Below are 72,089 nucleotides of genomic sequence, written 5' to 3' on the forward strand. Positions count from 1 at the left end.
TCTAGTGGAAAAGGTGGAAATTGAGAATTGTCCACAGGGGTGTCGATTTAAATGGAATAGCTTATTATCAAATCAATTCACACTGTACACACATCTTGTGTGTCGTCATTATATTGACGCACCAAATCAGATTTAGAGTGTAGCGATTCGTTATGAGGTGAGACGAAGATTTCTCATCTTCAGCGAATTTGTCAGTGAAGGCTTGGTCTTTGGCGCATATGGGTGAACTTCGTCATTTTTCTGTCTCGAAGTGCATTTACTACTCACTGCTCATAACGATTTCGTAAATGGAGTTATATGTTGGAAATATCAGGAATTGGTAAGTATATTCTCATTTATACAGCTGAACCATTTTAATTTGGTCTTAGATGTCAAATCATGATATTCAGCTTTAATTACAGTAAAATTTAACATTTATACTAAAACCGGGTATTTATTCAGAGCTCACCGATCGAGTGCTGAATAAATACGTCGCCTGCGTGTGTATATTGCATCATTGCATTAGTGACGTACCGTATAAATTGTATGCATATCGCTATTCGTAGTACGTCTTTTTTGTACATCTCATCAGCTGCGTGTAGCTCCGCCAATATACATAATACGATTGGAGAGATTATACACGCATTTAAGGCGCTGTACGTCGACCTGACGCATAAACTGCGTGTATCGCTATTTGTCTTATACGTCTTGTTTGAATCCCATCACCTGAGTGAAGCTCCCGATATTAATCATCCCAGCAAACACAAAAACGTTTTAAAAACGTTTTAAATAAGTTCTATTTTGGCTTTTGGTTTAGGTAAAAAATGTCGGGTTATATAAAGGTCATGAAAATGTTTTAAAACGTTTTGTATGAAAACACATTACAATAATATTTTTTAAATGTGTTCAAAATAATATTGTAAACTATTTTTGCAAACGTTTTTTGCCAAATATTTTGTCAACACTTAAATAACATTATATTAAAATATTTGCACCCAGCAAACACAGAAATGTTCTTAAAATGTTTTTTTCAAAACATTTTAATAACATTTAATGTCGGGTTATATAAAGGCCATGAAATCGTTTTTACAACGTTATTGCAAATATTTTGGGCAAACATTTTTTGCAAAATATGTTTTCAACCCCAAAATAACATTCTGTTTAGAATATTTTGTATCAAGTTTTCAAAAATGTTTTTGGAATGTTATTAAAACGTTTTTATACCCTTTATATAACCCGACATTTAAACATTTTCTGAAAAACATTTTGTGTTTGCCTGGCAGTAGATTATCAAAATATGTTTTTTAATGTTATGAAAACGTTTTATACCCTTAATATACCCTTTATATAACACGACATTTAAACGTTTTCTGACAACCTTTTATACCCTTTTCCGAAATGATGTCGAAAACGTTTTGTGTTTGCTGGGATGATAATTATAATCGGCGAGCTAAATACAAGCATTGTAGGCACTGGAATGAAATACCAATTTTCTTCGTTTACCTTATTTGTTTGGCTCGAAATTAAAAGGGGCAATTCGATCAGTAGCTATCAGTGAAAACTAACATTTAAATAGGAATCTATTTTTATGCAAATCACGCATTATTGCTTTAAGTAATAATGCTCACAAATTGTGGCCACAATGCTTAAGGATACGATACATGATTTACCGACAAGTGACTCATTTCGGAATGCGATCATGAATTTTGAAGAAAAAAGTTTCCACAGGCTTCGTTGGGACTCGAACCAGCGATTCTAAACTTCCTGCGATTACGCGTCTAGCGCTTTACCGCTCGGCCACCGTGGCAGTTGAGCGGATGATTGTAATGATAAAAGAATTATCTGCGTCGCAATGTTTTGTTTTGGTTTTAGGGATTTGACCTTAAAATTTACGACTTCATGACATTATCATTCGAAATCAACAAAAGATATTTCAACACTATATGTCCTCATTCTTTCTCTAGAATGTTTTGTACATGTATGTGAAATAGCTTCAACAATGGTTCGCTGCATAAAGCTGGTTTCATACTTTCTGCCGCTTGCCGCTGAGCGGCATGACGCTTCATCATGCCGCTTGTACTTTTCTGCAAGCGGAGCGGCACACCGCTAAGCGGCAGCGGCATGACTCTGAAAGCTACTCTTGCCGCTCAGCACCGCTCCAAAATCGTATTTTGTTCTCATACGTCAGAGCGGCACCGCTCCGAGTTGACTTGAATTCAACTCCCAGCGGTGCTGCCGCCGCGGCAAAGCGGTGGAGTAATCGATATATCGGCTTGCCGCTGGTCACCGCTAGCCTTTTTAGTGAGATTGCGCAGTGAAGTAAAATCATCTTCAGAGCGGCAAAGCGGCAAGCGGCAGGAAAGTATGAAACCAGCATAATGGTAAAAATAGCCTTGACCTAAAAAAAGGGCGAAAGGTACCATATTTACGGATTCAGACTAAATTTAAAATTGATATAAAACGTTTGTTTTTTGATCGATTACAAAAATTAATTTTTGTCGTATAAAGAAATTGTATCTGGCTTAAATTACACTACAGATTTTATTCCTAGGGCTCTTTGACTTCTTCAAATAATTTTTAATTTTTAATGATAGAGTGAATCCCTGGCCCTCTATAATTACGCACAAAAGATCGAGTCCCCTTAAAGGTTGGTCAATCCACATACATTCACGGAATGTATTGTAATCGCAAGCGGGTGACATTATTTTCTAACATTTGAAAAATTCACATAAATTTCCAGGTACTGACCGTAAATATAGTTACTTTTATGCTTTTATTACAGACGTCGTGTAGAAATGTTTAGCGCCAGAGGACAACGAAAACAAAACTGTTCTAATGTGTACGTCTTGCTTGTATTTCTTGTACTTGCAGCACGAATTGGTAAGTTTCGTTATTTCATTAAGGCTACACAATGTTTTGACAACAATTGTCCTCAAATTTGATGCAGTTAGATAAATGAATAGGTAGATAAATATCGTAGGAAGAAAGTTCACCGTGCGTCTTAAAGGCAAATGAATTTTCTTTTAGTAATCGTTGTATTCTGAGGCGAAGGGAAACAATTGTTGCCAGGGGGTGTATTTTTATTACATTCAAACACCATATCCTTTTTAAATTCACTTCCTTTTGGAAATCTTACCATCAACAGAACAATTTTGGATACGCGTTGCTAACACATTAGAGAAATAATGTGAAATGGGAATTAGCCACTGTGAAAAAAAACCGAATCGCTATGCAAATGACAAAATTAATGACATAAAAGCAATAAAGTCGTGTAACAATTATGCCAAGTCAATATCTCACAGTCATATTACGGAGGTTAAGTTTTCTGAGTATGTTCGCAGTAGATTCTAGACCGTGTAAACCATTCCTGATTTGTTTGGTTTGTTTTACATGACGAATAATTTTGAGACCGGTTTCGTTAAAATCCGAATATTTTAAAAAATATTTCTTTGAAATCGAAAAATTTACCTCATCTACGCCACTGAGTACAGAAAACTTCGGTACTAGTTTCAAAGGTTAAGTCGTTAATGTATTATCACGCGTTAGAATTGACAACGAACTCTCTGCTGAGCATGTTATGAACTACGGTCTGCCACAAGGTTCTACAGTTGGCCCATTGTCATTCACAGTGTATACCATTCCTCTCGGTAGAATCATCACCAAATATGGCTTATCTTACCACATGTACGCGAACGATCTTCAGCTCTACATTAGCTTCGATCCATCCAATCCAGCATCAATTCAGAATGCTCTCTCCACTCTCACTCAGTGCATAAATGAGATACATTCATGGATGACTACCAATATGCTCAATTTAAACAATGATAAGACCGAGTTTTTCATTGCCATATCCCCTCACAACAAGCAGCGTATGCCACCGTTTAAAGGTTGGTTCTGACACCATTCACCCATCTGAGACGGTACGGAATCTTGGAGTCATCTTCGACACTCACATGACAATGCCATCCCACATACCATCCATCTGTAGCAGTTTGGACACATCTCAGAAATATCACCCGCATCCGTCGTTACCTGGACTTTGACACCTGCAATCACATAATTCGCTCTCTAGTTCTGTCACGCCTTGATTACGGCAATGCTCTTCTTCTGGGAGCAAGACAAGCCGATATCTCCAGACTTCAACGTCTGCAGAACTGGTCTGCTAAACTGATTTTTCGTGCCACCAAATATGACCATGCATTCCCCTTTCTCCAACAACTTCATTGGCTGCCAGTCAAGGAGCGGATAGCTTTTAAGATCTTGCTGTGTGTGTTTAAGGCCATCAATGATATTGCACCAGCCTATTTGTCATCGGTCCATACTTTGTACTCTCCTGCCCGTGGGGGATTGCGCTCATCCACCGACGTCACTCGTCTTGAATTACCAAAAATTACTTTTAAAAAAAAGTTGCATGCTGCTTTGTGTATGTTATTTAAACCTGGACCTATAAAATATCATACGTATTACGCTGTGTAATGTATAAATTTACATTATTCATATCGCTTAAAGTGTTCATATCGCTTAAAGGATGAAATCAAAACTCGACCGACGGTTGACCGCCGGTTACGGGCGGTTCCATCCGATTGAGCCGGTTTCTATTGTTCTAAACAATGGATCGCGGTTTTTGACTGAAATTGACTCAAAATGCGTCGTCCTCCTAGCGCTCCTCGATCCATCAGCGGCGTTTGATACTATAGAACACAACATCTTGATAAGCCGTCTTGAAAAACGCTTTGCTGTACCCAACACTGCCCTACAGTGGTTCACCTCCTACCTACGTGACTGGAAAAGCCAAGTTAATGTTGCAGGTCATTTATCTGATCCCATAACTAGCGATTTTGGTGTGCCGCAGGGCTCTGTAATGGGCCCACTTCTGTTTACTGAATATATTCGTCCCATAAGTGACATTGCCATCAGTCATGGAATTAGATATCATATTTATGCGGACGACACGCAACTTTACATCTCATTTAATCCCAGCATTCCCGGTGATATGGAGCATGCCCTGTCCACATTGACTCACCGTATCCATGAAATCAAAACCTGGATGTCATCAAACTGTCTGAAGCTGAACGATTCTAAGACGGAGTTCTTTGTTGCAGGGTCACCTTACAATCTTAAACACTTGACCCAAATTGAACTCGCCATTGGCACAGCCAAGACCACGCCATCTGAGACTGTTCGAAACCTCGACGTCATGTTCAATCCCACAATGACCCTTTCCAGCCATGTCAACTTCCTTCGCAGATCCATCAATTTCCAATTACGAAATCTCTGGCGTATTCGTCAATTCATCGACCAGGACACTTGCCACCTTGCAGTTCTTGCGCTCATTTCATCTCGTCTAGACTAATGCAACGGACTCTTCACTTCATTATTCGGCAAAGACCTTACAAGACTGCAACGCCTACAGAATAATGCTGCGAGACTGGTTTTTGCAGTTTTTTCGTAGAACTGACGCTTCCAATCTCCTAGAGACCTTGCACTGGCTTCCAGGTCACCAACGAGTACTGTTTAAGATCCTTCTGTACGTCTATAAGTCCATGAAACAACTAAGTCCCAACTACATCTCAGACTACTTTACCGTGTATGTTCCTCCTCGTACCTTGCGATCGTCTTCTGACACTAACCGGCTTGTATGATTACAACGTAGTTTCAGATTTCACATTGCAGCCGCTACGCATGGAATTCACTACCCGTGGACATAAAATCTCATGCGACCACATCCGCGTTCAAGTCTATGCTAAAGACTTATTTGTTTTCTTGAACTGTTCTCTTATTATTTTACTTTTAGTGTATATTTTTTGTAAGCGCCATGGTATCTTTGTGAATGGCGCCATAAATGCCTGTAAATGTAAATGTAAATGTAAATGTAAAATTCTTAACCATAATTTCGTATTTGTTTTCTTTCTTAAGTTATCAGTCAGTCCGAAACTGCAACTCTTAAGTCAGCCACAGATTATTATATACCTTCGTATACTACTACAACAAATGAAGACGCCAACATCGGTTGCGAAGATGGCTGGTTTGGTTACAATGGCCATTGTTATATGGTACCTATAATATTATGTCTATATTCATATTTAATTTAATCCGTATTCATTTTAAATTAATAAACATTACCCGCAAATTGTATAAGGTATTATAACAATAATGCCATGAACGTGATCAAATACGGTATGTTGCTAGTCAAATAATTATGAAGGTTTTTTAATTATGAACGGAACACATGAAGTTACTCACCATAAATTGTGTTGTTTAAGTTACAACCTTCGTCACCAGAATTATTCAGTTCGTTTATCGACTTGACAACGTATAACTTGTGACGTCAGAACATACAATCAACAGTCTACGATTCAATAAGTCATACGTCGTCAAGTCGCCTGACGGCGGCTGGAGCTTAAACAACCGATCATTGGTTTTTGAACTTTGAATTCATATAATAATACATACCAATTCAAAGTATAGACCTCTGGAAAAGGCAACCGTTACTACTAGTTTCACAGCATACCCTCACTTACGTTCACAAATGCATATACATGTATATACATTCTGTGATGTCAAAATCATGACAAATCATGCTCAAACCCATTACAGGTGAGCGTAGAAACAAATTCAAAATTCTACGTTCACCCGTAATGGGTTTGACCCCTTTTAGTTTTAAAGTTAGTCACCTGAAAAATAATACTTGTTATATAATAATACATATTGAAATTCGTCGTAATGTTTTTCACCGTGTTTCGTTAAAATTGCCATCTGTAGAGAAGCAGCAGACACTCACCACAGAATTGGGTTTTTGCTCGTCTTCTTTGTCACAATGAAGCTGCTGATCTGGTCAGCTTTGAATCGGAAGAAGAAGAATCGTTTGTCATTCAGACCGTTTTATCTCAACCGTGAGTACCTTCTTGATATCATATCATCATTTTGAGACCAATTATGTTTCGCTCTTCGCTCTGTTTCAATCCGAAATTAGCTGAATAGCAATGTTTAAACAGTCACATTAACACAAAATGCAGAAGTAAAACATTCTCTTCTAATCATGTCCACCTGACAGCTACATACTGTCATACCGTTTGTCGCTGAGCGACGTGACGCACGCGCATTGCAGACAAACAGGCACAATCAATGCTTGTGATTGGCTGATCATTAGAAAAAGAAAAAAAATCTCCCATTCACCCGTGTGTGGTAAATTGACTACGTTGTAATCATACAGTCAAGGGTATAGGCCAATTGCACGTATCCACTCCTTTCTTTTGAAAGCTAAACAAATGTATTTTGGCCCAAATTAACAATTAATAATGTTATCTTCATATTACATGCCAAAAAGTTTTAAAAATTAAAAACCGATACAGGTATCTGATGTAATTTCAACCAAGCTTTTCACTATTTCGTAGTGGGAGTGGATGTCAGCGTGCTGTCATTCATACTACAGTTCATGCATAAAAATATCAAACTCACTCGATAGTATTGACCATAAGACACATTCTAGCCAAATTTGGACACAATCTGGCTATTTTCCCTATAGATACCTTGCAATATTCATAAATATTGATCATAATGCCCATATTTGGCATTTGACAAATACACAAATATTATGCACATACGCCAGAAATTCTCACACACGGAAATCAGTCCTCTATTGATGTTTACTGAGGCATGGCGAGTGTGGCCTTCAGCACGTAAAATTGGGGAAAGCTATTTAGCATAAAAAGGGTTAGTTCCCATTACACTGTGGAGCAAGGAAAGTAGTTATTTACATAGTAAATACACTATTAAATCACGGCGAGATGTAAATAATGGGTGATGATGTCATAGCTCATTAAAGTTTGTCACTCGGTGTATTGCAACTTGCTGTAATGTAGGGTCAGCAAGCGACATGAGAGTCTGGCCGGTTCCCATATTAATCACTTGCACCCTGCTTTCCAGGATGTGACCATTGAATTAGGTCCAGGTGGTATTTTGCATTAGAATTGGGTGAATTATTACTCCAATTTGCAGCTGAGGCCGAGACGTGGGTGGAATATGACAAATAAAATTATTGTTTAAGGATCTGTAAAGTGAATTCAAAAGATTTGAATAACAATAAAACAACATCATTATCATAACGCATCACATGAACAAGACCTCGACGCCCTACGCCGATCAACATACAGGTGTGCAGCTGCCATGAGCAATACCAATAACCCTAATATGTTGTCAAGCAGAACAACCATCACAACATGTTCAGTTAGTTGCATCCAGTTAAATCTAACTTAGCAATAAAGTTAAATAAGGGCACAATGGTGCGACGGCTTATCGATTGATTAACTGATTGATTGATTTGTTCTTACACCATTGCCCTATTAATATAATATGAATGTAATCGTGACAATATAAAAATAACAGAAGCATTTGTGACGTGTCATGTCAAAAGCAGACACTTTTGGGCAGGTTATCAATTTTGAGGTTTTTACATATCTTAAATATAGAGATATTTTGCTCCACAATGCCACTTTCCCCAATGAAATAAGCGAAGATATTGAGCTAGTTAATTATGGTATTATAAAATTGGAAATTGAGATATCGACCTTTAAAGATATTAATGACAATGTTGAGAGTAGGAATTACCTTGAAAATGTCCCAAAAAATACAAGATGCCAGTTATATTCCGGTCTGAAACTCCCAGACAATATTTTAAACATTAATAGCATCATAAATTCGCAACAAACCCAAATTGTGCAAAAATCACCCAGGGCAGATTTTTGGCTATTTCTCTATTTGGTTAAATACCACTAATTATGTATTACACGGGTTTCAATGGGAAAATGCTTAATTTCGGGTGGAATTTTCTCATATTCAGAACTCTCACAGTTCAATGCCACTAATATCAGGTGAAACTATATGATTTAGATGCCAAATGATCAAAAATTCAACATAGGTTGACCTGAGACTTTTCTTGTTTTAACGCACTGAACCGTAAACACCTTAAAATGACAGTGCGCCCTCGAAGCTGAAAGTTACAATATGATAGGGCGAATATTTACTAAAAACCGAAGCCGTGCGTATGAATTTTGGTACTATTACAATAAAAATGTCATATAATGAGAGAAAATTTACCATTTTGAAGCATCAAACTCTAAAAAGTACTTTTTTGGCTATATAACTTGATCAATTTCAGTGATTTTAATGCGGTCTTTTCGAATGCCATGAAAACAAATAGTTACTCGTCGTATTTTAATATATCGCCCAGGCCTATTAGTGGTATTTAACCATTTACGATCCTGCCCAAAAGTGTCTGCTTTTGACTTGACACGTCACATTTATATTTTTAAAGGGATACTGGCGCTTCGCATTGGATTGGTCTCAATGATATCACACTTGAAAGAGGTAATGTACCTGAAATCATTTAGTGCAGTTGAAATATTGATTGCATACGTTAAAACATGTCAGTCACACTTCCCTAGTGGCACTTCCCTGCATTGACACGGCCATTTTAGCAACTAAATGAAAAGCGTATTTACATATAGATTTACCCCCACATGGATGTCGTTATGGCTATCCCTCTTTCGAAGAGTCGGGACCAGATTCGTCCTTAGTATAATCCCGGGGTTCGTAGTGGTAGTGGAAATAAAGGTACGGGGATGTGCGACAGATTCGGGTAGCCACTTAATTTAGACCCGTGGAGCATTTTCAGCCATTTTAATTTATTGATGGCCCTCGATTTCATAAAAAGATTTTTTTTTTTTTAAATTATTTTATCTAAAAAGTGCCAATTTTTCATCGTTTTTTAGCAAAATTTGCGAACATTTTTTTCCAAAAACGTGCATAACTTCGGGTCTGTTTTTCGTCAAATTTGGTTTGAAATACGGTAATCCCGAGCAGTATTGTGGTACCGGTCATGACTTTTATATAAAGTACCCAGCACGATGCCGTCGCCACGTGGTTCGAGCCCTAGCGCCAGTATTATACTTTCCATTTCATTACAGGTTATGAATGGAGTGACGGAACACCGGTCACGTATGTGGGATGGAATGATGGAGAACCAAGCGACCATCATGAGGAAGACTGTGTTGAAATGCCTATAGCTGATGACTACAGATGGAATGACCTATTGTGTGCTTTGAAACGATCTTATATATGCGAAAAACCTAAAGGTGAAATTGTGGTCCTGATACAATACGGTTATTTATTTACTCTGATTTTATTATATATGTTGCTATGCCAAATAAGAATATTTAAGTCTCTGTCCGCTAATCAAACATCGATAAGCAGCCGTCTAAGGCTCATAAATTAGGGTGATGATCCAGAAGTAAAAGTAATACAAATTGTACAAAAGAAGCGGTGATATTTTGTGTTTTCTCCTTTGTCGGCAGTAGAACGTATAGTGAGTAAGTAATTTTATGAGATGGTGTACCTTATAATATGTATAATCACAATAGAGTATCGTCACTGGGCGGGAAAACCTCATAATGTACTTTTGGCCCTTGAACATGGATAAAGCCTTGTAGGTGTAGATTTTATTCATCCATGTTCAAGGGCCAAAAGTACACGCAGGAAACATCTCATATTTACTTTTGGCCCTGTAGGTGTAGACTTTATATTGAAGAGTTTGCTTCATCCAAAAAGTACATATGAGGTTTTTCCCGCCCAGTGACGGTATACTTCATTAATCTCTACTGGTAATGTAGAAGCAACATTGGTTAATATGATAGGACATTCCACTTCCAGGCTATTGTACTCCGACGTACAGAGTAAATGATTTTCCATTGCCTTGTCTCATTGTATTTCGGTGTTTCACAGTTAATGATCAACAATCTTTCTTTTTTTTTCAGGCATGCTCGTAGAGGATGTATTACCCAAGTGCTTATGGGATTATCCAGAACATAACATCACTTTGACCCACTCCTCCTCATCAAAAGCTTTATCAACACCAAATTTTCCATACATCTACGTAGCTAAACCACATTGTGTTTGGTTCATTACATCCTCCGAGGGAACTCAAATCAGTCTTCAATTTCAGTACACCTTATTCATCTGCGACGGTGATACTATCGTAGTCGGGAATGGGCATGATCCGGGGAAATCTTCAAGCGTAATTCTGCGCCAAGGTGGAGATATGAGATTGCGATATGTAGTTTCAGATTCCAATAAAATGTGGATAAGTTTCAACGTCATAGGCTGTTTTATTGATTACACTCCTTGGGAATCCGACGTACCACCACTGCCTCCGTTCTATCCTGAGTATTTCGGTCCTTTTGATGACTACTTCTTGTCGCCAGCAACAACGGTTTTGCTGACAGCGACTACGTTGGATTATGGAGGTTATAATTTGTCGATGAATGGTAATGTGTCTGTTGATGTCAAGGAAAGGCTTCCAATGGGATTGATGATGAGACTACAACAAATCAACAGTACAGATGAAGGTAATATCACGTCTTTTCTGAGCGTTCTTCCAAAAGTAAAGTTCTAAAAGTTCTAAAGAAGTAAGGTCTTCTGTAGGAGAGCGTCACACAGTGGGGAGAGTTCAATTCCCTGCGTTGACGACTTGCTGGGCTAATACTGCTGCAATCTCTTCGTGGCACGGTACATTAAGAATTGGGCAAATGAGTATTTCGTCCTTCGGAGGGGACTTTAACCCGTTGATCCCGTGTTCAGAGAATAAAACCTGTTTGTGTATACCGCAAATCAGTTTTGAAAAGTAGGTTAAACTACTCATTGTCGCATAATCGTCCTGGTTGAAATCCTTAGGCCGTATTCGACTTTTTGGAATAGCCCGACAGTTGCCGAATTGAAGTCAATAGATATAAAATCTGCTTCAAAATGACAATAAACCCATTGATGTTTTTAACATTACATTAAGGTCCATCGTCCAAGCATTCTTTCGATTTGAGCAATTTGGATTCTATATATATACAAGCTAAGATGTTTATCAGGTCCGCCTGTAAACCATCAACCTACAATGTTCTTGTTCTACACGAAACATATTCCAGTCCAGAACTTTTACCGAGGCTATTAGAAAAAAATCACCTGGTACTAAAATCTGGGGCGGTAAAGAGTTGAGTTAGCTGATGACAACCGGGTCACGTACCTTTAATTCACTATTAAAGAGTTGTTTTTCTTATTTCCAGATTTGGAATCCTATTGCATTAGTGGTGACTACCAGTGTAACAATGATTTGTGCGTCGATTCAGAAGTTCTTTGTAACGGCATCAATGATTGCTTGGACAACACAGACGAAGAAATATGTCGTAAGTTTCACACACTCTCCGATCAAACATACCATTCGTTAATGTCCAACTATAGATGACAAGGGTTTCCTGATCTATCATCACGAGCCATTATATTGTAAATATGGTAAGATAGTCAGATTCCGTACCTCATGATGAAGGGAAAACGCTCAATCGTTGACACCATATCGGGGCCAGACGGTTTGTACCTCATTTTGTACCTTTTTCGTCGCTTTGCAAACTGTACTACTTTAATGCAACTTGGAGCACCATCAATCAAAGACATTATCAAACAACAGTGATGTAGGACGCGTTTCTATCTGAATGACGTTTTGTCCATTTTTGATATATTTTCTCAAAATAGGCCTATCAAGAGCTATCTCAAGAACCACTGAACCAATACTAGGCTTGTTTGTACTCATTTTAATCCATTTTTCATGCTTATTCCAAATATGGTCATGAAAATTTACAATTCTGGAATTTTTCAATTTTAAAAATATTTTTGAAACTTGTCGTCTACTGTCGACACTCGCGTGGAGAGTTACTTTTCAAATTTTATCTCTTACAGATACGGATAACTTCATCATAGCTCCCATTTGCACAAATTGGCTGCCAAACATTACTTTACCATTACCGGCGGATGTCGTCTATGTAGTCATCTCCCAGAACTACCCTAATCCTTATCCTAATAATCAGGATTGTCTATACTTATTCCATGCTTCACCTGGTGCAAAGGTACTCCTCACTATCCGAGACTTTGAGCTGTCCCAAATACTTGCTTATTATCATGACACATTACAAGTCGGAGATGGACAAATACCCGGAAATGACGTCATGCTTGTGGCCACAGGAAGTACAAAACTTCGTGTTTTGTCGTCTGCAAGTAGTGATATGTGGATGACATTTGTGTCTGACGTATACTATAGAAGCAAAGGGTTCCTGTTGCACTTACAACAGTTTCATGACGCCGGTAAGTCCATAATTTCTGTTACAACATTTGTGTGTTTTCAACGTTGCGCTTAATATAATTCAGTCAGACTCCTTGCCTTAACGAGGCTATAAGTTTGAGCTTGCTATCCTTGCATTCGTCGGCCACATAACTGCCCACACTGCCGTTATTAAGAAGATACTAATAACATTCCTTTTAGTTGTTTCTGTCAGGGACAAGATACCATCTCTTTGCTACATAATTATATACTCTATTGAGTTTCATGAGGCTTCCTTGTTTGGCAATCATTTTTTTTTCGTCCAGCCATTCGCATAGAGCCTCAAGTTCTTAAAACTCATCGCAGTGTTTCAATTTTACTTATTGCCATGATTGGCTTCTGAAAATAAACGAATCTTGTGAAAGCATGAAACTGTATCTTCAAAAACATATAATTTGGTGCACATTTATATTTTTAATTTAATAAAATATCAAGAAACTTTAAAACGTATTCATGACATCATCTCTTTTGTTCGGGACGCAGGTGATGGTATACCATGTACTGACTTTGGTTTTACATGTTCCAATGGATTCTGTGTTGATTGGGAGGCTTTGTGTGATGGTAATTATGACTGTCCGGACCACTCTGACGAATTCGAATGTGGTAAGTAAAGAAGTAGAAATGTTGGAATAACTTGGATGATATGTGCAAACAATACCAAATATCAGACAATGCATTAATTATTCTGCTGAAGTTTGTGTCAATCGGGATGTCATTCAAATTATTTGTTTAAAAGACTACCACTAGAGAAAGTGCTCAAGTGCACTTTTTGGGCTAAGATATTGTAGGCTACATTTTATAATGCCGTACAGCTAAGTTTACTTTACCGTCTACATGATTATCTATGCAACACCACTCTGCTGTGAAAATACCTAGAAGAAGAACACATTTACGTGTAAATCAATGGGCTCAAAACTTTGCCATAAGGACGCTTAAATTGATACACGTTCCCGAATTACATCGTTAAGAGGCTGTTGCAAGAAAACCAATCAATATTAAAGAAGTTGATGTAGATGTCGAAGTAAATTTGCAAACGTCATTTCGCAAACTCTTAGATAAAAACTATGTATCGGAAACCTCACTCTTTTTGTTTGGAAGTTGGGGTGTAAAAACACTCCTTGGGTATATTTGAAAACATGACAATTTTTTGTGACCAAGAAACAAGTTGGAAAACATCCGTCTGTACTTCTGTTTGATTTCAGAATGTGAAGATAGCATGGCTACTCTATTACCAGGTCAGTAGTATATATAATATTAAAAAAATCAATCTGTTTGCTTTGCGACGCGGTAAATTCAGCTTCTGAAAAACCTTTGAATTCACTCAAATTAGCAATTCTTGCAAAAATTTTACAATACCATGTAGTAAATTTAACTAGAAGGATGTTTGTATCTCCATCGTTTACAAAATTAATACAAAAAGTAACAATAAACCACTTTTTTATTCATATCTCTTTTAGCGGACTGTCCACTTCCTCTTGGTCTGGAGAGTGGTCACATTACCGATGGTCAGTTGTCAGCGTCCAGCTTTATAGATGGCGAACACAGCCCGTCACATGGACGACTAAGGAATTCATCTTACTGGCGCCCTGCAGATAATACATCGCAGTGGTTTCAGGTATTTGTTTACTATCAGGCCAGATGGGTTAAGATCCAGGGACCCCGATGTGTGAAGGAGAACAATTAGACGACAATGAAAAGCTGAAGAAAAGGGATAGGATATAAGCCTACCAGAATATCTGTCTTCAGAACCCTTTCGTGATTTCAATTGTCATATAGTCCCATTTGCTCATCTTAGCCCCACAGCCACAACTCCCAACTTGTGACGACCTTCTCAGGTTTACTTTGTACTTCAATCTGATTTAAGGTCTGACAAGGTAAATCTGGAAACACAGACTGGGTCGGAAGTCCTAAAACACTTTTTAGTAACCAAAGTAAAATATATTATTATCATCTAATCGGAACAGTTAATACAGGCGAGGTTGTGATTTTTGAATCGTATGAATAAGCGATGTCGGCATTAAATTCCAAAGGTATTATGGGACAGTTTTGGCCAATTTTGGTACTGATGAGCTCTCACTTATCTGGAAAATTGTATCCTTGTGTTTCGACTTATTGTTTAAATGTTTTGAAGACGCGAAAATATTGTAATCTCAATATTTTTGTTGGTTTGTTTTTAAATTAGTAAAACATAAACAATACTTTGTAAGCTCAAAAAAGCAATATTCATGACAGGTCAGAGTTCAACTGTACCAAACTATCCCACAATGCATTAGTAATGCCGACATCACTTATTCTCATTTTAGGCTGCAGAATAAAACACTTGATTTGCATTCTAGGTTCGATTCGACAAACGAATGATTGTGAGTGCTATTTCCATACAAGGTAGTGGAACAGAAAATGGCGGATGGGTGACAAAATATGAATTAACATTCAGTGAAGATGGAATCCAATGGAACCGACCCGTCAAACGAGAAGAATTATATAAAGTAAGGACAAAATGGTTAATGGTTAGGTTAGGATTTTTTTTTGGCTGTTGGAAGTCGAATAACACGCAGGCGCTGTTTTATTTTTACATAACAATACAGGGTGGAGTGACTATAAACCTCCAAGTGCATTGATATTTGTCATTTGGACAACCAAAAATCATATTTAGGAAAACTTTTTTGTCCCCCCCCCCTTTCCTACCACCTAAAACTTTTTGATCCCCTCTTTAAGGTCCAAAACTTTTTGGCCCCTCCCTTTTACCAGCCCCCCCCACCAAAGTATTTCTGAACACTCCCTTAATATGGATAAACATTATAAAATGATGGTGGTTTGGAAACAAATCTAATACTGGAACTTTTACAACTTTGATACGTTGTGTCTGGAACAACAAGACTTCATCATACAACTGGGGAACTCCACTTTAACGTATCTCATGCATGGGACCGGGCCATTACGACGATACCTAGCCGCCTACCAGTCTGATGTATCCAGACGCAACGTAGCAAAGTTGTAAAATAAGTTTCAGCTTTAGATTTATTTCCAAAACTCTGTTGCAAACTAGTGAAGACTAAGAACATTCACTCCTTTATCATAAAAGGGTGTTCTAAATGGTATTTGCCAGTATGCAATAATTACTAAGTTCTCTGTACTTATGTTCTTCAACGCTCCCTCCGTTCATCATCTGAAATACTTCTCAGGACCCCGCGTGTTAATTTATCATCTGTCGGTATGCGTTCCTTTCGTTATGCTGCCCCTGTAGCTTGGAATACCCTTCCCAACACCATCCGCAATATCACTTCTCTCGCTAAATTTAAATGTAGTCTTAAAACTCATTTTTTCAAACATGCTTTCCCTGAATCTTAAGGTTTTTTGTGTTTCACTGTGTGTCCTTTGCTTTTTTGTTTTCGCGCCCTGAGATCTTTTTGATGATTTTTGCGCGGTATTAATACTCTCCATCATTATTATTATTTATTATTATTATTATTATTATTATTATTATTATTACGATATAGTATACAATACTCGTGTGTGATTAATGTGAATGTCTTATACTTTGTTTTAGGAAAACAAGGACCCTCATTGCCCAACTCCATGCGTTATTGAGCCACCAATCCAAGCGATATTTCTTCGCATTCATCCAATAGAATGGGTCAACTTTGTAGCGCTACGTATGGAGGTGTATGGCTGTATCGACAACGGTTTGATTAAAACATTATTATTAGGTCTAATTTTGAAATACTGTTATCAATTTATCACTAAAGCAAGTGAAATAAATTTAAAAGATGTAATATTCGGGACTCCAAACGATGTCAAAAAAGATACAAATATTGGTCACTGATAGTTGTTGTGACAATCGGATCACTACTAGGCCTATTATTGGTGATATCTAATGTTAATCAATAATTAGTTATTATATTCTCTGGAGTACAGCATCTCATGTTGTAGAGATCAATGAAAGATACTTTTAGGTGATACTAACCATTGTAAACTGTAAAAGCACATAATACGACGTATGATATTTTGGGGACTAATTCTGGTATATCCTGCGCACAAGTATAACCCTACTCCCCTAATCCTAACCCTAAAACACAGGGTGCGCAGGGTAAGCCAGAATTGTACCTATTGTTGGATGGTTTTCTAAACCTTCAATCTGACTTTCATCAGAAGAAGTCCTATGATGTTGTCAGGCTTGCCCTTTTGCTGATCATTGGTGAACTTAGTTGAATGAGGGCGTTGTATGAGGATGGCAACTCCAGTCCTTAATTTTTGATCGCTTTCTTTTTTGCTCGATTTGGATGGCCTCCCTCACTAAATTCTCTATCATCCTTGTCTAAAACCTTTGTGGAATCCCAGTCAATGTTGTGGCGAGATTCTGTCTTACGCGCGTTCTGCAACAGCAAGGGTTTGCGGCTGGGGCAGTTGAATTGTAATATCTCAGACCATCTTCGAGTTGTCTACCACAAAGGTTTTAGTACATTTGGACATTCGGATGTTCTAATTCTTAAAATTGGTTATTTGGATACTGTATCGTTCATTGGCTTCAAATATCACAATATTATTTTTTTTATTTTGACAGATTGTGAATATCCACTCGGTATGACATCAAATCTAATACCAGATGAAGATATTACAGCTTCGAGTGAACTGAACTCTCTTCACGCGTGGAATAGTAGTAGAATACAAACATGGCAGTCACAAGGAAGTGGCTGGATTCCGACATTTGACGACATTAGACCTTGGATCCAGGTAAAGATCAAAATTTCGTCAGGAGGAAATACGGAAACGGTTGCCGTTACAGTTCCCTTAAACAATTCCCAATATTTTACCAACTTTTACTGTACGTACTCCAGAAGACAGAATAACCAACATCTCATGTTTATTCCCATGTGCTACTTCTTACATTAGGTGGTCTTTAACCCAAGTTAATTGATTTATTGCAGGTCTATCTTACGATATCGAATAAAATCCGGGCGGTAGTCACACAGGGTTGCAGAAATGAAGACTTCTGGGTCACTGCGTATTCTGTGACATTCTTTCTCGATGATGTACAACAACAATCGGAACTAGGAGATGAGGTAATTAGTAGAGCAAAATAAAAAACATGTTGTGTTTTGGTGCTCAATGTTTTCTATCGCAGCGAAGTGTTTTATCAACGTATCAACGTCATGTTATTATCAGATTTATTACTCGAGTTTCCAATGGTGTTTTCTATCTGTCACGGAGGTGACCACAATATCAAGTTTTTATATAGCAATGTGGCAATGAATTACATAAGTTAAGTCAAATATTCTCACAAAGGTTATGCTGCAAGTACTTGACTAAATGAGTGTTGTCACCATCGATTTAATGGCTAAAATACGTTGAGATATTAAAACATGTGGTGAAATGTTTCCCCCAATAGATCCTACAAGGTAATTCAGACAGGAACAGCTTAGTATGGAATTTCTTGGAGCCGTCAATAGACGCTGATGTGGTCCGAATCTATCCAGTCACGTGGTACCGTGGGATATGTCTTAGATTTGACGTAATTGGATGCAAAACATATCGTAAGTAAAGGAAACATGCGGAAAATAACTTTTGAATGTTTCAACCAAACCAAGGGGATACTAATTGTGGGATAGGCTTTTACGACGTGAATTCATAACAATTAGCGTGGTTTTAGCGGGTTCGCCGTCGGACAAGTTGAGAACTGTCAAGCTTTAGCAGATAGGCGAATTCTGTTTGTTTTCTCTAGACAAGGGACAGTATTCAGTAAACGGCTCTTTTCAGAGCTACCAAACATTCAATTTTAGCAGATATGCGAGATTTGCTTGCTCTCTGTTGACAAGGGGCAATTTTCAGTGAACGGCTCTTTTCAGAGCCATCAGGGGATTGTGAATTTCAAATGGAATAGCCCAATAATGTGCTACCTAAGTATCCCCGAACCAATATAAAGATATATCTGACAATCTTCATCAATATCCTTGGTGCACGCTTGTTCTGTTTCATTTGTTTTCTTTCATTTCAGCGCTTCCAATATGCAGTGTTGGCCACCCATCGTGTTCTTACGATCACCAGTGCACTCTACCCAAAGCCCTCATATCTTCCGTAAACTACCCCGATCCCTACTACAGAAGCAGCCGTTGTGGTTGGTCCATAACGACAGAGGAAGGAACCTATATTTCCCTGGCATTCCTAGAATTTGACATAAATTCCGTTGCACAATGCAATCTGAATGGAATATATATTCAAGAAAGTCTTGATGGAAACTTGATCAAAAGATTTTGCAATTTGGGGCCTCCTGGCGATCAGATGGTATACAGCAGTTTCAATACAATGTATTTAAAATTTGTGTCTGGGGATTTGATTGAACCAGGATTTGGGTTCTTGGCAGAGTATGAGGCTAAGCGATTCGAACCAGCAACTTTCAGGAATGAAACAGGTATGATGTTTGTATTGCTCCCTACTAATTTAAGAATGGGTCTTTAAAAAGGTCCATTCAGCGATTTGCTTATTGCTTACAATGTTGACAATTATGATGACTTTAAAAAGGCTTTTGACTTCATCAATGAGACAGCTATGTTCTCTATATTCGACATTTTCAGAACTTTGAGCAGTTTCCATCAAGTTTTCAAATTGATTAGCGCTAACATATATGTACTAATAGATCTCAAATGGTGAAAGAGATCTCTTGCCTTGTACTCGTATGTATAGTGTTTCTCAATGATAGTGAAGTTGAAACTAAAATTCAGTGTGCATGACTGAACATTCATTTTAATGATAATAGATTCCGGAGGAGTTGAGACCAATTGCCGGCAATTTCAAGTAGACATCCGTCCAAAATGCTAAGTGGCATGAACTATGTATAATGATATCGTCTTAGGACTTTCATATTGGAAATCCCATAGGGAGGTTCATATTGAAAATTAATCGGTAATTCCCGAAATCCTTTGCAAAGAAACCGAAACGGTTGGTCTGGTCACACCAACGAGTTGCGATATGATAGCTTAGGGTTTTTCCACGTAAGGATTCTGGAAGATGGAAATGAATAGTCTTGTAGAACAGCAAAACAATAATTTTGTTAACTTAGCGAGACTATCTTAAGCGCAATCCATGTTTTATTGTTTTTTCAAGTTTATGCATTTTACTTGCAATACGCGGTTGTTATATTGTAACTCGCAGATCAAGCGTGTCAGGAAGGCTGGGCATACTTTTCGAGCCACTGTTACATATTCCTAGACGCGGGTTATCTTGTTCGTTGGACGACGGCTGAAGATAATTGTCAAGCTGTAGGCGGCCATCTTGTTAGTATTCGAAATAAAGGCGATATTGACTTCGTGCATGCTTTACTTATAGCTAAAACAGGCGGGAAGAAATCAACAGCATATATTGGTAAGTTGTTTGAAATAATATAGTTAATATAGACCTACTGCCAAGTAGAAATGATCATTCATTAGGCTTAATTTTGATATCCACTATATTATATATTTACCGTTCATATATAGCAGAGCTACCGGACTAGCGCTAAATTTGGTGCGGAGTTTCAACATTGTGGCTCAATATAATCATATTGAGTCAAATCAATGTTGAAATCAAAAGGTGTGAATTGAATTTCTAAACTTTCAATTAAAGGCTTGACATTAAGTGGAGCTGATGGACACTATAGTTGGACAGATGGACGGCCACTCAGCTATACAGATTGGACAAAACCTGCAGAGTAAGTATGATATACAATTAACATTATAACTCTGAAAACTAAATTCTTACTTAAAGTTAAAAGTATACTAACCGTTTTGTTTGCCGAAATGCTGGGCGCAAATGGGTGACTGCATTGTAATACCGTATAATTCCATTTACATGCATATATGCCTCTAAATTAGTGTTTTTGACGAAAGCGACAAATGCAGACACCCTTCACAAAAAACAATAGACTTTTAGCAACTACACTTCTGATACAGGCGGTAGTATAAACATGTATTATTGAAAGACCAATTTATTGTAATGTTTTTTGTAGAGGCTGTCTTCCTTTCGTCAAAAACAAAACAATCATTTGGAGGCATTGTGCTTGTAGACGGAATTCTACGGTATCTCTCTGACTTCATTTATTTTAAATGTAAAGGTGGAGTAACATTCAGCCAGATGGTGGGAAGCTTGAGAGATGCACATTGATACAACTTGAAAATATCCACTCTACCAATCATTGGCATGATATACCGTGTGCATCGAGAGAAACATCACAATATATTTGCATGAAGCAATTAGGTAAGACTGAAAACATAAAGAAAGACACTTTAACTGTATACGACTCAAAGTAATCCGAATTTCAATAACCAAGTGTATAATCGTCTGTTTGAATGAAAATGAATCTACCATGCGTTTTTGTCTAAAATCCTCTAAAATTTGCTCTTAAATGCGTGTCACGCGTGAATTCTCTTGAATTATAGAACAGGGCATCACATAGTTCAGAGCCAAAGGATAGCATATCTGCAGTTGTTGAATTGTGTTTCAACAACTCTTCCTATACCTTTGTACAGGAGCCAAGCGTTGTTAATCCGTGATGAATCCACACTGTTCCAGTAGCGTATACGCGAACGCAAGGTTACGCGTTATCATCGATCTTCTTGTAAGGTTGAGTGGCAATGACAAACGGATATTCCGAATGAAAGAAGCATGTGAATTAGACGATCTTTAGCTTGTTTTCGTTGTTGAAAGGGATTCAATCATGTTTCACCGTTGTTCATCACCGATTAACAACTAGCGTCCGGCGCGTCTACGTCTACTTCGCTCGGGCAGCTAAAGCTGCCCTCGCGAAGTAAACCATACGCAAACGACGCGGAAGCATCGTTGTTAATCGGTGATGATCAACGGTGAAACATGATTGAATCCCTAATTGTGCTTATGCTTGCATTGTAGGTACACTCACTGTCATTTAGCAGTAACCGTTATTCGTTGTGATATCTTTAACCGTTTTCTGTCATTTTCAATCAATGCAATTTTCATAGTTGCGTAAGTTTTATGTTTTTGATTTATTTGACATAGATGACTTTGCAGCGAATGGAAGTCTTAGTTTACAGTACGGTAAGCGCAAGATTCTTTAAATGTAGTATTTCAGTGATATACGAATTTTTATATATTTTTCTATTCCACTAGAAGGGGTAGTCATACAAATTTGGAGATCTGTGTATTGTTCTCAACGCGATGACTACTTGTCTGCCTTTTTACCACTTCAGATACAAGCCCTTCTTGTCCACATCAAACATTCAACTGTTTATCAGGAGAATGCATTCAAGACATTTACGTGTGTGATGGCACTTACGACTGTCTCGATTCAAGTGACGAACTTAAATGTAATGGTAAGTTAATTTTTTGTTACATGCTTCAAATTTTTGGCAAATGTGACCAGTTCGTAATTTACACATATCCTCGACCACATAAGCAACGTGGGTGGACATAACTTGTGGTGAGACAGATAACCATTCAATATTGAACATGATGAAAGGATGTTTCCGAATAAAGTTCCCATACATCCGAGTTAAAACCCAACAGTAAGTCGTCACTCGAAGCAAACCGCTTGAACCAAAAGCAAGAGCAACTTTAGATGACAATGATATGCCATGATATGTGAGTATACAATACATCATAACTGAGAGGTTACGAGCCTATATTTCATGATCGTACACCGATTACATGATTGATGTCAGCCATAGACATAGAATTTTGAAAGTACCCTTTAGAATCATGCCTGAATATTATTACAAGTTAATGCAATAAACGTCTTTAAACAATCCCTTATTAATGTCAGGTTCAATGCGGACCACAAATCCATATGACGTCACCGCCGGATGCAGACCCGATCAGTTCCGATGTGATAATGGACAGTGTGTTTCTATCACATATCTGTGTGATTTCACAACTCAGTGTGATGATGGAACGGATGAAAATAAATGTGGTGAGTTAGCTGAAGTACTTTGGACACATGATTGTCAGGAAACATGGAGGTGTAGAAAATAAATTTGTAAGGGCTATGGAAGGCCGACGAGGAATACGCTTGTTTGATATGATCATGTATTAACTTTTCTAACAAAACATTATACATGCTATATAATGTTCAATTTTAGACCTGAATAATATCAACAGCTATCGTATATACGCATATATTTTGCAGCAACTTTTAACATAGCTTTTCCTTTCTATATCAAATTATTCGTCTGTTTCTGCTTTTTGTGGTAATTTTTATTTTATAAACATTGTGTGCAAATTGAGGGCGCTATTTACATATATTTGTAATCTAAATTAGCCAAATAATATCAGTTAAATCTTACATTTCATGATAAAAAGATTTGTCATTTGTTAGTCTTTTTGCTGATGTTCTAATACGATTTTACAAGTGTCCGCCCCTTGTAAAGATGCAAACAAGATTGAAGATAAATAGCGCCATCATTGTTCAAATTTTCTATGCTATTAAATACCCGTGGGAAGGTGACGTCCACCTACCTTGTAACCAAGGAATGCGTGGTGCAACGCATTTGGCATCAGATGGAGCGAGATGGCTGTGGCCTACTCTTGTAAAGACCACAGCAGCGAGTGTGTGTGTTACCAGGTTGTAAGACGGATTACCTTGAAAGTGTGTTGTATTATGCTGTTTTAGCGAACTGAAATGATGAGGATGCACACAAATTTGCAACGTCGTGTCTTGATTCGTTTCAGCGTATCCGAAATGTGAAAGCGGCCAATTCACGTGTGATAATGGCCAATGCATTGCAAACCATAGAAGATGTGATCTCATATCAGACTGCCTTGACAACTCAGATGAGATCAGTTGCGGTAATATGTGTGTCTTTGTGTCGTTGTGTTCCTTTCCTCGAGTCCATAGATCCGTAGGATAAGAATTGCGGGAAAGCACATTACGTTTTGTTACCTGGAGAGGTTTGATCATGTCTCACTTTTTTATCAACCAAATCGACGGTAATAACTCTTGTAGTGAGGGATCAACATTTAACCACAAATTGCTTCAGATGTCACACCACCAAATAAATCCTCATAGAGATATGTACTAAATTTGCCTTCAGAAAACGTCATTTTTTCTTTGCAGGAGCGACTCAGTTCTTAGCGACAGCTATGATGGTTGAAATTAACCCTAGCCTGACCCCTCTGGGTGGGTAAAAATATAGGTTGACCGTCATTATTTTTTACGACTGGACCTCAAAGTCTATGATGTCTGGGAATTAGCTAATTTACCGGCAAAATCGTGTCAGTGTTTCTGTATAGAAAAGGCTGATTAAAATCATGAAAAAAATACTTGATCTCTCCCAACTGTGGTATACTTGCAGGAATTAATATTACTAATCATGATCAATCCAAATTTGGCTAAAATTATGCAAATTTCTGCTCATTTTAATGCTAGATTTGGTGGTGTGAAATCTTCAGGCAAAACTCACTTCCTGGGAACTAAATACCACACAAGGTCATTTTTATGTAACTCATTGATCCATTTGTGTTATATACTGCCTCGAGCTATAATGACATCCTTGTGATCTGTACAACTCATTGACAGATACCAATCTCAGGGGGAATTCAATTTTTTATCATAGGTAGTGAAACGTAATGATAATTAACTTGATCATCTATACTTTTGTATATATGTTTGAGTATTTCTATGCTCCGATGATATTCATAGCAGGGCTTCTAACCTACTTCGTATGATATAAATGCTATCATTATTATCCATAGATATATGTAATTGTTTATACTAGCGCTATAGCGCTATTGGTGCCCGAAGAGGTACCGATGTCGATGACACTTTTTATCGTACCCTGAACATTTGTACAGTGCATTCATTTTTTATTTAAATGAAAAACAATAACACTATGCAACTGTTAATTCTTATCTCCAGTGAGCGATGTTAAGAGTCATCGGTACCTAACCGGGCACCAATAGTTCTATAGGACCAAATTGGATGTGGTGCCTTAGTTTGATTGTTCTACTTTGCAAAATATTTGTTTAAAGACAGATTGCACTTAGTGTAGGTTTTTCTGTTGCCGTGCACGTGTATAGGAGTTATATAATTTACTAAACAGGCATACAAGCACCTCGAGGAAAATCTGGACAATTTTTATTCAAGCACTAATAGTTAGGAGTTAGGCGCGTATAATAAATAAAGGATCATTGGTTACTTACACACTTGGTAATAGTTTACCGCATCATGGTAGTTTACGACGTGATATTTTGTTTTACCTGCAGATGAGTCTTTGATTGGCTTTCAGTGTTTTGATGGCACCTGGCTTCCTGCGCATGCGTATTGCGATGGACAAAGGGATTGCTCCGGGAAAAACTGGGAAGACGAACCAATAGAGTGTGGTATGTTAACATAAAAAAAATTCTTTTTGAGCAAGTTATGCTCCTTCTTATATTCATCGAACGTTTGGACAATACCATGCCAATTTATTTCTGCATAATTGATTAGCAAACTGCTTGTTTGGTTTCGCCTTTGTTTTTGAATGGTAATAAAATAATATCATTTTACGTAAACATTTTTTTATCAAAGAAGCCGACAAATGTAGTGAAACTCAATTGATGTGCAAAAACGGCGCATGTGCACCCCTCGAAACGCAGTGTTTGTATGGATTCGATCGATTTGGGTATCCCGTGGGTTGTCGTGATGCAACGCACCTACAAAACTGTGGTAAGTTTAGGATCTAAAATATTTAAGATAACTTTTAATTTTTTGCATAAGAAAAATCTTGGTCTTTTATAATTCGTTATGAATGTGGCAGATGGCCGAATCCGTATTCGGCTTTTGGTAAATTCGTGTTACTCATGTATTATTTTTTCAAGGGATTACCAATTTAGATCAAGAGGGTAGCATATCAATTTTAATGTAGATAATCGTCCACCGGGCTGCGCTGTACCGTTAGCTAACCCTGTATGTCGCCCTCTTTCTCCTACTTATCACGCTGAACACCGGTAAAAATTGATATGCTGCCATCTACAGCTAGAGCACTTGATCCTTAATTGCTATCCAATTCAAAATAATTTATAGGCAACATGAATTTATCAAAAAGACGAATCCGGATTCGGCGGTCTGCCGAATTCATAACGATATGACGCAAATCACAAATAAGGGCTGTTTCATTTTTCTAATACTAGGTGCACTTCTTCCTTTTTGCCGACATCTTCTCCATTTCTTCAAGTAATTGTAAAATGTTAGATAATGGTAAACATTTCTTATTGATTTATTAGAAATATTCGAATGTCCAGACAAGACGTTTAAATGTCCTGCATCGTATTGCATTCAATTGAGCCACCGATGTAACTCAATATTAGACTGCCCGAACGGGGAAGATGAGATGAATTGTGGTAAGACTTGTTAAATTTAAGTAGACCTGCACGCCCATGATAGGATTGCAAGAGAGAGCTTCATTACAATACCACTTTCTGATTGGCCAATATAGTTAATTGCCTACAGGCTGTCTGTGAGTGAGTTAGGTGCTTTAACTGTTAATGTTCATCAGAGTAATAGTTAGCACATACTATATATAACAAGACCCGTTTATTCATCTCTATGAACACTTCTGTAAACAATTACCGCCCTCTATTCGGATTGACTGTGGAAGAGAGGAGATTTGTGCCACATAAGAGCTTATGGCCCAGTCAGACGGAATCCAGGAACTTCAGATTTGAAGACTTTGCTACCCAGTGTTGGAGATGTCACCAACAACATTCATGTGTTTGTTTATTTGCTCGTAAATTTGTTTATAAGCTTGAATTTGATTTCACGATTATAAGCCATATTAAAGGGTTTCTTATCATGACTGGTTTATTTTCTTCTTTTTATATCCGAAGAAAATTACACTTGTCCAAAAGGAAGCTACCGTTGCCATGGTGAAAGATTTTGTCTTTCTCAAGAGAAATTCTGTGATGGAAACAAAGACTGTCCTGGTGGGGATGACGAAATATATTGTGGTAAGTCGAATTAAACAAATCAACAATTTCGAAATTAAAACACGAATATTATTCAATGGTGTATGATAAAACCACGTTATAATCTTGTGAGTTGAAGAATAGCATACCACGTGGAGGGCTTTGCACGAAGCGCACTGCGCGACAACATCTATAAAAAGTAATACAGTGTTACATAATTGCAACGTGTTTGATTTTGAACATCTTCAAATAGTCGCTATAATAATGAAAATACAGTCATGTAGAACACAACAGCAACTGGCATTGTATTCCAACATAAATGAATGTTTGAAAAATATTTGTTACACTTGAAGAAGCGATTGACTAATACTTTATAATTTAATTTTTCTTTAATCTTAATGCTCGATGCAAGATAACGTATGTCCAGTAGGATGTGGTTGTATCGGCATGTCTTATAATTGTGATGGTGTAGAGTGGAATCCAACTGATGCTACATTGATTCCTAAGGGCATAAGACAATTGTAAGTCTCTTGATCTATCTTGAATTTCAGATAAACCTAAGCTTCTACTAAACTGACAAGTATGCTGACGCATATTTAAAAGCTTATTTACAGCCCATGAAACCCAGAACGCACTAAGTTTGTAAACGTTTAAGAGTCGGAAGTTCAATTTCAATTAAAGGCCTCTGAATGTTTCTCCAGAAACATCAAGAACCAAATAAGCCGTTTATATGCAAAGTAGGCTACCCCATAAAATCACAATTTCTGAGATGGCATGGTAAAATTTATGACCTTTATAATTTACTTAATAAATTCATCAGGTTTGTTGATAAACATTATAAAAGATTTCATTGGAACAAAACCAAAAATATTGAACTCACTTTTGACGGTTTCGCCTATCATGGTCGGTAGGCATCATCAGAATAATGGTTGTAGATCCTTACTTCCGGTTGGACGTATCCCGACTGAAGAGGGTGTTTTATCAGCCAAAATTCTTTGTAAGAAGAATTAAAGAATCAATTTGGATCCGAACGTAATGAACAGAGACGAGTGGGCCCACTTCCTTAGTCACGTGTATGATCCTCTCCTGGCTGAGGAAACCGTCAATCGGAGTTCAATTTTTTTGGTTTTGTTCCAATGAAATCTTTTATCTTTATTTGACGTCTTAAAGTTGTCACTTCGAGTAAAATTTCTTTTGTTTTTCTTTGTTATGACCAACTTGTCAGATAGCCCACTTTGTTTTATACAGTTCAAATGGAATTTACAGAATAACTTGTCCAAATCATTTTGAAAGTCGCTTAATGTCGTTGTGTAATGTATGTGTATGGACAAACTCTAGCATAACTGGCATAATCAAAACGACTTTTTCTTACATTTATTGGAAAACATTGACAGCCAGACTATGTTATATCAACACATATTTTGGCTTATTTTATGCAGACGAATTGTTAGTATTAAAACTGACGATACTGAGAATGCCAGTACAATTGACGACATATTATTCTTGAAGTTGAAAATGTTCAAACTCCTAGTATATCTGTAAGTAGTAACCGTGTCAAAAATATTTTTTGTGTTTAAAAAATTGTTACTTTATTAACAAACGTTTCGTAATTTCATCATTATCTTCTTTGGATTCACAATGACACATGTATTTGGGGAACAAAGCGTTAACTTTTACTATAAATATTTACTTTTTATTGTTATTTTAACAGCGACATTACAGGAAATGGTATTGCTGATGTTACAGAAGCTTTCAAGGAAAACATTAACATGCGTTCACTGTAAGATATTACACATTTACGCGGGAAACCAGTTAACCTTCTTACACTGCTAAAATATTTTACTCAACATTGAGTAAAAAGGTCACAACTCAACAAATGAGTAACAAATTACTCAACATTGAGCTTTAAAAGTGTCACAACTCAACAAATGAGTAAAATTTTACTCAACATTAAGCTCATCTTGATAAATATTACCCAACATTGAGGGTAATATCTATATATTAAAATAAGCTCAATGTTGGGTATTATTTACTCAATTTCAGTAATGTTTTACTCATTTTGTTGAGCTGTGACCTTTTTACTCAAGTTGAGTAAAATATTTCTAAGAGTGTACAAAAGATTGAACATGCTGAAGGCTTGATTTTAATAATATTATAATGTTTAGTTGTTAAAGCGGTACAATAACAAATAAAGCATTGACAATGCCAAAACTTTTTTTATTATAGAATTGTAGCACGTAACCGTATTGGAGCTCTTCAACCTGGTTCTCTAAGTGGTCTAACTAATTTGCAATATTTGTAAGTTGTTCATTGTATTTTTTAATTTTTATTCGCATAATTATACCGTATTAACCTAACCTTCACAGTGCGTTCAAGTACCATTTAGTAAATCTGTCAGACAAGAAAATTAACATTAAAAGCGTCAATTATATTAAATATAAAAACATGTTTATGCCATATTATATATTCCCTAAACGTCACCATTTGTTGTACATTGTGTCCTGCATGTAGAGATCTATCTGGAAATCCACTACGTCGAATGGACTCAGGTGCTTTCCGCCAGCTAATGTCCTTAAAATATCTGTAAGTAATTCCATTTATTTTAAAGCAACAACCTTACATTAATGACTGGATAGTACTAAAACATAAAAATAATGAATCAATAATAATACTAGAAAGACAATGATAGGTATCAATATTTAGTTATGGAACATTTTGTTTCTCTATTCAAGTGATATTCGTGAGAGTGACATCGTCGGTGCAACAGAGGCCGTGTTTGAAGATCTAAAAATGCTCGACACTCTGTGAGTAGTAGTATTTTACTGTTGGGTGTTCGACTCGTTGTCGATATTTATTCGAAAAGAATTTTTTTAAATGCAGTTTAATTTGCTCGTCAAATGAAACATACAATTATCCCTGCGACTGAAATGGTCTTCCGTCGTGAAGTCACGTGATGGATTCGCGGGCAGGCCTCAGGGCTAGTTTGTCGCTAAGGACGCATTCTATGTCAGTTGAGCATACATAACAGACGTTATTTTATTTTATTAACGATTGATATATAATGATTAACGCTTTTTTTTACTGCACCCGCGTTTACCGAATGGTGATTATTCAGAAATGCTGGCTTAGAAACTTTTAAATATGCGAAGCGCCAAGACCTAAAGGTGACCAACTCGATTGTAACCCAAACAATCAAAATTGCGATTTGGCATCTGAAGGAAGCTTATGATGTTCTCATAAAAACACCGATTAAATCTTACGACTGAATAATATTCACTTTCATGTTCTTACAGATATTCGGATAAGTACCTCTTCTGTTGTCTCGTCCGAGGACTTGAATCTGTCACCAGTTGCCTTCCAGAACCAGATCAATTTTCATCTTGTGAAGATCTCATGCGGATTCCAATCCTCCGATGGTTCATGTGGATTCTTGGCATCAGCGCTTTCCTTGGTAACGGATTTGTCATTCTATGGCGACTTCGTCCAAATCAAGGTCAAAGGTCGAATACTGTACAGGATATACTTGTGTGGAACTTAGCCATTGCGGATGGACTAATGGGCGTTTATATGCTAATTATTGCGTCAGCTGATATGTACTATCGTGATGTATACATTGCATATGCTGAAAGTTGGCAAACGAGTCTGATTTGCAAATTGGCGGGATTTCTTTCCGTTCTTTCAAGCGAGTCGTCTGTTCTATTTCTAACAGTAATCAGCGTGGATCGATTTCTTTGTATAACTTTTCCTTTTGGACAAATCAAATTGCGCGGCAAATCCACAAAAATAACTGCTGCTGGTGTTTGGTGTTTTGTTTTGATCTTGAGTTTGATCCCCATATTGATACCAAGTTATTTCAGCAATGCTTTCTATGGTAGATCCAGCGTCTGCTTGGCGTTACCGCTGACTAATGACCGTCCACCTGGTTGGATCTATTCCACAATGGTTTTTATTGGACTAAACTTGTTAAGCTTCACCCTCATCGCCATCTGTTACATCATAATATATCTATCCGTAAGAATATCATCAAAAAATGTAACAGCCACGTATAACAAGAAACGTCTGGAGCAAATCGAGATGGCGCTGCGAATGTCCTTTCTGGTTGGTACCGATTTTATCTGTTGGATGCCCATCATCATAATGGGCATATTATCCCTTACCAATACGCTGACAATACCATCTATAGTATACGTCTGGACAGCAGTGTTTGTACTACCAATCAACTCTTCACTCAATCCATATTTATACACGATCCTAACGAGGGAGCTTTCCCGACGGAAGGCTAATTCAATCAAACGAACAAAAAGACTAGATCACTCGGCATCTATAGGAGCAACTCAAGTATCGGCTATTCCGTCAGGTAAAAGGCTGATATATAATTTTTTTTCGTTGCACCAGACGTTGGATTAGATTTCCCGCAGAGAGAAAGCAGGAAAAAAAGTTTTTAACGAAAAGCCTTTGCAGCCGAAAACCAAAAATCATTGCGGAGAATTGAAAGCACAACGTCTATGGCAGATAAAAAAAACGTTTATTTTTTTGTATTCTGCCAACGGATGTTTATCAGTCTATAATATCGAATTGATTAATTCGAATTAAACAATTCATCGAGTGGCCATGGGCAGCGCCATTAGACATGTTACAAGACTACCAAGTGACAAGTGATGGACCGTACCCACACAATAGGCACCTTTTTGATAATTTTCATCACGGTTACTCGAAACTTACCTAGCTAATTTATTATACATTAGGGGTCTCTGCCATTTTAATATGTTATGAAAAACTTAATTTTAAAAATATCCACCGACGGAAATAAAAATCTATTGACGGATAGTCTTGTTATGCTCTCACAAACTTAGAAAAATATCTGAAAAATCCAAAATGTTGGTCTAAAACATGCCCAAGGTTACTGCTGTCCCATTCAAAAGTACAGGAAGACCACCTACAGCGTTGAGGTCATCTTTCTAGACTTCCTGTCTACTGGCAGTAATGGCTACTACCCAGTGCTAACATCAATGAATTGTTTAATTCGAATTAATCAATTCGATATTATAGACTGCAGACGTTGGGTTAGATTTCCCGCAGAGAGAAAGCAGGAAAAAAGTTTTTAACGAAAAGCCTTTGCGGAGAATTGAAAGCACAACGTCTATGACAGATAAAAAACGTCTATTCTGCCTACGGATGTTTATGATATGTTCTACCTTATCACCAGCACCTTTTTGATAGTTGAGCTGCTCGAATACCGTAAAACCCCGTCTACAAGCATATAGAGTGCTTCTGATGACAGCTACATTAATCCAGGCGCCATTATGGAGTATGAGCAAATAAATTACGGATCCAAGCATATACAAACAAGTATTATTTTAAGACCAATCTATTGTATTGGTATATTTACGCTGGCTTCGAATTAATTTAGCTTTCATAAAAAACACTATGTATGCTTGTAGACGGGGTTTTACGGTATTCGCTTTGTTGCATCGCGAACTATAATGTAGATCCTGCCAATCTTACAACACATGCAGCTTCTATGTAGTAATGTCATTTGAACCAAATTTCAGAATTGTAACAATGTTAATCTTTTTGTAGTTATGATGAAAAAGCAATCCAAATATCAGTCTTTGCAATAATGTCTTCCCTTTACGAACAACCACATGTGATTCTGCGAATGAAAACACTAGTTACTTTTTCAGTCAGGGTTGGACCCGATTTTGTGGTGTTATATCTGCAGTGCATTTTGGTTACGGTATAATTATTTTACAGAAATAGAAAACAAAAATTATGGATAAGGATCCATATCCAAAATAAAGCAATTATACCACCTTTTATAACAATTAAAAAACAGTACACTCTTATTTTTTCATTTAATATGACTATTGTAAAGTCCATTCAGACAAAAAAATGTTTCCCTTTGTACATTAGTAAGTTTCCATGAGTGGACGTGTTTCTCCTTTGTTCATTTATTTAGCGAACAGCGCCATCAGAGGTATGATAGATGAATGCCTAACTAAGAGCCGTTTGCTGCCTCCAATTGGGAAATCACAAACGGATACGTATAAACTTCGCCATTTCAATCGTGCTCGATGGCGTATGTCAGATATTGACTCCATTGAGAAGGATTTGCGCCAAGCAGTGACAAATTTGCATAGGATTGGTGCGTTTCATGGCGCAGTTGATGAGGATCATATTCTTATAGAGAAGGTAGAGCCCTATTTATGGATGATTTGTGTTTACATTATTTTGGTACCCGCAAAGTTGATTTGAGATCAGATAAAAACTGCAAGGCAAATTGCAAATTGCTTTCAAAGCAAATAGCATCAAAAATTAAAAGTTAAAACAAAGGTTGTAAAAGTTGAGTTTTGTAAAAAAAAGTATGTGGTCTGCCACACTGCTGTATTATTTTGCATTGGGTGAAACTACAGAGGGCGTCCTGAATGTAAACATCAGTCAACTCGTCGACTAGTCCAAAAAGGGTTTAAAGTTAGGGTTTGGTTCATTTTAGATTAAGATTAGGGTTAGGGATAAGGTTTGGTTTAGGGGTAGGGTTAGCATGAGGGTTAGGGTTATTGATAGGTATAGGGTTCCCCGGTTTGGGCATTGTTAGGATTAGAGTCACAGTTATGTTTAGGGTAAAGACAAGTCATAGGTTTTAAATAGATTAGGGTTAGGGTGGAGTTAAAGGTCCGTAACCCGATCGACAGCATCATCCCCCCGATTTTTTTTCATTGTTGATGAGGGTTTGGTATCACATAATAGATACTATTTTTCTCATTACTATCCTGAAATTTGACGCTCCAAGTCGATGTATTTCCGGAGAAATCATGAATCACAGCGGTTTTACAGGTATACCAGTTTGTAAACAATAAAAATTACTTCGGATCATGGGAAGAGAAAAAAGCGAACTACGCTAAGTGCTGAGGAGACGGTCCGCCGTATATAATTAAAACAATTCCTTGAATATTTCAGTTGGTGAAATAGCTCAATTGGCTAGCGCGCCGTTCTTTTACCCAAGAGGTACCCGGTTCAAAACCCGGTATCGGAAGGTTTTTCCTCTCCATTTTAACCCAAACTTTTTATATTCATTTGAAATGTACATATTGCAAGGGAAATATATTTTGTTTCCTTTTTTTCTGAAACGGTACGAAAAAAACAAAAAAAAAAAAAAAAAAATATTTTCCGTTCAATACGGGCCGGGCATTGCAGCATGTCAGCATTCGTCATACGAACGGGAATTGTTGTTGTTGCATGCCTACCCAGAATGCAATTCACGTATACAAGGTATTGGATTGCAAATTTGGCTATTTATTCACATTTACGCTGAAAATGCTCTCGTTTTTTCACAAAGCAGCATAAAGGGGAGATATTTGATATTATTATGTAATTTTAAAGACAATCCATATCCAAAACCAATAGGGTTACCCCCTTTAAGGGTTAGGGTTTAATAGGGTTAGGGTTAGTTTAAAACTTAGTTATTGATTTTCACATTAATGACTCTTATACATGTAACCACCATTTTCACTAATTATTGTCAATTGTTTCTTGACTGGGTTGTGTAAAACATTTTGATTGTCTCCACGATTTATATGCAATTTGGTTTAGTAAAAATACCGCTGATTTACTCCCAAACACTGAATATCATTTTTTATTGCAGACGATAGGAGGCTCGCATCGTGCGTATCTGATGGTGCGAAGTAAATTCCGCCCACTGAGTATCCAATCAGGCCGTCATGTATATGGGCGCCAAAATATGGTGGATATAGCAGAAGACAACGTGATGGACATTAACGATGTTAAACTTTCAAGCGTGAAGTCTGGTGATGACGATGCTGCTGAGCAGGGTCATGTCGAAAATGATTTCAAACAACTCAGAACTCTTATTGAAGGTCTTCGTATAAAAAGCACAAGTACTGTATAATGGTCATATTGTATAATGGTACAGAAATAATGTGGTTTATACTGCAGTATGTTCGGAGTCCCAACAACATAACAGAAGCCAAAAAATTAAGCGAGAGGCTATGCTCGTTTTTGTAGTATTTATAAAATAAACTATATGTTAAATTTGAAATTAATGTATGTATTATCTTATAGAAACATGTTAGATGAGTAAATGTGCTTCATAGAAAATAATTTTGAAATAAAATTTGAGAGCTACTAACAATGGCCGGGATGTCATTTTCCTCAGATTTTTGCCCGAATTCAAGTTAAAATTTCGCGATTTTATTTACTTTCATCCCATTCTAGGGCATTTCACCTCAAGATTTACGCCTTATTTCAGGCTTTGTCAACCAGTTTCACGCTTGACTCAGTGGTATCAAGGGTGACAATAAAAACATGTGAAGCTTGGTGAACTGTAACACGCCATTCAGCCACAAGATCATGTTGCTTGCCTCTACTGTAATGTCATCATGGTCATGGAAGATAAACCGCTAGAAAACCATATACACTTAAAAATATTGCCTTGTAAAATTAAACAAACCTTTTCAGCTATCGAGGGTGTATTTAATTTTAGTAACAAAAATGTAGCCTCCAATGAAATGATGGAATTGAACACTTAAAATCTATATTATAAACACATCAAGAAAAGAAGGCGCCACTCTAGTTTCAGTAGTCATGACGTTGAGCACAAGTAATCGAAAACAGTAAAATTGCTATAAACGTGTAAAGAATTTTGTTAGCTACAAGATGATTCATTTATTTATAACATTCGGCCGAAGCCAAGCAAAGCACCGGCGGATCCAGGCGCGGAGGGAGCGCGAGCACCCCGGTATGATCCAGTGGAGGGCGCAAAATGATAGAAATAGTGTTAAATGATGCACCAAATGATGCACCAACTTCTCAGGGGTCCCCCTTCCCTCGGACACCCACCTGCGTACGGATAAATATGTGTCCGTTATAGCTTCTGCTTTGGACACCCGGCACTTTATGTTTAACGCAATAATAGTAAACACGTGTCCACGAATGGCTTCAATTGCGCCGTCTTCACAAATTTTCGGCTTTTTCAAACTAAAATTGTACGCAATAATAGTGCCAAATAAAACACCCTAAGCGAGGAATAGGTTTGAAATTTACCCCTAAACAAGGGTAGACATTATAAATTATAAAAACACCCTAAGCGAGGAATTGGGTTGAAATTTGCACCTAAACAAGGATAGACATTGCATGTGTCGGTATGAGTGACACTGACAGTCATATCGGTAAGCTTAAAATTGGCGCTGTTGTAGTCTGCTGCGATTTTTTTGTGTGTAAAATCTCTCGGAAACCACTTTGTGCCGAATAACTTGATAAATATGTCACCACTTGTAACCACTGATTGCCGTTAATTAAAAAAACCCTTCTTCTAGTAAAATGAGTATTTTGTGACACTAATAGCGGATCCGCGTTTTGCTTTTCAAAACCACCCTAAATCCACGTTTTCTTTCACACGGGTGAAGTCTCATATATGAGTGGCCCCAAGGAATTTTGTTATTACTGTATTCACCAATCAGTATGGGCATTGCATCAATTAAAATCAGAATTATTAATTGGAAGACGATAGCCAAAAACTTTAAAATCATTTTTGTACTTCGAATTAAGTTTGTCTAAAGTTGTTTGCGAGATCTTCGAAAAATATTCCTTTAACGTGGCGGTATCTGAACTACTGGCGGCTTGAGAGGAACCGGGATATTCTGCGATATCTCCGATGCCGAGCAAATGAAATAAGTATTCCATATCGTCTGACAATGTCTCAATATGTCCAACGAAGTCATAATACTCATAGCATGGTTTCACTTCCGGATAGATCGGGCACCAATGTTCGTCGTCCGATACTTCATTCGCAACAAATTGAACAAATTCTTCAAATCGAAGGTCTGGAACTTGATCTTTAGGTAAGTTATTAACTCGTCTTATTTTTTTAATTATTTGACGAGCTTTTTTAACGTAAAAATCATTAGGCAATTTGACTAATTTCGCCCTAAATGCGGATAGCAACCGTGAGTATGGGTGTCTCACAAATATAACGGAAAAGTAGTTTTTTAACCGATAAGCAACTGCTTCTTCACCAGAGTTTTCTAACACATCAGACAAAGTGAGAATACCGTCTTTTCTCGCGAGACTTTGTGACGACACATTTTGTCCTCGTTCACCTAATTGTTTAAACACTGATTTCCATCCTTGGGATCCTGTTTTATATACAACTGTAACCAACAATTTAAAGTCATCGTTGACAAAAGTAATTTTTAGCCTCTCATTGATTAACAGCAAATCTCGGCGCAACGTTTTTGCACTGAAGGTGAAAGGTCGTCTATTTAGCTCACCAATACATACACGTTTAATATGCTGATCACGTTGTCTCTGTGTTTCACTTAAAACTTTAAGCCTCTCGCTTGTAAACTGTTTTCTGGTGGATGTCTTTACATCAACTTGATACCCTGGAGGGAGAATAAAACAAAATCAAAATAGAGATTTTTAAGATTTCACCTGATAGCTAGAAACTCACTATTGCAATTTTATTTTAATGTTCTTGTGTGTTTTAATAGAACTGTTGAATAAGTCCAAAGATCGATGGAAATATCAGCATTCCATCAGCAAGTCCTGCTACGAGAAACGTTGACCATGTTGACAGAAGCGAAAATTGTAACTTTTGAATCTGTACTTTCGATCGCTTTGCATTTCATAACTTGCTGCTGATTTCTGCATCATTTGTCGTCATTGATATCTCAAATTAAAGGCAACATCCTTGGGCACATGGTTTTTTGAAATCTACCCTCACTTGTTCTGTAAGGTATGATTCGTGAACTGCTACAGTACATTATTTATTGTGCCGACTGTATGTGCAGGTACTCATTTACACCTGTGTGGAGAAAGAGACAATAGAGGTACCGTTGAAGGCCTTGCCTAAGTGCACAAAACGATGGCACCGCCGAGTTTCGAACCTGCAATCTTTCGATTATGAGCCCGTATCCATGGTACCGCTTAATGCGCCACTGTGCCCCTATGTATTAAAATTTAAGAAGGATCAAAATTTGTGCCATAATTTTTAAAGTTGTATCGAAAACCCAGGGTATTATCACAGTTATATACATAGATTAATATATTTGTTTTTACAGTATAGCTACATACCTGTCTTGTCGTGAAATAAACTGGTGTCATAGGTAGCGGAGCTCTGTTTCTGGTAAATAGCTGTTATATGCCTAATCGCTGACCTTTTTTCAAAAATATGGCTTGAGAAATAAGCAGATATGGCCAATATTATCAATATTACTAGTGCAAGGGAATATGGGCGCGTGATAAAGCTACGGGTTCTCATCGCGGACGATATCGCTATCTTCCTGATAACGATATGATGCTCATATATCACAACAAATTGATACTCGGTCCATTATTCCTGGTAAGAATAAGAGAAAACAATATAAAAAAGGAGTTATATTTAAATGACTAAGCTAAGGGGCTAACTACTGTAGCTAAGGGGTTAACTAGCTACTAATATCATATCTATATGTATGTGGGCCAAGTGATGTAAAGTTGGATCGATTGAGCCCATATTTATTGGCCGAACTATGAGTTTTAAAATATTGGACGTACTCTCGTCCAATATTTTAAAACTCATAGCGAGACCAAGGCATCTAATTTTATCATTATTATGTGTTGGATCCAATATTTGCACTCAAATTGATTGAAACACAGGCTTATGTCAATCGAAAAGACATTGGTAGTTGCTGGTTTATTACAATCTTATTTGGACCATCACCAGGAGTACAATGCACCACTGAACTATTGAACTGGGTCAAAGTTTTATGGCTTTTCCCCCAAAATGTCCAAATCTTGTGGTGCTAACATCCAAATAGTGTTTTACAGTGATTACGCTGTGATTCAGTATCTAGTATCCTGCTGCAAATAAACCAGCACGGTTTGGGTATTTCATCAGCACTTTGTTGGGCGAGGTATATCCCTCTCTCATAGTTCTTTTCACAGACGCACCCCTACACATAAATTGGCAGTGTTTTTGTCTAATATACCTCTGGGTGTAATTGCAATTATTAAATCAGTGCTATTTGTTTCAAAGTGCTTCTCATACACAGTAAGCCTAAACTGCGCGAAAAAAAAACCCAGGGGAATCTGAGTAGGCCGGGGGATGCGGTGGGATCACAAAGCTTAGGCTATTCACGCCGAGGATTCATTTCAATTCAATTCAAAGTAGTTTATTCACGAAGTGTCTTTTAATAGATGCATTTTAATAAACCATCATGTTGCTTCAACATTGTGTTTTCTCCATCTTTTCAAACAACAATGCAGTTGAGAATGGCTTTTAATTAAGCGAAGTCGAATTAAAACTAAATTGACATTGGGGAGAAATGTTCTGGCCTGGTTTATAATATGGTTTAAGCCTATAGTTGCTCACTTGGGAGCACATCAGATGTGCGTTCACGTGTGTTAAACCAAGGGGCTGTTATCGTCATTGAAATCATGGCTTTTGTAATTTGTTTTTGTCTTTGTAACCATTCTCATGTCTGTTTATGTAGTGGAAAGCAAAAGAAGTGTATTAGAGTCACTCACTTCATGTTTGGATACCATTGAGAGATCAGGTGTATTAACAAACCCACCCTCCACTCCCAAGGAAATAAAGGAATGTATTAAGTGAAAATAAAGTAACAGCGGAACATATATGTGACCGTACACGGCGAATGAGCCGTAAATTCCTCCCCTGGTCAATTTTGTTTTATTTCGTGTTTAGAAAATATACAGCATAAGCTTTAAAATGGTATATTATTTGACTTCAAACGATATCCAGAAGCGGGGTTATGGTTTGTTGAATTTTGCTCCTTCAACAAAATGGTACCTTTTTTCGTTTCTACATGTGTCTCTTTTTCCACATTGCTGGCAATAAATATCAGACAGTCATAATTGGCGGTCATTTCAAATCATCCCCAAGTCAACGAGGTTCAAGAAAGTTCTCTCATTGTTTATTGTTGGTTCTACATACAATGCCTGGTAACCCACCACTAGAACAGGATTTAGCCAAAGCAAACAAAGACCAGAGCTATTAAAAATTCTATAGCCATCTAAGGTAGAAGCTTATTAGTGTTTGACTATCAAAATGAGACAGATGTCAAGCCAGCTAGAGGTACCGATGAATACGACCTTCATGCACATTTTACACTGTAACTCAGAGTACAATTTAGGGAATTTACGACTCATTCGTGCTGTACAGTCACATATTTAAGTTAACATGTTTAGCTGATATTTCGTAAGAAAAATCAATTGTTCATAAATTATAATGTAACTTTAAATCTTTACGAGAATTAAATGTTTTAAGGGAGCTGTAAATGTTTCAAAGTTAACATGATGCAGTCATGTCTACAGTAGAATTCACCTCGACCTTTGCAGGACTTAAAACCCCATTAAAAGCTATTAAACCAAGATAACACTCATTGAAACAGCTCAACTGATTAAATCGGATCTTCTCTGGCTGTGCACATATGTGTCTGTTTTATATGTGCGATATAGCAATGAGCTGCTATAATACAGCTTCAGTTGGGTAACCGATTATAAAGGAAACGAAAGGAAACAATGGTATATATAGTGGACCTTTGTTCACGAAATGAGACAATGGCCTGCTTTTTGTTAACCAGCATTCTTGAAAATGAGCAACATAATGATTGTTGACTTAACACGGTTTGGAAATAATTTCTTCATATTTTTGGTGTTATCTGTCGTTTACATATCCTTCCTAAAACACAAAAGTGCGACCCTTTGTCAATCACCTACAGTACCCAATTTCGGCATACTATATAAGAAACTCATCATGATGATTGCCAGAGAATAGTTTAAATGTAGCTTGTACCGTTTTTTTGTGGCATCCTTCAGAAGTGAGCGGTCCGATACCAATATTTTCGGTCAAATCTCCATTCAATTAACACGGGGAGTTGGTTAGCTATGCCTTGCCCTCACTCATATTTTACAAAAGTGCGACTATTTCTGAACATCTAACCTAGCTGTAATTTTAGGTCATGTTAGAGAAATATATTTGCTAGAAGTTTGGAGAATAAGTTAAATATTGGCTGGTTCTTTTTCACACAGTGATGTTAACTAGGCAAGTGCCCATTCTTCCAACATAGGCCTACATCATTTGTAGAGGTCACGCGTCAATGGTGAGAGCACTGTGTATTGTGTATAGGAACACGGACAGTAACTGCAGTATGACATGTTAAGCAGAAATACCGTATGTTTAATAAAAAAAATGAGGTAAATTGGAATTCATGTTTAACGATATAAGGGGCTGTGCAATAATTATGTGTACGGGGTGGTGATATCTCAAAGTGGTCTGCCAAAAATCCCTTGCCCCCCCCCTTTGGCCGTGGCAAAAATCTATCCCTTTTGACATGCCAAAAACCTTTGCCTCCCCCTTTTGACGTGCCAAAAATCTTTGCCCCCCCTACACACTAAGATTTGGAGAACCCGAATTTAACTGTCTGATCATATAATGCGAGCGCACCGAGTAGGAAATGGTGAGAGCACTGTGTATTGTGTATAGGAACACGGACAGTAACTGCAGTATGACATGTTAAGCAGAAATACCGTATGTTTAATAAAAAAAATGAGGTAAATTGGAATTCATGTTTAACGATATAAGGGGCTGTGCAATAATTATGTGTACGGGGTGGTGATATCTCAAAGTGGTCTGCCAAAATCCCTTGCCCCCCCCCCCTTTGGCCGTGGCAAAAAATCTATCCCTTTTGACATGCCAAAAACCTTTGCCCCCCCTTTGACGTGCCAAAAATCTTGCCCCCCGCCCTTACACACTAAGATTTGGAGAACCCGAATTTAATTGTCTGATCATATAATGCGAGCGCAGCGAGTAGGAAATTTTGAATATTTGAACGTGTTCCTGTTATTTTCCTACACATTTTAGGCCGTAATATAGAAACGTCTGTGCCAAAATTGCTTGCCCCCCCTTCAACCTGCCAAAATCGCTTTACCCCCCCTTTCGACTTGCCAAAAATGCCCCCCTTTTGGCCTGCCAAAAATCTTTGCCCCCCCCTTATAATTCACCACCCCGGGTATACACATAAATTATTGCACCACCCCTAAAAATTGATCTAAATATAATCAAGCTTTAGGCCTTTATATTGAAATTAATTAAACGGGTTAACATGTTTAATATTTGCATGTTTCAGATATAAATAAGTGGAAACACACAAAAAAACTAATAATAATAATTCAAAGTCAATAAATTGGTTATAACTTTGAATTCGTGTGTTTCGTAGAGGAAGTTCTTTATAAATAAACCAAAGATCTCTCGGTTGGTACATTATAGAACATGACCACCACATAATATTCAGTCTCCCGTGTGTGTTTTTAAGTCATTATTATCATATACATCAAGTCTGGTGCCCCGTCTCGGTAGTAAGCGGAACAGCTGTTTTTTTAACACAATAAGGTTAAGAGTCGAGCCATTTCCTATACTGCTATGCTTATATTACCCAGCAATGTCAGAAGGTTGAACTCTACAAGCTTCTATATACACATTGTTTACAGTTTCCCATACTAAATTACTAGTGCCCCGAGCGGTGATAATGCTTGTGATGTAGTACATGTACATTGTGTATAGAAGAAAATCTATGTCATTTACTTTACAAATTACTAAAGGCATATTCAGTAATTTGCTCATCTGGAGAATCGTAAAAATCATTAAATTTCAAAGATTTTGGCACATATTTTGTTAGATGTGCTACGGGATGTTCAAATAACATAGCTGCTAGCATGTTAACAATCACTCTTTCTCTCTTTATACTAATTTAAAGCGATAGTTGTGATGATTCCATTTCCTATTGAAGCTTATAGACTTCCTATTAATGATCGGTATTATAGGCCTACCTGTTCAAGTTGTTTACGTCTGCAACATGCATGAGTTGAACATTGTTGGAGTCAAATTGGAGCCAGCGATTCCAAGACCACTTTGTTCCAGCAGTACGTTGGGGTGCACAGGGAGGCTATTAAAATACTGCTGCTGCTGCCCTCTCCACCTTGAAACGCAGCCGGGAAACGCAATTAGCGTATAAAATGGGCACCATATGAATATGAGGGCAGTCGTAAGGGACGCACCATCACCATGATCACATAGACGACGGTAGACGACGTCATTTTGTCCGGCAACAGCCAATATCATAATTATATTAAATCGGAAGCAAATTCTGAGAAAAACAGACAATGTGACGGCGACACTACCTGGACGTTGGAAGCAATATTTTTCCCGGAGCCGAGGTGCGTTTTTGGTTCTATTGCCCCGTAAACAGAAAAAAAAAACACAAAATATATTTCCCAGTGTAATGTATACATTTTTACATGAAAATAAACAATTTTGGATTAAAAATGAATTGGAACCAAATTTGCCTCCGCCGGGTATTACTTTGATTGAACTCGGCCGCCCGGTCCTAAGGCGAAAGCGCTAACCAGCAGCCCAACTAAACCAAGTTAATAATTTTAAGTGTGCATCACATTATATTGTAGCCCCGGGGGACGGTACTCCCTATCTGAAATGGCAGGGATGTGCCTCGGCCATAGTAGGGGGCATTCAGGTCAAATGTACAATTACAAAAATATGGGGTCATTCAGTACACAACCTGAATAAAAATGGGGTCATTCGGTATGAAACTTTGAAAAAAGGATGGTCATTGGGGTAACAAAAAGTAAAATGGGAGTCATTGAGTACATGAAGAGTATCATTAAGTATATTTAAATCCACACATGATGCACTTATGGTCCACGGCAAACCCGATTCGACCTTTGTGGCATTAAACCCAGTTAACAGGAAATTAATCCAGTAAATCGATTCAGTAAAGCAAATAAGCTCATGCATTCGATCACTAACGGCAACCAGCTTCGATCGATCACCCCAGCTGCAGTGTGTGTAAACTCTAATTTGCATAGAGGCTGTGCGTGAAATTATTGATTGGCTCCATACTCCAAACAAAGGATTTGAACCGGTGTCCAGTGTCCTTCACCGTAATCATGTCGCAGTGCAGTCCATTCAATCAAATGTTGTCATCACCCTATTTGATCGCAGTGCATTGTTATGTGTGTGAGACGAACTGTCGCGGTTGATTACAATCAAACAAACGATGTCTTATATATTACTTTGTTCCGTGATGAAAATCGTGATGTTTTATTTAATCACTCTCGACAAATTTATTTCTTTTGTAGGCCTATTACTTTGTTTTGTGATGAAAATCGTGATGTTTTATTTCATCACGCTCTAAAACAAACGATTTCTTAATGTATTACTTTGTTTCGTGATGAAAATCGTGATGTTTTATTTCATCACTCACGAAAAATGGATTTCTTATGTAGGCCTATTACTTTGTTTCGTGATGAAAATCGTGATGTTTTATTTCATCACGCTCTAAACAATAATTATTATAGTTGTTACATGCATTTTAAGAAAAAATTCTTATTAAAACAGTATGTTGTTCAGAAAAAATGTAGAAAGTGATGATGATGATGATGATGATGATGATGATGATGATGATGATGATGATGATGATGATGATGATGATAACCGGCCAATATTTAAAGTACTCTTCTGAAATTCTAGAAAATATAGTTTTGTAACATGTCTCAAATTTTTAGCTAATTTAGGTGTTTGGAAATATTCGCACTTTGGTGTTTTAGGAAGGATATGTAAACGACAGATAACCCCAAAAAATATGAAATAATTATTTCCAAACCGTGTTACGGACCACAGCCATTATGTTTCTCATTTTCAAGAATGCTGGTTAACAATATGCACACTATTGTCTCATTTCGTGAACAAAGGCCCACTCAGTATTGTTACCTTTGCGTTCGCTTTATAATCGTTCACCCAACTGAAACTATAATACCAGCTCATTGCTCATTGCACAGGTAAAACAGAAACATGTCTAGTGTGGATTTAACCAGAGAAGATCTGATGTAACATAGTTGAGCTGTTTTCAATTAATGTTATCTTGGTTTAATAGCTTTTAATGGGGTTTAAGTCCTGCAAAGGTCGTGGTGAATTCTACTGTAGACATGACTGCATCATGTTGCATTTTTAGCTATTAAGGGAGCCATTTTGACTTATGTACAAAGCGTGTGTAAGAGGGAGAAGAAGTAAAGCACCTAACATGATGAGAGGTCAAAATAAATGGTGCCCTGGGCCACCCTTGAGCAATAAAAGCAATGTTAGTTCAAATGTTAGACAAGGGTCAAAATTCAAAATTACTCCGATCAGGTTAAAAGTTATATACCAAAACATTCCTCAGGTCACAAGAATTCAGAAAATATATAGTTTGACCTACATTGCTGGTCGATCTCGATAGGATTTTAGTCATCCAGGTTAACACAGCTGGAACTTCTGGCCGAAGGAGGTAGTCGAATTCGGCAGGGGATGAATCAAAAGCCAGAGAGGGCTTCAACAACAAGATCAAAACGCAGAAAAGACCGATATCCTATCGAGATTGACCAGTAATGGCCTACGACAAATCAGTCTGGAGTAATTGGTGAAAAGGTCAAAGGTTGAATGAAGAGATTCATTTGGTAGGATTGTTGAGATCATAAACTGATATTTTTGTTAGCCAAATCCAAGTAAATACTACTCACGAATCTGAGCTTTCGCCATCTTGGCTGATGGCTTGATCACAGATGAACTGGTCCACTGCTTTTTCCCGCGAGACTTGGTTGCTAACGACGCATCCTCGTTACCCGGAAGTGATGTTGATTTTAGCAGTGGGTCATATACTAGTACATGATCTAGAAAGTGTGCACCTTCGTCACGGTTGAGTGAGTTCTTGCCCCTCCTCCTGATTTGGATGGCCTCCCTGACTCTCCTTGTGAAAGCATTAGAGTCTCTGTCGAGTAATTTGGCCCTCTCCCAGTCGATGACATGATTGTCTTGCGCTATGTGGTCTGTTTTTGCAGATTTGTGCTGCTCTGTGGTGGAAAGCTTTCTGCTGGCTATAGTAAAGTTTTTAGTAGCAATCTTGTCGGCGTCTTTCTGATGTTCTTTCTTTCGTACCCCAAATGGCCTTCCAGTCTCTCCTATATGTGACCCGGCAGCACAAACGAGCCGTAAATTTCCTAAATTGTATTCTGTGTTACGGTGTAAAATGTGTACGAATGTCGTATTCATCGATAACTTAAGCTGGCCCGACATCCGTCTTATTTTGATAGTCAACAACTAATCAATAATCCTATTGTTGAAGTGGATAGTAAGCTTCTACCTTAGATGGCCGGCTATAGAACTTTTAATAGCTCTGGTCTTTGTTTGCTTTTGCTAAATCCTGTTCAAGTGGTGGGTTACCAGGCATTGTATTTTGTACAGGTATGCATAACCAACAATTAACAATGAGAGAACTTTCTTAAACCTCGTTGACTTGGGGATGATTTGAAATGACCGCCAATTATGACTGTTTGATATTATATTGCCAGCAATGTGGAAAAAGAGACACATGTAAAAACGTAAAAGCTATAATTTTGTTGAAGGAGCAAAGTTTAACAAACCATAACCCCGCTTCTGGATATCGTTTGAAATCAAATGATATACCATTTTTAAGTTTATGATGTTTATTTTTTAAACACGAAATAAAACAAAATTGACCGGGGAGGAATTTACGGCTCATTCGCCGTGGACGGTCACATATAGGATTTATTACAACCTTTGCATGGGATGTCATACGCGACTTCCCTGGTTTGGTCAATGTCCTTTTTGTCTTTGGGGTGGACAAGAATACTTTTGAGCAGGGGCGTAGCCAGCCCTCTTTGCCAGGGTGGGCAAGGCTCCAAAAATTTCCCCCAAGTTAATAAGTAAATGGAGCGAAGCGAGCGTAGCGATCACTGGTGTGGGGTTAGGGGCCCGCTTTAGGGCCCCTGGTGGGGGGTCCAGGGGGCGAAGTCCCCGGAAGCTCATGGGTTTGGGGCATTTTTATACCGTGAGGAGAAGCCTCCTTGCATACATTTGTAATGCTTTTATGTGAATATTTTACCATGTATAAAATGGTTTCTTTTATTTTAGAATTATCCGAAAGGAAACAAAATGTATTTACAATGTAAAAACAAATACAATAATAGACACAACTGATATTCTTGATTTGAAGTTGTGTTCATTGTCCCTTTTTCTCATTCCTTCCCCTTCCTTTAATAATTATTTCCCACTAAATTATTTCACCTTCTCTTCCTTAATTTCCCTTCATTCTTTTCTTCTTCTTCATTATATTCCAATTTCTTCCCCTTTCTCTCATTCCTTCCCCCTTCCTTTCTATTACTTCCCCTATATTATTTCCCCTTCTCTTCCTTAATTTCCCTTCCTTCTTTTCTTCTTCTTCATTATATTCCAATTTCTTCCCCTTTCACTCATTCCTTCCCCTTTCCATTAAATTACTTTCCAATAACTTCCCCTTCTTAAGTTTCCATTTTCTCTTTCCATCTTCTTCATATTCTTCAGTTTCTTCCCCTTTCTCTCATTCCTTCCCCCTCCATTACACTCACTTAAATTATTTCCCCTCAAATCACGTTCCGTTCCCTTAAATTCCCTGTCCTTCTTCACATTCTTCAATTTCTTCCCTTTCTTACACTCCTTCCCCTGTGCATGAATTGCTTCCCCACAACACACATGCAAGTTGTTTTTTTTTACCTCTTTTCCCCTCTTTCGTTCCCCTTTCTCTATTCCTTCCCCCATTCCTCTTAGGCTTCCCTTTCGTTTTTTACATTTCCCTCTTTTTATTTATTCACATTTCCTCTCTGTTGCTTTTCCTTCCCTCTTGACTCTTTCTTTCCTCATTCCCTCTTCCTTTTCTCTGCTATCCTTTCCCCTTCTTTCCTTTCCCCTTCTTTCCTTTCCCTTCTTTCTTTTTCCCCTTCTTTCCTTTCTTTTCCTTTCTTTTCCTTTTTTTCCTTTTCTTTCTCCTTTCCTTTCTCTTTTCCTTCTCCTCCAAAATTTCCCCCGATTTTTTCCAGGGTGGGCGAGTCGCCCACCCTGCCCACCCCTAGTTACGCCACTGCTTTTGAGAGTGTTAGTTGGTTTCATGGCCGTTGTAAACCCATGTTTACGGAAGACTCTTTGGAGTTTCTCAGATGTACCCTCCACATAGGGTATTACAACCATGCCTTTTATTGGGTTTGTTGCTGTTGCTTTGTCCTTCATCTGTTGTTTAACCTTGTCCACTGCCCATCTGGGGTATTCACAGACCGCCAGTGTCTTAATGATTCTTTGCTCCTCCTCTTTCTTGTCTTCTTCCTCTGTCAGAATCTTATCTTTTCTATCCATTAACGTCCTGATTACACCCAGTTTCTGGTGTAGTGGGTGTTGAGATTTGAAACTTAAATATTGGTCGGTGTGGGTTTTTTTGCGATACACCAGCAGTTTGACCGTACCATCTTGTTTACGAATGAGCAATGTGTCCAGGAATGGTAGTTGGCCCCCGCCCTCCTTCTCTTCTTCGTAGGTAAACTTTATTTTTCCTGATTGATCGGTGGTGTTGAGGTGGTCAGTGAGCTTTTGTGTAGAGTCTTTATTGATAATTTCCAAAATGTCATCGACATATCTCCTCCATCATGTCCATAGCTTGGGCTTGCAGTCTAGGGGCGCTGTTGTTATAGCCTCCTGCTCCAACCACTCCATGAAGAGGTTTGCTACAATTGGACTGACGGGACTGCCCATCGCTGCCCCGAAAACCTGGCGATATATAAGCTGAAGTATGTCGTAGTTAAACCAAATTGGAGAAGCTGTATAATCCCAGCAAACACAAAAACGTTTTAAAAACATTTTAAATAAGTTATATTTTGGCTTTTGGTTTTGGTAAAAACGTTTTAATAACATTAAAATGTCGGGTTATATAAAGGTCATGATAACGTTTTAAAACGTTTTGTATGAAAACACACTACAACAATTACATCTTTAAATGTTTTTAAAAAATGTTATTGTAAACTATTTTTACAAACATTTTTGCCAAATATTGTGTCAATACTTAAATAACATTATGTTTAAATGTTTGAACCCAGCAAACACAGAAATGTTCTTAAAATGGTTTTTTTTTTCAAAACCTTTTAATAACATTTAAATGTCGGGTTATACAAAGGTCATGAAAACGTTTTTAAAACGTTATTGAAAATATTTTGGGCAAACATTTTTCGCAAAATATTTTTTCAACCCCAAAATAACATTCTTTAGAATGTTTTGTATCAAGTTTTCAAGAATGTGTTTGGAATGTTATTAAAACGTTTTTATACCCTTTATATAACCCGACATTTAGACGTTTTCTGTAAAACATTTTTGTTTGCTGAGCAGTAGATTATCAAAAATGTTTTTAAAGTTATGAAAACTTTTTATACTCTTAATATACCCTTTATATAACCCGACATTTAAACGTTTTCTGACAACCTTTTATAACCTTTTGCGAATGATGTCGAAAACGTTTTGTGTTTGCTGGGATGTCGTCGGGGGTGAGATGTGTTCTTGAATTGAGCGTTGTCTTTTTCTAGCCTGTCTTTGATAACTTTGAGCGACTTTTCAATGGGCGTGTTCGTAAATAATGACACCACGTCATGGGAATTGAAGATGTCATTTTCCTCAATAAGTACACCTGTCATCTCTTCAGCCAGCTGCTTAGAATTAACAACATGATGCTCTGTGTTACCAACTAAGGGGCCCAGAATTTCAGCGAGAGCTTTAGATGCTTGGTAGCCCAACGACCCCGTATAATCCACAATAGGCCTGATGGGATTTCCTTCCTTGTGGATTTTAGTAGTACAGTATAGTCTCGGAACACTTTCTGCGGTAGGATACAGCAATCTACAGGGTGTATCAAAATGATTGGTACCGACAACTTCTCATTTTTGCCAAATTGTTTAACTATTTTTTGTACCAGTTTGGGGTAATTTTTTTTAAATATTTGTAATTATAGTAGTTTTATCTTTTCTAAGAATTTTAGATCATAAAGATAGCACATTTTGTTCAGAAGTTACATGATTCTAAAGGAAAGTAAGTGTTTTTACATTTTCGTCGTATCGCTGGATCAGTAGCGCACCATTTTCAAAGCTCTATTTTACTACAATACTTTGTGAGAATGATATGTTGAAAATCATGGAAATGTTTAATTTGCCCTTGCCTATTTCTTCATTCATAATATATATATAAATGTTCTAATCAATATTTATTGGTTGAGAGTAATATTATCGACTTGAATAATTTAAGTGGGGTGAAAGAAGTTTGTGTATCACCACCTTCCAGGGCGATAATTTAAATTGTAGTATAAGATGCATTGAGATTACCAAGTAGATGGTGTGGCAGAATGGCTATAGACAGTGTAGGTTAGGTTAGACCTGGTAAAAGTTATTGGAATAGCTCCACAGTATTGCACACTTCAGCGTGCATTCATAGTAAAGAATTACTGGTTGACACGAAGCTATGGAGAAGTGGAAAGAAGATTTAGAAGACAGTTTCCAAGAGCAAGGAGTATCCCATGTAAATATGCTGTAACTTGCAATGATTCAAAATTTGATATGGGCAGTTACAGAATAGATCCATCCCAGGTGTTAAGTTCATTCAAGATTCATTCAAGGGCTTCACCTCACACTGACAGAGTCGTAAGGCAGGGACTTCAGGAACTATCTTTCTAAAAGCATGTGTAAAGCAGTTTTATGTTATGTAGACTGAGGTTAGATATTGAAGAGCATGTATGCAATAAATAGTTTAAGCAGTGAACCTATTCATTTTAGTAAAACCATGATTACGTCGATCTTCGTTTAAATGACAATAGCTCCCAGATGCATCAACCTATCATCTGCAGATTATTAGATCAATAAGTTAACATATGCTCCTTTCTATTTATAGTACAAAAATGATATTAATTACCAATTTTATATTTTTGATGTATTTTTGAAAATGTCATATAGCCCGGTACCAATCATTTTGATACACCCTGTATATTGACCCTCATCTATCTTTTTCTCTTCTTTCAACCTCTTTAAAGTCTCAAACAATTTCCGTGTGTACACTTGGGTAGGGTCTTTTTCATATGTGTGCTCATCACTTAACATATTATGCACTTTATTTTCATACTCGGTTGTTCTTTGAACCACAGTGCAACGACATTTATCTGCTCCCATGATAAGCAGATCTTTTGACTTTTTCAATTCTTTCAATGCCGATCTCTCTTCCTTAGTGATATGTGACTATCCACCACAACTGATCCAGGATGTCGCCAGTGCCACTATTGAGATATGCTCCATTGAAATTAACAATAAACAATAGGAAACAAAGGATTTAATGAATGTTTTATAATTTTATTGATTTTCACTACTTAAATGTCAAGTACTATAGACATGATATACATCATTTTAAAGCTAATTTCAAGCAGAATATTTTGGTTGAATATCTCAAAAATGATGATTGGCGACTTCAGGGCTCAGTTGTGCTGGATGGTCACATATTTGATTTGGGAACTCACTCAACCGTGACGAAGGTGCACACTTTCTTGATCATATATGACCCACTGCTAAAATCAACATCACTTCCGGGCAACGAGGATGCGTCGTTAGCAACTAAGTCTCGCGGTAAAAGCAGTGGACCAGTTCATCTGTGATCAAGCCATCAGCCAAGATGGCGAAAGCTCAGATTCATGATTAGTGTTTACTTGGATTTGGCTAACAAGAATATCAGTTTATGTCAAAGGTTGAAAGTTGGCCTCCAGGGTGCACACCACTAAATCAATGCGCCATTTGTGTATATAACCCTAATGAGTTCCGGTAAAATACAAAAGGTGTTTTGGGCTTGTCATTAGACTAATAATCAGAGAGACTAGAGAATTACAGCTTAAATAAAAGCGTATTTAGTCCTATAGGGGCCTACATGAACTTCAGTCGCCAAAAGGTCGCAGTTTTATAATTATCGAGTAAATTGGTCCGCGAATTAAGACCGGCAGAAACAGGTTTGCTGTTTGCAGTCTTGAGAGCATGTCAAAAACAGTAGGGGAAAGTGGGGTAATCCCGGGCACCTTTCGTTAAGGCTACACAGGTTCAAGATTAAATAAAGTTCATCAGTGAAAATCACATCAATGCAAAGTAGGAGTAATGTTCTAACTAGCAACCAGTTTTTAATAACTCAATATCTCTAGTTAATAAGTTATAATTAAAAAACAAAATGGAAAAAAATGATGGGGTAATGCCGGACACGGGGTAATCCCGGACACATGATTGTTGCTAAGAGGGAAAGTGGAGTAGGATGATAATCCCCTGATTGTATTAGGTACTTCTGTTACCTCAAGCATACAACTATGGAGGATGTTGTTGTTGTCTATATTTTCGAAATAACAAGTGTCCGGCATTACCCCATCGGTATAGAGACGCATGTGTGTCCGGGATTACCCCTCACGGTCCCGATTTATTTTTTCAGTGCTTGTTCTACTTATCCATTTTAAGATACCAAAATTCATACATCCAGCTAACAATCAAGTATCAAACATAATTGTCATCCATACTTTATCTGTGTCCCTTGTCGCATTAACTGTCACCCAGCTATTAAATCACTTTTCAGATAAAAAGTCAAAAATAACAATTTCTATTTTTTCGTAATTTTCACAAAGAAAGGCGAGACCCAAAGCGTTGGTAGTAGTACACGTGAGTTACACCTTAAGGTAGCTAATACCCTAAGGTAGTATAATAGTGCCGCCCTTCTCCGTTTAGCTGCAATCGACGTGTCCGGGATTCCCCACAGTCCGGTATTACCCCCACTTTCCCCTAAGGGCACTGTTCACAGCCCCGTAGCGGGAAAATGATGTGGAAGGTTGCGCATATATTGAAAAATAAATTATGTTAAAACTTCGGTTATCATCAAATATCTCAAAACGAGCCCAAAAGGCCCAAAACGAGCAAACAAAACCGGCGCTTTTACATGTCAATGTGGCGATTATTAGTGGTGTGCGCCCTCTATAGGTGGGCAAAATTGCAAAATCGTCCAGCTTATCCGCTATATAATGACTTCACTGGGACGTAGGTGCGCGAAGCATGCAAAAAAATGCAATTTTAATACTCAAATGGGCCGAAATAAAGATAATTGTGGCCTAAAAAGGCCAAACGGATGATAACCATCACAAATTTCGTCAATTTTGTCCTGGTATTTTGGCGGTCGGAAAAATAGCACGCCCGAAGTCAAAGTTGCGTCTAGGTAGTACTTATACTAAAATGCAGCAAACCTTTGACGAGCGCGACTACCGTGATGTTGCAAATTCGGCGCTAACAACGCGTACGGCGCACAGTTCATTCATAAATTTCCACTCAGCAACAACATATCGCCTTAGCAGCCAATCAGCGACAAGTGCGTGCAACGCAGTAAATACGCGATGCATCCTTACAATACGCGCTCGTCAAAGGTTTACTGCATTTTAGTATAGCTCTGTAAAATGTAATTGCCAGAGTTCAATATGTTTTTGAGTCCAAAGTTTAGACGAATCATTATTATATTCTAATCACTGCACCAATTTAGAATGTGCGAATGAAGTAGTAAACATGTACCTATTATAGCTATGGAAGCACATTTCGTCGGACGCAACACATAGTGGCGTAGAGTGATTTTTCAAATTTTCCGTTTCACATAGTGGCGTATAGGTTATTATCCTATAATAGTTACTCCTTGTTAACTTTTAAAGATACAGTTTAATAGTTTGAACCTTAAACTTCAATTTCAAATGGAATCGGGCCACTGAGAGATAACAGTGTAGGAGTATCGACTCCCTCACTAGAGGCATATCCTTCAAAAACGTTTTGCTCAGAAACATATTTTGTCCTTCACGTACGCCACTATGTGTTGCGACCGATTATTCAAAAGCAACATAAAGAAACTTTAAATATTAATCTGTTGATAACTATGGAGAGAAAATTTAATGTGCAGCTTCTTCCAATTTTTCAATCAGATTTATACAGCGTGTAGCCCACGGGAATATCAAAGAACCTGGTCCTTCGTTGCAAATTCAAAATGATACTCGCTTTCGTGAAAAAATGTTTTTCCATTGACCAGTACAAAATTATCAGTCACCATGACATCTGTAGGGTTTGGCGAATTTGTCCTGTTGAAAGAGCGAAGTACCTGAATAAGTCACAAACACCCAGTACCTGCAAAAATTATAACATTATACTCGTATAATTATGTGCATGGTGCTTATAGAAAATGGAATTAATTACATGAATTATGATTACTAATTACAATTTTCAACCGACAAAATCATCTGCTAATATTGTTTCATCATGTCCAAAGAACACATAACACGATTAAAGTAGGCTTTGTCAAAGATCTCCGCGATCGAGGGGAGACAAGGAGGCGAAGCTAAGGGAACAAACCAAAAGATCGATGACGTCCTATAAACGTAACTAGTTTCGTTTCTCATCTGACCCCCTCCCTCCCGGCCAGAAACGTAATAATGAAATGTTGAAAATTTTGACATAATAATTATAATGACACATTCTTCAGACCGATGTTTTTGTACAAACGTAATCGAGTATTTTTACCCCCTCCCCCCTAAACGAAAACTTTCGTTTATAGGACGTCATCGATCTTTTGGTTTGTTCCCTAACTTAGCTAAGACATCGAGCGGCGAAGCGGCGTGTCAGGATCAAGGGGAGACAAGAGGGGAAACGAGAGGCCAGCGGAACGCCGTAGCTGTAGTAGAGCGGCGTTTTCTGTGAAAGTATGGAACCCAGTAGTTTTTCTCCAATATAGTTTAATAGCCTACATGGTCAAATCTCATTCATAAAATGTTTTAATAATGCTTTAGTTTTTAAACAAAAACCTGTTCAAGCAATTATTTAAAATTGCTTAAACAGAATAACTTGGATGTTAATACTTGACGTAGTGTTTCAATTGTCACGAAGGTGACTGGGTATGGTGCCTTTTGTTTGTGTTTGTTTGAAACTGCTTTTGGAATACTATAGGCTCTAATGAAGCAGCCAAAACAATACCAGGTTAAACATTTGTGGCAGCAATAAGCCTTGCATTGGAAGTCATGGTTAAAGTGTGTTGAGTACCACCCCCAAAGTTTCCCTACATACACCTCCAGTACCCACCTCACACACCTCTGCATCAACCCCACCCCATAGGCCTACATGTACACGATATTACATAATAATATATAGCATAGCTATACATTTAGGTATACGCCTACATGTCAAATTAAAAACAAACCCGAACACAAGTCTGAAGGGTGTAATGAAAATGGCAACCCGCGATGGGGGCGGGGGGTAGGTCATACAAAATTCATCTGGAGATAGGAGGGACAGAAGATTAAATTCCCGTATAATAACACGCTAATTTTTCTAGGTTTGGACCGTGGATTTTCCCATGGACCTCAAGCGTGCGTCTCTTAATACGGACTAACCTAGGTAAACAAACAAACAGACAGACAAAATGGTTGTCATAATCATGGAATCCATATAAATTGAAATTGCAGGCTATCACGGGAGCAAATTTTTAAAATTCACCTCATTTACCAGAAAACCCAATTGGGGATTTGGGCTACTAAATCGCTGGTCGGGCAATATTTGCTTTTCAATGGAAAATTACCCTGGATGACAACAATGAAAATATCGACTATTTCTGCTGGTTGCTCACGAGATAAAAGTACTGAGTTTGACATTTTCGGAGCATGAAGGGAAAAAGGGTAAAATAAAAATGGAAATTCTGACAAAACTATAATATATAGACCCACACGATGTGCTTTACAGAGGTGGGAAATATCTTTCTTTAGCAAACAATATTAGTTTAAAACGCTACAAAATCAATTCCGTAAAAAGCTCGCAGGCGAACTCAAGGCCTATAAAAATCAAAAATATCACACTAAAAGACACAATTTGATGCTTAATTTTAACACCAGGATTTTTTTTTTAAATGTATACCCAAGCACCAAGTTTTTAACTGCAGACTCAGTCAGCCACCTGGACAACTGATTCTTTAGAAATGCTTAGTCGCGCTAAAAGTCGATCGATAAATGTTAAAATCGGCACAATTCAGAGATACACCTTTTTGCTATGAAATTAATTTTCTCGGTCAAATATAAAGCAATAATTTTTTTCTTCAGTAATGTCAGTTAAAAACTTGGTGCTTGGATATACATTTTTTTAAAATCCTGGTGTTAAAATTAAGCATCAAATTGTGTCTTTTAGTGTGATATTTTTGATTTTTATAGGCCTTGAATTCGCCCGCGAGCTTTTTACGGAATTCATGTTTTAGCGTCTCAAACTAATATAGTTTGCTAAAGAAAGATATTTCCCTCCTCTTTACGGCACATCGTGTGGGTCTATATGTTATAGTTTTGTCAGAATTTCCGTTTTTGTTTTACCCTTTTTCCCTTCATGCTCCGAAAATGTCTAACTCAGTACTTTTATCTCGAGAGCAACCAGCAGAAGTAGTCGATATTTCCTTTGTTGTTTATCCAGGTCAATTTTCCATTGAAAGCAAATTGCCCGACCAGCGATTTGGTAGCCCAAATCCCCAATTGAGTGTTCTGGTTAAACATGATCAGTAGGAGCGCTATAGGCCTGGGAATTTCTTTGCTATATTGAAGTTCTAGCAACACTGTAGCCATGCCGGTATTCCTATTAAAACCTGGGATATCGATCCACAATGCTAGTACTAGCCTTATAGATTTCACGCGTTGATTTTGAAAAATGGTCAGCAGGCAGTAAAAATGGTGAAATGAAAACGCAAATTCTGACAAAACTATGATATATCGCTCACGGTGATGTGCGTTAAAAAGTTGGGAAAAATCCTTCATTAGCGAACTATCTTACTATGAAAAGCTAAAAGGTTGATCCAAAAAAGGCTCGCGGGCAGAGTTTAAGCCTATCAAAATCGAAAATCTTATACTAAATGACTAAATTTCACGCCTAAGTTTAACACTAGAATTTGAAAAAAAATACAGTATCAAGCACTACAATTTGTCCTGACATTTACTGAAAAAATGAAAATGATTGCTTTTCATTTGGCCGAGAAAATTAATTTTACATCGAAAAGGTGTAACTAAAAATTTAGCTCATTTCAACACCAAATTCGATCGTTTGTATTGCCTCATTAAATGACTGAGTGAGCCTTGCATAACAAAAGAATCGGTTGTCCAGGATGCTAACTGGACTGGTGTAAAAAACATAATCAAGTCCACACATAATAACAAAAGAGCAAATATTGATTACAAATATTGATTACAAACAACAAAACTTATTGATTACACTACTTGAAGAAAAGTTGCATCAGTTCAATCACTGGTTGTGTTGCCATCTGAAAGTTACTCAGGTGATGCTAAAATTGATGAGTTTATATTTGTTTCTGTGTCTACAGTTTGCGATGAGTTCAGAGCGTTTATTCAGAGATGAGTTATTTTGCGAAATCATGATGAAGTATTTTTCGGTCAGGCATAAATTGCACCTTTTTGTTGCTGGAGTCTAAGGCGCTGCCTGCTGAATTAAGGACCATTTTATGTTAAATAAATAAATAAATATATATATATAAGAGTATAATTTTCAGGTAGACAAACTTTGCAATTAAGAGTGCTCAATCCCATAACCATAACAGCCTTTCCAGAGGTCTATACTTTTAAATTTGTAAATAAATAAGTAAATAAATAAGTAAGTAAGTAAGTAAGTAAGTAAGTAAATAAATAAATAAATAAAAAAAAAAATAAATAAATAAATAAATAAATAAATAAATAAATAAATAAATAAATAAATAAATAAATAAATAAATAAATAAATAAATAAATATTACCTACGGTGTCAAATAGTATCCTTAATTAATTCATAATGACTCACCAAAGTTAATTGTAGCAATGTCGCGTCCGCCATGATAGTGCCACACAATTTGTTGAGAAACATAACGCATGGTCCAATCATGGATATATCCAAACTATGCATTCGACTATCGGTTATGGATGCCATCTTGTAGAATCATGTTGATAAAAAGGTAAACAAATACACATACAGGGTGTCCCAATAAAACTTACCGAGTGAATAGAATTGATCGTAAGTCGAGAAATAGACATCAGAATCAAACAACTTAAAATGTAGCGCATACAGTCTAAACGCAGGACAACCGATTCTTTTGTTCTGCTTAGTCGCGCTAAAAGTCGATCGATACATGTTAAAATCAGCACAATTCCGAGATGCACCTTTTGCTATGAAATTTATTTTCTCGGTCAAATATAAAGCAAAATTTTTTTTTTCTTCAGTAATGTCAAATAAAAACATAGTGCTTGGATGAAGATTTTTTTTAAAAATCCTGGTGTTAAAATTAAGCATCAAGTTGTGTCTTTTAGTGTGATATTTTTGATTTTTATAGGCCTTTAGTTCGCCCGTGAGCTTTTTACAGAATTCATTTTTAGCGTCTCAAACTAATATAGTTTGCTAAAGAAAGATATTTCCCACCTCTGTAAAGCACATCGTGTGGGTCTATATATTATAGTTTTGTCAGAATTTCCGTTTTGATTCCATAATTTTTGACTACCAGCTGAGATATTTTCAAATCCACGCGTGAAATCTTCGGATAATACTAGCATTGTGGATCGATATCTCTGGGTGCCCGGCCTGGATAGAGTGTTGCCAGAACTTCAATATAGCAAAGAAATTACCTGGTGTTTCAATTGTCATGAAGGTGACTGCTGACTGGGTATAGTGCCTTTAGTTTGTGTTTGTTTGAAATTGCTTAAACCCACCGAAAGTCATAATGAAGCAGCCAAAACAATACAAGGTTAAACATGGAAGTTTATAACAACCTATTATAATGACCTAAAGGAAAAATCATTTATGGCAACAATGAGCCTTGCATTGTAAGTCATGGTTAAAATGTGTTGAGTACCCACCCCACCCCCATAGGCCTACATAATATTACATACCGGTACCTTATAATATTTATATAGCACGGCTATAGCTATACATTTATAAAGTAGGTCCTATAGCGCTAAATTATGACAAATAAGCCTACACAAACCCGAACGCAAGTCTGAAGGGTGTAATGGAAATGCCAACCCGCGATGCCCGATGGGGGGGGGGGGTCATTCAAAATTCACCTGGAGATAGGAGGGACAGAAAATTAAAATCCCCTCTAATAACACGCGAATTTTTCTAGGTTTGGACAGTGGATTTTCCCATGGACCTCATCCTAGGTAAATAAACAAACAAACAAACAGACAAAATGGTTTTCATAATCATGGAATCCATAGCCCCTATAAATTGAAATTGCAGGCTATCACGGGAGCAAATTTCCAAAATTCACCTCATTTACCAGAATTGGGGATTAATCGCTGGTCAGGCAATCCTGGTTTTCAATGGAAAAGGGACCTGGTTGACAACAATTGAAATATCGATTAATTCAGCTGGTTGCTCTCGAGATAAAGTACTGATTTTGACATTTTCGGAGGATGAAGGGAAAAGGGTAAAATAAAAACGGAAATTCTGACAAAACTATAATATATAGACCCACACGATGTGCTTTACAGAGGTGGGAAATATCTTTCTTTAGCAAACTATATTAGTTTGAGACGCTAAAAATGAATTCTGTAAAAAGCTCACGGGCGAACTAAAGGCCTATAAAAATCAAAAATATCACACTAAAAGACACAATTTGATGCTTAATTTTAACACCAGGATTTAAAAAAAATGTTCATCCAAGCACTATGTTTTTATTTGACATTACTGAAGAAAAAAAAATTTTGCTTTATATTTGACCGAGAAAATTAATTTCATATCAAAAAGGTGCATCTCTGAATTTTGCTGATTTTAACATGTATCGATCGACTTTTAGCGCGACTAAGCAGAACAAAAGAATCGGTTGTCCTGCGTTTAGACTGCATAGCCTATTTTATTGTGCATATGAAAGAAATTTTTATTTGATTCGGTTGACTGGTTGCGAAGAAATTAACGATTACATAATGCGCTCATCAATGCAGTTCATTCCAAGTTCGATCAACAGTTTTTTTTTCATACTCGCTCACCGCTTCCTAAAGTGTGTGTATCTCATTAAATTTAGTCCATATTATCTATTTTATAATCCGAATTACAGTTTGTCCGGGAAAACTTTGTGCAATTGGAAGCTTTCCAACTTTAATTCTTTAGGTTTGCAAATTTGAGCCACGAATGATAATGATCAAGTGCTTACAGCTTTACGTGTGAGTTGTGATACCATGCTACATTAATGTTGAAGTTTCAACAGATTTGTATTACAATTTCTTGGAAATATTCCAAAAACATTAATGTGTGTGAGAAAATTTTTGAAGATTATCCAAAGCTACAATAAGTTTTGGCTTCCGATTTGAACCGTTTCCGACGTACCAAATCTGTATTCGCTTTGACCAACATATCTAAACAACGAAAAATCATAATTTATTATTCATCAAATAACTTTTATTTTGCAGCCAAGGATTGATATATAGTATTATTATGGGTAATTTCAATATCCTGACACGTAAGGAAGTGATGATGGAGGTAGAGTTTTTTTGTTTTGTTTTTTGAATGACCTATTCAAAATGCAATTTGATGTGTCTGATGTGCTATCAGGTCCCACAAATAATACGTGAAAACGTTGCTATCCGAGCCATTAAGCAACCTTACCAGGAGTTTCTGCGATGCCTTAGCTCCAATCATCACGAATGTAAGTATAAATGTGTACATCGATTCGCTTAATAGTCTTGGAAAAGCGGCACTAGTTGCTATTACAATGATCACGAAATTGAACACATAATACAATGGAGCCACGAGTCTCCCTTCCTGCGAAATCAAGATTCAATTTATATGGTCAATTATAATCTGAATATATAATATCTTACATTTTTTAGGTCAAGGCTATTTTTACCATTATGCAGCGAACCATTGTTGAAGTTATTTCACATACATGTACAAAACATTCTAGAGAAAGAATGAGGACATATAGTGTTGAAATATTGTTGATTTCGAATGATAATGTCATGAAGTCGTAAATTTTAAGGTCAAATTCCTTGCGACGCAGATAATTCCCGACTTACGCAATTTCGTCATCACTTCGAAAATTTTAAAGCCAGCTGGAATTCGTTATGCAATAATTCTTTATGCAACATTTATATCAACATTAACAAAAAGCTATTTATAAGTGCCGAGCCCGGTAATTTTTTCTTGGACACCCTGTATATGTTACAACCACGTATCCAAAATATCTCTAAAGAAGCTCTGTGACGGATTAAAATATATTTGCATAGTATCCTTTCTGGGATAGTGAGCCCAGAAGCATAATAAGGATATAGAGATGCACTGGAGTGCTGCAGGAAAATAATTAAGCGGAAGGTAAAGCCAGAAGTAGTGGTAGATGCTGAGTACAACTTCAATCAAGAAGCGGCCGATTTCATACTACAAGATGAAAATTACTACTACAAAAAGACGACCGTCACGCGTCACTAGAAGAATGGAAATTCAAAGATTCAAGACGGCCAAGTAAACTATCTCGCCCCGGCCTCGCCATCGTAATCATCACTGCAACTGGCAGAAAAAGCCAGCGGCTAATAAGCGGCAGTAAATCACAAAACAAACGGCTCTTTTCAGAGCCACCCAAACTTCTAAAAAGAGATTTGACAGTTGCCATTAGTATTAGGACCGAGTTCGATCGAGACGGACTCGGGTAAATACTCGAGTCTTATTTTTGTTGGACTCGGACTCTGCACCCTGGACATCGGATGAGGTAGAGTCGGCTACAAGTTTCATATGTAATAACACATGATGTTTGCATATATGCATGTATCGGTAATGTATTTGCCGAAGACGCTCTTCATTAATTACTCTTCGTCTATCTTCTTGTGACTTCTTAACAAATTTACGAGGCGCTTCTAAATTAGATGGGTTTTACGGTAGTATCTATAAAAGAAATTTTGATTTTTTTTTTAAATCTATATCTTCAATACAAATTTCACTAAACATATTTTGTGTCTGTTGAGCCCTTCGATGTTTTCTTCTCATATAAAACGTGTTTTATTTTGTTTTGACGTCCCAAGAAATGTTAGGGAGCTCAAACAGGAACAAAATAGTTATATCTATAGTAAGCAGTTGCCCGCCTGGGAATTTGGACACATTTTTTCGTCAAGCATGATGCAGTCATGTCTACAGTAGAATTCATCTCGACCTTTGCAGGACTTAACCCCATTAAAAGCTATTAAACCAAGATAACACTCATTGAAACAGCTCAACTGATTAAATCGGATCTTCTCTGGTTGTGCACAAGTGACTGTTTTCATGTGCGATATCGCAATAAAGCTGGTATTCATAGCTTCAGTTGGGTAACCGATTATAAAGGAAACGAAAGGAAACAATGTTATGTGTGGCTTTGTTCACGAAATCAGACAATGTCGTGCTTTTTGTAAACCAGCATTCTTGAAAATGAGCAACATAATGATTTTTGACTTAACACGGTTTAGAAATAATTTTTGGTGTTATCTGTCGTTTACATGTCCTTCCTAAAACACAAAAGTACGACCCTCTCCAAACACCTAAATTAGCTAAAAATTTAGGACATGTTACAAAACTTTATTTTCTAGAACCTATTTAGAATAATTTAAATGTAGCTTTTACCGGTTTTTTGTGGCATCCTTCAGAAGTGAGCGGTCCGATACCAATATTTTCGGTCAAATCTCCATTCAAATAACACGGGGAGTTGGCTAGCTATGCCTTGCCCTCACTCATATTTTACAAAAGTGCGACCATTTCTGAACATCTAACCTAGCTGTAATTTTAGGTCATGTTAGAGAAATATATTTGCTAGAAGTTTTGGAGAATAAATAAAATATTGGCTGGTTATTTTTCACACAGTGATGTTAACTAGGCAAGTGTCCATTCTAACAACATACATCATTTGTAGGGGTCACGCGTCAATGGTGAGAGCACTGTGTATTGTGTATAGGAAAACGGACAGTAACTGCAGTATGGGCGTTTATTGTTCAAGCAGAGAGAAAAACAAATTGAAAGATAAAAAAGGAAGGAATGATGGAAGGAAAGAAAGAAGGGTGTAAATAAATAAACAAACAAAATAAATAAATAAATATTGTGAGAAATTTGATGATGTGTATACACGCTGAGGTTGTCATATTGAAAATAGTAAATGCACAGGAGAAATGTGATATGACGGACATAGCAGTAACTTGTAAAGAAATTATAAGAAATATGCTTCTTACTAATAATGACATAAGTAGCTTTACTACACTCTACACAAAAAAGTCACATTGTCTAAGAGCATCAGTGTCTTTATTATTTGTTTGAAACCTTTCCCAAACGTTCATGCTATTTATGCATGAAACGGCTAATCTATCTTTACAAAACGCGTCTTTTTTTAGTAAACAAAAGGCTATCTTTTATCATTACACTCATCCGCTCAACTGCCACGGTGGTCGAGCGGTAAAGCGCTAGACGCGTAATCGAAGGAAGTTTAGAATCGCTGGTTCGAGTCCCGACGAAGCCTGTGGAAACTTTTTTTTTCTTCAAAATTCATGATCGCATTCCGAAATGAGTCACTTGTCGGTAAATCATGTATCGTACATGTATCCTTTTTAATAATCAGTTGATACCCAATCAAACAAGGTACCATTTGTTAAATTTTGTCATCGATTAATCTTTCTATCTCTTATTATGTAAAGAACAATGGGTGATAATGGATGGTATAGATCTAAAAAGAGTACAGCATCATTCCTATATTATCGGTCTATATACGTCTAGCCCTTTTCTTTTCACAGATTATCCATTGTATTTCTTTTAAGGTTTGCTGCCCCAACCATTACCTAGAGATAAAGTTGCAAAAACCGCGCCAGATTACATACTTTCATTCTCGGGATATTTGGAATTATGTAACAATACCTCAATTTGGCGCGAGATTTAAGTACAAACTTGTATTTAGCGTAAGTAACAGCCATCCAAGTCATGCATGAGCGGAGATACACCATAGTTGCGGGAATTTATTGACCAGCCCTCGTACGAAAGGGGACCCTAGGCTTCCCCAAGATTTTTTACCAGTCATAGATCCATCATTTGCGCTCATTTTAGTAATAAAATTTTTACACCAGCGTCCAGCACCTTACCCGGGGTATGACCGGCCATCAAAATTACCATTGAGGGGGATAGCGAGGTCCACCATTTATTTCTACAGTAAAATCCATGAGTTTCATTTTATTCCAAGAGCTACTAACTTTTTACTTGTTGGTTAGGTTGAAATAGTCATTCCGTTTTATACCTTGGAGCAACCAACGTTGCGGCCAGTACCACTGACCTTCAGCTGGGTAGTGATGTTAAACACCTTGACTCCCGATGACGACACCTTGTGACGTCATTTGGCGAGGTAGAGTTCTGATGGTTCTGTCCCAGGCGTGTAAGATATCATTTCTGAGTCCTCCACCCGGGCCTCCACCACGGTTGAGGGATGGTTGTTCTGCTCTAAACCAGTCGTCTTAGGGTATTTAAATAAAAGGCACTTAATTTAATGCCCACGTGACCAGATGGGCGCTGACATTACACCCTCTAGACAGGATGTCTGGAAAAGTGACATATGGCGCAGCGGGTGGTCTTCCTGTGTATTTCAATTGGGAACGCGGGATGCATATCCAACTTTTCTAGCAAATTTGTCATTTTTTTGGAACTTTGTAGTATTATTATAAGAGTTTCCGGCAATAACTTTTTTCCGTCAGTCAAAACTTCCAAACTTTAGTTCTTGAAAGTATGCTAAAAACGTAGAATCCTCCAATGTGTTATTAAGTTGCCTTATACATTTTCAGCAATTTTGATGATATTTGTCTGAAAAATTCCTATCTCTTAGCATTGTAGCACATCTACTGATCACTTGGTAGTCTTGATATGGCGGGGCCCAAGTGTCACGTGGGCATTAAATTTAGTGCCTTTTATTAAATGGCCTATGATAACTGCTAACCCAAATGGCTTCTTTAACAACTTGTTCGTACCACCGTGATTCGCGGTCGAGGACGTTGACGTCTTCGAGGTCCACTTCGCGTTTGCGGCTTGTAGATGTGTGTAAACCGCAAACTCCGCGGGACCCGAACTAGAGAATTGATGTTGTTGCAGCTTTTCCTAAGTAGTTAGGATGTTTGTGTCCGTACAATTAAAACTCTCAGCCCACTGTATACCGTATACCATCCCACTCTGCCTGCCTTTGGGTTGCTTGTCCTTAGGGTGGACTAAAGGCCTGCCAGCTGGTGTTGACTGGTTTAAAGTGGGTTGTGATGTTGTATTCCCTGAAAACGTTTTTCTGATAAGTCACCGTGGTAGGGAATTGTAGCAGTAATTCACCGTGATAGGGAATTGTATATAGCACTTGCAGTTCTACCAGAATTATTGCTGGAGTGTTTGGTGGGTTCTTTGTTGTTGTCTTTATTACCTCAGGGCTTTATCAACGGCCCACAATGGTGGAGAGCTTTGCGCAGGTGATCTTGTTTCGCTTTTTCCTTTCGGATTACTTGGTGACAATAGTATCCGCTCTATGAAATAAATAAAGTTTTTACCACACCGAGTATATGGATATAAAGAGGATGATTTGAATCGAACTGTTTCGCAGTAACTTTGCTCTTACAAGTGCCAGTTGGCTCAAGGTCTTTGTATCCTCCAAGAGTGTCTTAACTTTTTGATCGTAATTGAGACTATCAAGGGCTAAATACTCGCTCTCAGTGAGGTTGGAATCCGGCGGTTTTGCACTTAAAATGCTTGCACTCAACCGCTGTCTCAGTTCTTCCGCTCTATATAGAATATTCTAACTTGAAACTCCTAATCGCCGACTCAGTCGATGTGATCAGTTACTTGACGACCCTCAATTCGTTTGGATGATACAGCGTAATTTAAACTGCGTTCGCTATCAGAAATATTACGATCCGATAAGTTCTTTACCCATATTTTCTTAACATTAGGACTGGAATTATTGTATAATGACGTTTATAATCGGAAATTAGGGGGTTTGCATGTATCCCCCCTCTTCGTAGTCCGTGTGGGATTCCGTGTTTAAAAAAATGGCAGTAGTTCTCGGGTTAACATACAATATCTCTATTTCGTTAACAAAGGGCCGAGCCTGATTTTTGGGGGGTCGGTCGGTGGAGGGCAAGCAAACAATTTTTTGGCCTAAGGATATGCAGGCGCATTCCGTTATTTGTGACGTGTCATGTCAAAAGGAGACACTTTTGGGCAGGTTATCAATTTTGAGATTTTTTACATATCTTAAATATAGAGATATTTTGCTCCACAACGCCGTTTTTCCCAATGAAATCTGACATTCCTAAGCGACGATATTGAGTTCGTAAGTTATGGTTTAATAAAATTGGAAATTGAGATATCGGCCTTTAAAAATATTATTGACAATGTTGAGAGTAGGAATTACCTTGATAAATGTCTGAAAAAATACAAGATGCCAGTTATATTCCGGTCTGAAACTATCAGACAATATTTTTAACATTAATAACATCACAAATTCGCAACAAACCCAAACTGTGAAAAAATCACCTCCGGGCAGATTTTTGGCTATTTCTCCATTTACGATCCTGCCCAAAAGTGTCTCCTTTTGACATGACACGTCACATTTATGGCTGGGACGATTCTGAGATTTTTTGGCGAACTTATGCTGGTGGTGTTTGCAGACAATATCTTAAAGCACACAATATGTTTCCCCAATATACCATAGCTTTCACTCTAAAAATACCAAATTGACTCACGTTTATACATGACTATTTTCTTACCCAAAAGTTTGAGCCACGTTCTTTTAGACAAGCTGACGTCCAAATAACCTTCATGTTATCGTACGTCGTCATCATTTGTATTGATGCGCCAACCCACACTAGTATCACATTGAGTTTAGCGTCCAAAAATGGCACCTAAAAAATATTGTCATTTAAACAACGTCATCGTCATTGGCAAAAAATATTAATGCAATAAATTTCAGGGGAAATACTTTACTCAAATGGGTACAATAAAATTTCTATTTTTTATCATGATCGTCATCATCATATCGTCCTCATTGTCATCATCAGACATCACTACCAACTTCTTTTTCTTCCCTTCTATTTGTTCTTCTTCTTAAGGGTAGCTATTTTATAGACGCGGCATTGTTGGTCGAAGCAGCCAAAATATCGATTTTCATTATCTACATGAATATATTAATTAAAAATGACACTTTGATGTTTTGCAAAAGTTCATTCTACAGATTATATACATTGGGAACTTGCTTGATTTATTGTTTTTATGGGTTATGTTTTACAAAAGTATTGTTGTTTCAGCCCTCTTTACAACATAACTCAAGAACCACAGGACTTACAAAAGTATATCTGTAATATTTGAATTCTTCTACACACTTGCTATGAAATGATCAATGCAATTCAACTCTTCTTTCAGAGTTTTTTTTTTTTCAGTATTATATAATAACATACCTGCCATTGCCAGATTCCTGAACCAAATATACCCGTTGTCCAACAATATCTGTAATATTTGAATTCTTCTACACACTTGCTATGAAATGATCAATGCAATTCAACTCTTCTTTCAGAGTTTTTTTCAGTATTATATAATAACATACCTGCCATTGCCAGATTCCTGAACCAAATATACCCGTTGTCCAACAAATTGCGCAACAGACTAGCTGGGCTTCAGTCACATCAATACTGCAATAGGAAATATTATCATGCATATTCATGGAATATGAATATTGATTCTGATTGAGTCTGCTGGCTACACTTATATAGTTTCCCAAAAGACATGAAAGTTTAGGTCTTTTATTAAATTCCATGTATATCTCCAATACAAAAGGTCAGTTTCAATTAATGATCGGCTTTTCATCCCAGCTACATACACGTATATCACAGTACATATCATTAGATTTATAAAGTTTACTTCGGGGACTGTTTAATGTCAAAAAAAAATGATTTGATGTCGGAAGGACATTCCTCGTATTCTGAATGCAATTGGGTGTGTCTGATGTGCTCTCAGGTCCCAAAAATACTGTGCAATAGTCCCTATGACGCTATCCGAGTCCTTAAAACATACATTTGAGAACTTGATATCATATTTTTGGAACAAAATGCAGTGACTTACTGTCGAAATATTAGAGATCCCGACGCGTAATTTTGCCATTGAGCCACATAAAAAGTAATTAAAGACCCGGCGCATAAACCAAGGAATATATAGGGGTGATCGTCCAGCTGTACCGAAATGCCCGTTGTTATCACTATTAACCCTGCGAAAATAATAATATGGATGGTGTAGACCACTTGACATCATTGTTTGTCAACAAAGGCGAGGCACTGGTCTACCGATATGCTTGAACGAACCGCTACACTGTTCAATGGCTTTCTTGTACTAGGTACACCCAGACCTGTTGTGACGCAGTACGTGCAGTGTGGTCTTTTGGGAGTCGAAGTATTTATATACATGTTCAGTGACGCATCATGGTCAGCTGTCTGAAGGTATCATTTTGGCCTGTTTTACAGTAATAGTTGCTTGCGAAACGCAAAAGGTTGTTTAAAGGATGATTCCGGCAATCACAACATAATGTCTCTTATGTTAGAAATACAATTATCAAGCACAAATCACGCGGTTTTATTTGAAACAAACTCATTTGACCATAAAAACGAATAAAAACAGCCGGCTCTCAACACGTTGTTGTCAGCCTTCATTGTATTTCTAGGACGTCATTGCACTGGACAATTTCGGCGCCCGGGAATTGTGAATATCGCGTGTTGAGAGACGGCTGTATTAATTCGTTTTTATGTTCAATATAGGTTTGTTTCAAATAAAACCACGTGATTAGAGCATCATAATTACTTTTCTATCATATGTGTACTATTTTAGCCCAAAATTAAGGTGAAATGTTGTGTTATTCAAGCCAATTTTCAATTTTACATTATAAATTAAAGGTGAAATTTAGTGTTTACCGTGCCAGTTTTAAATTTTGCACGGGGGTGGTTAAAGGGCCTTTTTGGCGACGGGAAGGGAGAGAAGTAAGGAATGAAGAGAAAAAACAAAGAAAGAAATTGTTTGCTCTGGGTGGGATTCGAACCCGAGACCCCTACATATCACTTAGGGCGATTGCGTCATCATACCACGGTAGATGCACGCACAAAACAGCGCATATATCAAGCCACACTGCGGTTACTGTTCATTTTTCTATACACAATACACAGTGCTCTCACCGTTGACGCGTGACATCTACACTCAGTGTATGTTAGAGGTATAGGCAATTGCCTAGTTAACGTCACTGTGTAAATAAACCGGCCAATATGTTTTCTCTGAAATTCTAGAAAATATAGTTTTGTAACATGTCCTAAATTTTTAGCTAATTTAGATATTTGGAATTATTCGCACTTTGGTGTTTTAGTAAGGAAGGACACGGCATGCCTGCAAAATTCCCTGTGTAAATCGAATGCAACATTTAGTGACTATCACTCACTTGTAGACCGCTCTCCAGTGGCGTAACTCCTATGGGCTCTGGGGGCCGCGCCCCCGGGCACCCGGGCTAAGGGGCACCCTGGCCAGGCCTGGATACACATGCATTTCGACACGATAATACTTTGTTATAGGAACGAAGTGGACACCTTTACCTATGGAGAGAATTAATCTTCATTTGGGTGCCCCCCTCAACACAAAATTTTCGCGCGCTTCGCGCGCAGTGCACCTTAACTTGTCATTTGAAAGACCGAAATTCAACTTGATTATACCAAATTAGTGGTATTTAAGCCTGACATTTCGCGCGCCCGCGCGCAATTGTTTTAGGAAGAAGGGATATTTTGTACTCTTGCTCCCGGGCGCCACAACCTCTAGCTACGTCACTGCAGCTAGTGATAAATCTTGAAAAGTAAAGCCATTGGAGAAGATGAAAACATTTTTTGTTAACATGAAGTTCATTGAAAGATGAAATTAATTTGATCGGAAACACTATTTTTTTAAAAGTTATTCGGTAGGTATATATGGCTTTCAATCAAGGGCATAGCAAGCTTTCTTGGTCGGGGGGGGTAATATTTGAGGGCAAAAACGAAAGCAATTTTGCGCTTGCATAATTTTGACCCGGTATTTTCAGAGGGAATTATACATATACCGGTTTTCTTAGAGAGAGTATGTACATTTAAGTCTTTGATCTTCCCAAAAAGGCTTTATTGAGACAATGTGCGGGCTTAGCGAGCAAAATGTTTGTATTTTACGCTATTTGGGCCCATGATCTGGGTGGAAAGGGCTTATACTTTGATCAGCTCCTAATCGACGGGCCTTATAACATCGCGGATTAATATCAAAATATTTTACTTTGAGAATTGTTTTGTCACACCTCTCCAGAAGCATCACAAATTACTAATGCAAGTCCTATACTTTGTCTACTTTCTTTAACACACAAAATATAGGCCGGACAGGTCAAATAATGGCTCTCTTAACGTGGGTCTACTTTTGGCGTAGTGGTAAAAGCCTAACAAGTCCTGCCTATTACGAGCTGATCAAAGTATAATTGTGCGCGCGAGCAGCGCGCAAATCTTTGTATTTTGCACTATTTTGGCCCATGATCGGGATGAATTTTGGTGGAAAACGGGCTTCTTGTCCCTTTTCTTTTCCTTTGCGTTCCTGATTTTCTCTTTCAATTTTTGTCGGAAGAGCACTTTTCTCTTTCATTTTTTTGTCCGGGTGGGGGGCTTTGCACCATGCACACCATTGGTTAGGGGCACCCGATCTACTTTCGCCCCCGGGCACCCTGAACCAAAGTTACGCCACTGCCGCTCTCTTCCGAAGGGCATTAAAGTTAAACCACTTGACGGATATTTTTTGTACTTGCTATCATGCAATCAAGAATAAAGTATACATTACACGTAGGCTAAAACTGAATAGGTGGGGCATCTGCAAATGTTCGTACCTCCCTGATATGTAAATGACAGATAACAGCAAAAACAGCTCCCATATCTGTCCATAACTTTGGTCAGGGAAGCGACTCAGGGGATTTCAAGTGGGTGATTATTGATTTGCAAGTGCCATATTTGGGGATAAGTGCAGTCCGTCATTCAATGTGGAGGATAGACTAGACTTTATCGATTGATTTTGCTAGAGTAATTTCCTGTTAAACAGGTTTAAATACTGCAAAGGTCGAATCATGTTTGCTGTGCAACATAACTGCACTATGTAGTATTTTGTAGTACCTGTACGGTTTAGGGTTAAGGAAGTCTATATTGAGTTTCGATAGAGGTAACCTAACCCTAACGGCCTAAGGGCTTTTTGGCGACGGGAAGGGAAAGAAGAAAGGAATAAAAAGAGAAAACAAAGAAAGAAGTTGTTTGCTCTGTGTGGGATTCGAACCCGAGACACCACGCATGCCAACCACTGGGTCGGCGACACTTTGCCACCGGTGTTGGGCTTCGCTGGTCACTTGCGATTGCGTCATCACACCACGTGACTCAAAACATTTTACCTGTTGAAATTGAATCACATCCATGATCAACGAATTCATCCAGGGCTGTATCTGTGCCCATTCTTCTGCATTGTTTGCCGTCTAAAGCATCTGTAATCTGGTACACGAAGATGGCGATTCCAGCTAAGATGTATACCGAACCTGAAGCCTGTTCATGATAAGAAGTTGGATAAAAACACTATATAGGTAGTAATCAGTTTCCCAGTCTGATTAATGAAATGATTATCTATATGTATGATTTACTTTGAACCTTTACTTACGTGGTCCTTCTCAGTTTGACTGAAGGAAATCATAGTAACTGCACAGGCCACGTTGATGCACAGACCAAGTATACTTATACTGTTTGGCGATACTCCGATTGGGACGCATGTTTTGAAAACAAACTCCCAGAGAACCTGCATATTAACAAAATACAGCCTATAAAAGCAGTAGCCAGGGGGCAGAGGGAATTTCCCCTACTGATTTTGTTACCGTATTTGAAAAAGCAATGAAATTTGAAGCCATTTTGAACTAGAAATTCGATTTTCGAGGTTTTTGTGGCGCTTTTTTGGCTCTCACCTAAAGATTCCATTAAAAAAGGTCATGTTCTCACCCAATGACCCCATATTTTTTACATTTTGCTCTCACCGAATGCCAAAAATCATGCTC

The 72,089-nt window shown here is 37.6% G+C and overlaps 5 protein-coding genes across 7 annotated transcripts; 4 read left to right on the forward strand and 1 right to left on the reverse strand.

The window, feature by feature from the left end:
- The first annotated feature begins 4,840 nt into the window (after positions 1-4,840).
- Positions 4,841-5,332, forward strand: LOC140140565 (uncharacterized). The gene has a single exon (XM_072162323.1). It carries the CDS (start codon positions 4,841-4,843, stop codon positions 5,330-5,332), a length of 492 nt encoding a protein of 163 aa, XP_072018424.1.
- Positions 5,333-14,387: 9,055 nt separating this feature from the next.
- LOC140140566 (neuropilin-2-like) lies at positions 14,388-18,252 on the forward strand. The gene is made up of 6 exons (XM_072162324.1): positions 14,388-14,406; positions 14,629-14,786; positions 15,508-15,657; positions 16,719-16,854; positions 17,733-17,902; positions 18,097-18,252. Exons 1-6 carry the CDS (start codon positions 14,388-14,390, stop codon positions 18,250-18,252), a joined length of 789 nt encoding a protein of 262 aa, XP_072018425.1.
- A 2,536-nt stretch (positions 18,253-20,788) lies between these two features.
- On the forward strand, positions 20,789-25,506 carry LOC140140567 (CD320 antigen-like). Its single transcript, XM_072162325.1, has 5 exons — positions 20,789-20,852; positions 22,175-22,213; positions 22,938-23,084; positions 23,843-23,959; positions 25,376-25,506. The coding sequence occupies exons 1-5, from the start codon at positions 20,789-20,791 to the stop codon at positions 25,504-25,506; spliced, it is 498 nt and encodes a 165-aa protein (XP_072018426.1).
- Positions 25,507-30,816: 5,310 nt separating this feature from the next.
- On the forward strand, positions 30,817-35,085 carry LOC140141255 (relaxin receptor 2-like). Its single transcript, XM_072163064.1, has 3 exons — positions 30,817-31,412; positions 33,015-33,247; positions 34,698-35,085. The coding sequence occupies exons 1-3, from the start codon at positions 30,995-30,997 to the stop codon at positions 34,959-34,961; spliced, it is 915 nt and encodes a 304-aa protein (XP_072019165.1). The 5' UTR covers positions 30,817-30,994; the 3' UTR covers positions 34,962-35,085.
- A 130-nt stretch (positions 35,086-35,215) lies between these two features.
- Positions 35,216-43,011, reverse strand: LOC140141254 (carbohydrate sulfotransferase 11-like). 3 transcript variants are annotated; one of them, XR_011857385.1, is made up of 4 exons: positions 42,911-43,011; positions 38,147-38,414; positions 36,185-37,455; positions 35,216-36,117 (listed from the first exon to the last, which is right to left on the reverse strand). XR_011857385.1 is itself a non-coding variant. In XM_072163062.1 (3 exons), exons 2-3 carry the CDS (start codon positions 38,331-38,333, stop codon positions 36,545-36,547), a joined length of 1,098 nt encoding a protein of 365 aa, XP_072019163.1. In that variant the 5' UTR covers positions 38,334-38,414; positions 42,911-43,011; the 3' UTR covers positions 35,216-36,544. The 3 variants fall into 3 exon arrangements, 2 of the variants coding, with proteins under 2 accessions (XP_072019163.1, XP_072019164.1); XM_072163062.1 differs by having other exon boundaries at positions 35,216-37,455; XM_072163063.1 differs by having other exon boundaries at positions 35,216-37,455; positions 38,147-38,411; positions 42,902-43,007.
- Between the last annotated feature and the right edge of the window lie 29,078 nt (positions 43,012-72,089).

This window comes from Amphiura filiformis, chromosome 19 (assembly GCF_039555335.1).
Source record: "Amphiura filiformis chromosome 19, Afil_fr2py, whole genome shotgun sequence".
Lineage (NCBI taxonomy): Eukaryota > Metazoa > Echinodermata > Ophiuroidea > Amphilepidida > Amphiuridae > Amphiura > Amphiura filiformis.

Bases quoted from the DNA above. Each gene is read 5' to 3' on its own strand.
- LOC140141255 (XM_072163064.1), top strand. From the start codon at position 30,995: ATGGTTTTTATTGGACTAAACTTGTTAAGCTTCACCCTCATCGCCATC. The intron at 31,413-33,014 runs GTAAAAGGCTGA...TCATTTATTTAG, and splicing joins AGTATCGGCTATTCCGTCAG to CGAACAGCGCCATCAGAGGT. The intron at 33,248-34,697 runs GTAGAGCCCTAT...TTTTTATTGCAG, and splicing joins ATCATATTCTTATAGAGAAG to ACGATAGGAGGCTCGCATCG.
- LOC140140565 (XM_072162323.1), top strand. From the start codon at position 4,841: ATGGGCCCACTTCTGTTTACTGAATATATTCGTCCCATAAGTGACATT.
- LOC140140566 (XM_072162324.1), top strand. The intron at 14,787-15,507 runs GTATTTGTTTAC...TTTGCATTCTAG, and splicing joins ATACATCGCAGTGGTTTCAG to GTTCGATTCGACAAACGAAT. The intron at 17,903-18,096 runs GTAAAGATCAAA...GATTTATTGCAG, and splicing joins ACATTAGACCTTGGATCCAG to GTCTATCTTACGATATCGAA.
- LOC140140567 (XM_072162325.1), top strand. From the start codon at position 20,789: ATGGACACTATAGTTGGACAGATGGACGGCCACTCAGCTATACAGATT. The intron at 22,214-22,937 runs GTAAGCGCAAGA...TATTAATGTCAG, and splicing joins AAGTCTTAGTTTACAGTACG to GTTCAATGCGGACCACAAAT. The intron at 23,085-23,842 runs GTGAGTTAGCTG...GATTCGTTTCAG, and splicing joins AACGGATGAAAATAAATGTG to CGTATCCGAAATGTGAAAGC.
- LOC140141254 (XM_072163062.1), bottom strand. From the start codon at position 38,333: ATGAGAACCCGTAGCTTTATCACGCGCCCATATTCCCTTGCACTAGTA. The intron at 37,456-38,146 runs GTATGTAGCTAT...TTCTCCCTCCAG, and splicing joins TTTATTTCACGACAAGACAG to GGTATCAAGTTGATGTAAAG.